Source organism: Saccopteryx leptura, chromosome 1, assembly GCF_036850995.1.
Source record: "Saccopteryx leptura isolate mSacLep1 chromosome 1, mSacLep1_pri_phased_curated, whole genome shotgun sequence".
In the NCBI taxonomy this organism is placed as follows: Eukaryota; Metazoa; Chordata; class Mammalia; order Chiroptera; family Emballonuridae; genus Saccopteryx; species Saccopteryx leptura.
This window is the reverse complement of record NC_089503.1, coordinates 92,878,484-92,939,431: the sequence shown is the minus strand read 5'-3', so window position 1 is coordinate 92,939,431 and position 60,948 is coordinate 92,878,484. Positions and strand designations below refer to the sequence as shown.

Genomic DNA, 60,948 nt, shown 5'->3' with positions numbered 1-60,948 from the left:
AAGGAAATAATAAAGATCAGAGCAGAAATAAATGACATAGAGGCTAAAGAAACAATACAGAGGATCAATGAAACTAGGAGCTGGTTCTTTGAAAAGGTAAACAAGATTGATGAACCTTTAAGTAGACTCACCAAGAAAAAGAGAGAGAGGACTCAAATAAATAAAATTAGAAATGAGAGAGGAGAAATAACAACTGACACAACAGAAATACAAAATATTGTAAGAAAATACTATGAAGAACTGTATGCCAAAAAACTAGACAACCTAGATGAAATGGACAAATTCCTTGAAACATACAGTCTTCCAAAAATCAATCTGGAAGAATCAGAAAACCTAAACAGACCAATTACAACAAAGGAGATTGAAACAGTTATCAAAAAACTCCCAACAAAGAAAAGTCCAGGGCCCGATGGCTTCACACGGAATTCTACCAAATATTCAAAGAAGAACTAACTCCTATCCTTCTCAAACTATTTCAAAAAATTCAAGAGGAAGGAAGACTTCCAAACTCCTTTTATGAGGCGAGCATAATTCTGATTCCAAAACCAGGCAAAGACAACACAAAGAAAGAAAATTATAGGCCAATATCTCTGATGAATATAGATGCTAAAATCCTCAACAAAATATTAGCAAACCGGATCCAACAATATATGGAAAAAATCATATACCATGTTCAAGTGGGATTTATTCTGGGGAGGCAAGGCTGGTACAATATTCATAAATCAATCAATGTGATTCATCACATAAACAAAAAGAAGGAGAAAAACCATATGATAATTTCAATAGATGCAGAAAAAGCATTTGATAAAATCCAGCACCCATTCATGATCAAAACTCTCAGCAAAGTGGGAATACAGGGAACATACCTCAACATGATAAAAGCCATCTATGAGAAACCCACAGCCAACATCATACTCAATGGGAAAAAATTAAAAGCAATACCCTTAAGATCAGGAACAAGGCAGGGGTGCCCCCTTTCACCACTCTTATTTAACATAGTCCTGGAAGTCCTAGCCACAGCAATCAGACAAGAAGAAGAAATAAAAGGCATTCAAGTTGGAAAAGAAGAAGTAAAACTATCATTATTTGCAGATGATATGATATTGTATATAGAAAACCCTAAAGTCTCAGTCAAAAAACTACTGGACCTGATAAATAAATTCAGCAAAGTGGCAGGATATAAAATCAATACTCAGAAATCAGAAGCATTTTTATACACCAACAATGAACAGTCAGAAAGAGAAATTAAGGAAACAATCCCCTTCACAATTACAACCAAAAAAATAAAGTACCTAGGAGTAAACTTAACCAAGGAGACTAAAGACTTGTACTCGGAAAATTACAAAACATTGATAAAAGAAATCAAGGAAGATACAAACAAGTGGAAGCATATACTGTGCTCATGGTTAGGAAGAATAAACATCATTAAAATGTCTATATTATCTAAAGCAATCTATAAATTCAATGCAAAGAACACATATTCCAAAAATTTATATGGAACCAAAAGAGGACACGAATAGCCTCAGCAATCTTAAAAAAGAAGAATAAAGTGGGAGGTATCACACTTCCTGATATCAAGTTATACTGCAAGGCCGTTGTACTCAAAACAGCCTGGTACTGGCATAAGAACAGGCATATAGGTCAATGGAACAGAACAGAGAACCCAGAAATAAACCCACAGTTCTATGGACAACTGATATTTGACAAAGGAGGTAAGGAAATACAATGGAGTAAAGACAGCCTCTTTAACAAATGGTGTTGGGAAAATTGGACAGCTGCCTGCAAAAAAATGAAACTAGATCACCAGCTTACACCACTCACAAAAATAAACTCAAAATGGATAAAAGACTTGAATGTAGGCCGTGAAACCATAAGCATCTTAGAAGAAAACATAGGCAATAAGCTCTCGGACATCTCTCGGAGCAATATATTTGCTGATTTATCTCCACGGGGAAGTGAAATTAAAGACAGGATAAACAAATGGGACTATATCAAACTAAAAAGCTTTTGCACAGCTAAAGACAACAAGAACAGAATAAAAAGACAAACTACACAATGGGAGAACATATTTGACAATACGTCTGATAAGGGGTTAATAACCAAAATTTATAAAGAACTTGTAAAACTCAACACCAGGAAGACAAACAACCCAATCCAAAAATGGGCAAAAGAGATGAATAGACACTTCTCCAAAGAGGACATACAGATGGCCAATAGGCATATGAAAAAATGCTCAACATCACTAATCATTAGAGAAATGCAAATTAAAACCACAATGAGATATCACCTCACACCAGTCAGAATGGCGCTTATCAACAAAACAACACAGAATAGGTGCTGGCGAGGATGTGGAGAAAAGGGAACCCTCCTGCACTGCTGGTGGGAATGCAGACTGGTGCAGCCACTGTGGAAAACAGTATGGAGATTCCTCAAAAAACTGAAAATCGAACTGTCTTTTGACCCAGCTATCCCACTTTTAGGAATATACCCCAAGGACACCATAGAACGACTCGAAAAGGAGAAATGCACACGCATGTTTGTGGCAGCATTGTTCACAATAGCGAAGATCTGGAAACAGCCCAAGTGTCCGTCAGAGGACGAGTGGATAAAAAATCTTTGGTACATATATACTATGGAATACTACTCAGCCATAAGAAATGATGACATCGGATCATTTACAATAACATGGATGGACCTTGACAACATTATACGGAGTGAAATAAGTAAATCAGAAAAAAAAACTAAGATGAATCCATACATAGAAGGGACATAAAAATGAGACTTAGAGACATGAACAAGAATGTGATGGCAACAGGGGCGGGGGGTTGGGGGAGGGGGGATGGGGTGAAGAAGGAGAGAGGGGTTAGGGAAGGGGAGGGGCACAAAGAAAACCAGATAGAAGGTGACAGAAGACAATTTAACTTTGCGGGAGGGGTATACAGCACAATCAAATGTCAAAATAATCTAGAGATATTTTCTCTCAACATATGTACCCTGATTTATCAATGTCACTGCATTAAATTTAATAAAAAAATAAAAAAATAAAAAAAAAAGAAATCATGTGTTTTTACTGTGTCTCTGGAAAACTTATTTTAAGGTCTGCAGACTAAATTGTGTCTGCATATTCACAGGTTCCACGGCTTAGAGTGTGCATATCTTTGGGGGTCAACTATTCTGCCTATGATGGTACACAATCCATGTGTAATCAAAGTAACAAGGGTGGTGGGGTGGGTAGGGTGGGGGAGGGGAGGCATTGGGAGCTTCAGTTCTTGGATGAAAAATGGAAACTCTGCTGCTTTTATCCAACTAGAGAAGCTAGTATGGGGACAAGATGTCTGGGGTGGCAACAGACACCTCATAACCAGGAGACATCAAGAATGAAGATAATGTATCAGGGATTATGGAGCAGGAGATTGGAAAGCACCTGGGTTCTTGATGACTCATTTGAACAGCAGAACCAGTGATTACTTTTGCCTGATATTCTGTCTTTTGAGGAAAAAAATAACTATTAATTTATTTAAGCAATCAAATCAGTTTTCGTCACTGGCAACTGAAATCAATTATAAATGATATGTTGCTCCTAATCTTAATTTCTGGAACTGTACTGTAGGACAAACCTCAAATTTTCCATGCTTTAAAATGTAGGGTTAGCTTATTTGATTAAATTCATTTATACTGTAATTCATAATAAATGTCTTCACTGGTGGTGCCAATCTCAGCTTCATCTTGAGAGTGTGCCCTGGACTGAGCCCACGAAGAGGGTCCGGAGGTCAACGAGCTACAGCCCATGAGTCAAATCATGCTGGCATAAGCCAAGGGAGTTAAGACAGCTTTGTACATTTTAAAAGGTAAGAAAACAAAACAAACAAATAAACAAAAACAGAACATGTGACCAGAGACCATGATTGGCCACAAAATGGAAAAAAATGTATTACAGTGGTCCCTTGTCTATAGCGGGGTTAGGTTCCAGAACCCCGTCCCCCGCGGTTGGTGAAAATCTGCCAAGTAGCGACCTTATATTTATTTTATTATTTATATATATTTTAAGGCTTTATAAACTCTCCCCATACTCTAATAAACCTTTCCCACACTGTTATTAACCTTTCCCACACTTATTTTACCGCAAAATTAAAATAATAAATATATAAAAATACCTATATATGTTTTAAAAGAATTGTTAAATATTTTTAAATTCCATGATATAGCAAAAAATCCGCGATATAAAATTAGATATATACAATTAAAAAATCTGCGATACCATTAGACTGTGAAAAGCAAACCGCGATATGGCAAGGGATGACTATATCTGGTTGTAATGCCAGTGGTCAAGGCCAGGCAGGTTTACATTGGATTTGGGCAGACGGCAGAGGCACTGTGAAGTTGGAAAGTGAAAAGCATTGGGCCATTCCTATTTATTAGATTCTTAATGGTGTGTGAGCAAACAGGCTGCAGAAAACCTCTTATCCCAGGGGCAGGAAAGCAAACAGGAAAACAGCCCCTCACAGTGACAGGCAAGCGATCTGCGCTGAGGGAAAGTACCTGTAGCCTTACGTAGGTTACACAGTTTGGCTGTGCCATGTGCTCACACACTAATCATGCAAAGTGCAGGCGAGCAAACCTAACACGGCTGTTCTCCCCACACTGTTCCTTCACTAGTGCCAACCCCTGCACTAGTCATATATAGGACTGAAGCTGAGACGAGAGTTTTACTAAGGAAAGGGTCACTAGGGCAGCATGTAATACCTTTGAAAAATTATTATAGATCACCATGTAAAGCTTTTAGCACAGATAAAGATAAATTCCATCTTCAAATTGTTTCTTTTCAGTTCATTTACTGAATTCCTATTACAAGACTATGGATGACACTGGAGTTACATAATGAATAAAACAGGGTCTTAACGTAACTTACAATTGCTTCAAGGAATCATCTTCTCTGAGAGAAAAGATAAAGGCCTGTATAAAATGGATTGCATGCAAAATTTCACCTGTATCTACCTCTGTATCTACCTTTTTCTAAGGACATGGAAGCAAGGATAGACAGCAGATTGTTGGAAATTTGGGCCTGTAACTCAGGATCAGCAGACCAGAAAGGGAATAAACAACCATTTAACAGCTACTTTATGCACAGTAATTATTACATTAATTCCAAAAGGTAAATGCTGTTTTGCAGTTTCAACTTCAGGTCTTACTCTAATGCCCATAGTGTTCTCCCCATTAAGGGAGAAGGATTTACCGGCCGGAGCTCTGGGAGACGAAGGGGATTGTGGGATCTGCGTCGTCGCCCCGCAGGCTCATGGGAAATGTAGTTCCGCTTTTTCCCAACATGGCAGCTCCCAGTGAGGTAATGTGCGAGTATCCGCTGCAGTTTTCTGGGGTAGATTGGAGAGGCTGGTAAAGGAGAGACCACACCCGTGGCGAGAAGGCTGACTGAGCCGAGGTGGAAGTTGGTGGCACTTCTTAACGACTGCAAGTCGTCCTGCTTCACCGTGTTGAGCTCAGAACCTAGGGAGAGGTGGGCTGTCCCCCGCTCTCTGGTGCGGTGCTTGGACAGTAAGTTGTCTTTCCGTCGGGTGGTCTTGTCAGTGCCTGTGTTTGGTGCGGTTGCTCACGTGGTGTCTGTGTTGATCTTACCTTTCTTTTGGGAACTAGCGGTTGCAACTTGGGGTTTTGTGACTCGTGCCAATCCTGTGAAGAACAGCCCTTGCTAGAGGTCTGGTGACTCGCACAGCTGAGTCTTCCTGTGTTCTTATTTAACCAGAGACCCTTGGGCCAGCATCAATCAGTCTTTGGTTTTGATTTCAGTTAACAAATACTGAACACTTGCTGTATGTCAGCCACTCAAGTCTGTGCCCTCAAGTAGATGACATTAATTTAGTAATAGATGTATTTAATCCCTTTAACAAAGTTCTGAAATAGTGTCAAAGATGAACACAGCCAGATATTAGTTAAAGCAGTGAAAACATTTTATTTAGTAACTCCTGACAGTGGAGGAAAGAGCTGCACAAATCCATTTTGATTTGTGCCAAATTGATTTGGGTTTTTAAAGGGAGAATGGGCAGAATGGGGTGCTCAGGTGAGTAGAGAAGAGAAGTACAAAGGTTGGTTAGTGCATGCAACTAGGCCAGCTGCGTTTGCAGCTGTCAGTTATCAATGTTTGGATTCTGTCCTGCCACAGAGACTGGGAGACAGGCCCTATCCTTCCTGATTACATTTCTTTTTTTCTTTTTTAGGTAGTTTAAATTTTTTTTTTTTTTTTATAATAAATTTTTATTAATGGTAATGGGATGACATTAATAAATCAGGGTACATATATTCAAAGAAAACATGTCTAGGTTATTTTGTCATTAAATTATGATGCAAACCCCTCGCCCAAAGTCAGACTGTCCTCCGCCACCCTCTATCTAGTTCTCTGTGCCCCTCCCCCTCCCCCTAACTCTCTCTCTCCCTCCCTCCCATGTCCTCCCTCCCCCCACCCTTGGTAACCACCACACTCTTGTCCATGTCTCTTAGTCTCATTTTTATGTTCCACCAATGTATGGAACCATGTAGTTCTTGTTTTTTTCTGATTTACTTATTTCACTCCTTATAATGTTATCAAGATCCCACCATTTTGCTGTAAATGATCTGATGTCATCATTTCTTATGGCTGAGTAGTATTCCATAGTGTATATGTGCCACATCTTCTTTATCCAGTCTTCTATTGAAGGGCTTTTTGGTTGTTTCCATGTCTTGGCCACTGTGAACAGTGCTGCAATGAACATGGGGCTACATGTGTCTTCACGTATCAATGTTTCTGAGGTTTTGGGGTATATACCCAGTAGAGGGATTGCTGGGTCATAAGGTAGTTCTATTTGCAGTTTTTTGAGGAACCACCATACTTTCCTCCATAATGGTTGTACTACTTTACATTCCCACCAACAGTGAATGAGGGTTCCTTTTTCTCCACAGCCTCTCCAACATTTGCTATTACCCGTCTTGTTGATAATAGCTAATCTAACAGGAGTGAGGTGGTATCTCATTGTAGTTTTGATTTGCATTTCTCTAATAACTAATGAAGCTGAGCATCTTTTCATATATCTGTTGGCCATTTGTATCTCTTCCTGGGAGAAGTGTCTGTTCATGTCCTCTTCCTATTTTTTTATTGGATTGTTTGTTGTTGAGTTTTATGAGTTCTTTGTAAATTTTGGATATTAGGCCCTTATCTGAGCTGTTGTTTGAAAATATCATTTCCCATTTAGTTGGCTGTCTGTTTATTTTGATAGCTGATTACATTTCAAAGGAATGGCTTTCAGAGACACTTCTGAGTTGCAAGAGATACATATTCACAATTGTAAGCCCTTTTTCATAATTCCTCTGAGAAAGGGAGTCAGGGCCTATTTTCAGACGTTGCTAGAGTATATAGTAAAATTTCCTGGCAGCATTTTGAGTTTTCTCAGGCAGGCATTTTAATGGGTAGCTGGGTTCATCTTAGCGGCATGGTTTTATAATGCTGGAAGCCATGCTAGAGTTTGGTCAAATTTTTTAGTCCAGGGTTTGGATGACATTATATGCCAAGCATAGGTACTATTATTCCTATTTTATAGGTGAAGAAATCTAAGCACAGGATCAGCGTAAGTGGTAGAGCTGAGTTTTAAACCTAGAGCCTGGACCCCTAAACACTCGTAGCACTGCAAGAGGCTCTGAGTCTGGGGAAACAGTACCTGTTTTCAAAGAGCTCAGTACAGTAGAAGGGGGGAAGCTTAGAATAAACTATTATAATTAATGCAATGTTAAAAATATCCATTTAGCTATCCCTTTTCTATGATGACTCCTAAAACTTTCTAATCTCATTCCATCTGCTTTTAACATTATCTAGTTTAAGAAATACCTTTGATGACTGTGTCCCTTTCATATTACGTTCTTCTCTTCGCTCCAATAAAAAACTTCTCGTCTGAACTTTGCATTTATCATTTCCTTTTCTTTGTATTTTGCTATATATATATATATATATATATATATATATATATATGCAATATATGGCTTGCTTTTAGGTTTTAAACTATGTAAATGGAATCATAGTGTATATTCTTTGGTGAAATATTTGGGGTTTTTTTCTTTTGTAACATTATGTTTGTGAAATTTGTGTGTGGCACATTTTGCCTCGAACTTTGTAAGTAAAGGAGTGCATCACCTATGGTGAAATAGCTCACTGAATAGAGCTAGAGCATTGGAATGTTTTGTAGAACCCCAAGAAATGCTATTAAATGTTCTTGCTTTTTTGTTACCTTCTTGAGTGTTTCTTTATTGTCCATGCATTTTTTGTTGTTCTCTTCTCTTGGTTGGTAAAAGGTAAAGTAAGCATTTAAAAGAATTTTCACAAAGAAATATTTATAAACTGTAGAGTACATGAATAGCATCATTATAATTGTCCCTTCAGGACTCTTAAGGTTGACATTTTGTACTTTCTTTTTCAGCCTTGCCATGGATAGCAACCATCAAAGTAACTGCAAACTCAGTAAAGCTGAGAAGAAGTTCTTAAGGAAACAGATGAAAGCCAGGCACACTTTGCTGAGGCACGAAGGCATTGAAGCAGTATCCTATGCCACTCAGGTGACCTGAAACTATTATTGTCATTTGAATATAAATGCATTGCCATGTAAATGTGTTTATTATTTTTAATAGTTGTTGATATTTGATTTGTTAATAAAATGATTAATATTTATTAATAATGGCTCAGAGAAGAAGGCTATGATTGTTCAGTCATGTATTACATCTATATTAAATATATACATTAAGATTTGCTAACTTTCTATTTTTGGACATAGCCTTAGTGTAGTTTGAATTTCCATTAAGTGTGTTGGTTGAACAAGAGGAGGTTGTTGGTATGTATTAACTATACAACTGTTTACAGTTTATGAAGCATAATTATAATCATTATTATAATTAATTCCCTAAAAGTCCTTATGAGATGATGAGAAAACTAAGGTTTTGAGAGGTTGTGATATGTCCACTGATACTGGGTGGCTACAAACCTATAGCTGGATCTTTTGTAGTCTTCTTCCTTTTCTTCCTAACTTCATCTGTATTATAAAGTATTTTGATTATATGCTATAAAACATTTTTTATTTATTAGGTTTTACTTACAAAGTCTTTTCATTATCTTATGGGAATAATTAAATTATATATATACATGACTGTGAGACTGCCTGGGCTATGAATTAGAAAAACTTCCTTTGACTCTTAGATTCTCCACTTATTTGGACATGAGCAGCATCCTTTGACCTCAGCTTTTGTCATTTGTGAGGACATGGTATTTTCCAAACTTTTTAATCTCATTAGATTGTTAGATTCTAAAGAGAACACATATACGACAGTATTTATTAGTCATTAAAGTGCATATAAATATAAAGTGTTGTTATGATATAGGAGAAGAGTAGGTAGGAAGCTTAGCCATCATCTGAATGGAGCCAAAGACAAACGGCTGAGAAGGTGAAGCTGGGATTAAAATGGAGGTCTCTTGACTCTCAGACCAATATGCTTCCGTTATCTCCTGTGTAGTTTATCTTCTGTGCTGCATCATAGTTCAGGAATTGAGTGCTTTGTGGAGATTAAAATTTAACAGGTAAAAGGCCCTTATTTAGATTTTTTTACATATTAATGACTTCAGAGAATTTAAACCAAATACCTTTAAAAAGTTTGGGATAGATAACAGATTAGGGTTAATGTATCTGCATACTTTCTGCCAAGAGCCACTGAGGTTGTGCAGCTTTCAGAGGATATTACGGACATACCCTGTCCTCATTTCTTCCCAAGTGTAACTTGCTTTCTTTGCTTTATATGAGTCATGGAGAGACGTGATAAGAAAGGAAATGGGTTCACTTTCTTTGCTGCCTCTGTAGCTTGTTTTCTGGATGGGTCTGTCTTTTCTTTATGATTGTCTAGAAGCTTTACTCTTAGCTTTGTGGCCCCCAAAGTATAATCTTATTTAGGCTTGCTATATTTCTCCACAATATTTTGAAGGGGAAAGAATAAAATTATAGACGTACCTCTAGCTGCTGTATATATTACCTATTCAGGTGAGAACAAATGCTCTTTTCACCATGTGTTATAAAATATAGGTGCCTTTGTAAAAATTTATAGCCATTGCAAGATTATTCTAGAGCAGTGATCTTCAAATTGTCAAGACTGAAGATAACTTTAAAATTTTTCTGAATTCCCTACTTTATATTATTGGGAAAATTGCGTGGCTGAAAATGATAAATAAAACAATTATTGCATTTAATTATATTGTATAACTCACATGTAAGAGAAAATAAATTCCTCCCTTCCATCCCCAACTGAACTTGTTTTTTTGTGGTTTGCCTGTAGAATTACCTGCAAATCACTTAGACAGCATCTTTGAGGACCATTAGTGTTATTCAAGTCACACCTCACCATCTTCCTCCATTCCTCAGTGGACCCTCGCCATTTACAAATCCTTTGCAGTTCCTTAGATTTGGGGATATAGAAATGTTTTTGAAACTATGGCTATATATAACCAAATTATTTTGGTACTTTAATTTATAAACCTCACTGAATGAGGTCCAGAACAAGCCAAGTGAGGTCAAATTTTACACTGTATAGTATTTTATTAGTGTGTTTACTAACGTGTATGTGTCTGCTTGCATAAAAGTATTGGCTGACCCATGAAAGAAGCAAGCGTTACTTTTCTTATTATCCAATTTAAAAACAATTCTATTACATATATTTAAAACAATGTTCTAGATATTCCCATTTTGTGTACGTGGAACTAGTAGTATATATTGTGTTCTAATCTCCAGTTTAGTATAAATTAGAACGTCACATCTGCCTTGTGAAGTAAGAGTGAGTTTTACATTTTTAAAGGTTGTTAAGTAAAAACAAGACTATGCCACAGATTTAGCATGACCTGTGGAGTCTAATAAAATATTTGCTATCTGACCCTTTTCAGTAGTTTGCCAATATCAGGTATAAATGATGAAACTGTTCAGAGTAGGACATCAGTGGTTTATTTTTGTTATTGCTATAAAGTTTTTAGGAATCATGAATCATAAATTAAAGATCTTAATACTATGTAGAATTTTTTTAAGTACAAAGACTAGAAGGGGACTAAGCTATAATTATCAAAATCCCTTGAATTAAATATAGGTGCAGGACACAAATGACAGGAAGTAAAGATGAAACATGAAAAGGAAAATGTTTTAATTACAAATGAAGGAATTACTCAGGCACGGAGGAGACTTTCTATTTTATGTTCAGTAGAACCTGTAGTAGGTTTTTTTTGTTTGTTTGTTTGTTTTTTGAGCCAGTACCATTACTTTTCATTTTTAGTAAACACTGTATAATAGTGATACCAAAACTTGGAATTCTGGAAACTGACAGAAATAAATTTGAAACCCAGCTGCTCCTAATCACTACTGTAATCCAGTTTTTCTGATCTTCAGTTTCTTCCTTGATGAAGTGGGCCTTATATTACCCACTTTGTAGAATTGCTGTGAAGATTATGTTAATGAGGGTTAAGTAGGTAATAGCATATAACCAGTCTCTTGCAAAAAGCAACTATCAGTAACTAACTCCTTGTTCCTTCTCCTTTCTTCATCCTCTTTCTCTTATGTTAAATTATATTTATGAACAGTAAAAAGTTATCTTTTAATTTGTATGTAGATCACTAAGAAATGAATATTTTACAGAAAATACTGTTTAAAAATCAGTATTATTTACAACATAACAATACTTTTTCGCCTGACCAGTGGTGGCCCGGTGGATAGAGTGTTGACCCAGAACGCTGAGGTTACAGGTTGGGAGCTTGGAAGCCCCGAGATTGCTGGTCTGAACACTGGCTCATCAGCACAGGGTTGCTGGCTTGAGTGGGGGCTTGTCCACATGATCCCAAAGCTCGCCAGTTTGAGCCCAAAGGTCACTGACATGAAAAGCCCAAGGTCACTGGCTTGAGCAAGGGGACAGTGGCTAGGCCTCAGTCAAGGCACACATGAGAATCAATCAGTGAACTAAAGTGAAAGCAACTGAGTTGATGCTTCTCACTCTTTGTCTCTCACTCTCAAAAAAAAAAGAAAGAGTACTTTTTAATCCCCAAATAATTAGTAAATTAATTTACATACTTTATATGAAATTGGAAAACCAAATAACTACTATAAGGAAACCCCTTTTTCTTTCATAACACACCTTTGTAGAAATCTTATTTTAAAATAATCTTATTTTATCTTATTTAAAAATATTAAAAAAAAATAAACAGGTTGATATCAATTATTTATATTAACTTTCTTTTTCTTTTCTTTTTTTAAAGATCCTGGTTGTTGCCAATGGTGGATTGGGTAACAGTGTGAGTAGGAACCAGCTGTTCCCAGTGTTAGAGAAAGTCGGACAGGTGGATTCTCTGTTAATGCCACCTAATAAGCCCTACTCATTTGTAAGATACAAAACGATAGAAGAATCCAAGAAAGCCTATGTTACCCTTAATGGAAAAGAAATAGTAGATGATTTAGGACAGAAGATCATTCTGTACTTGAATTTTGTGGAAAAAGGTATTTTCATACAGGTATCTTTTTAAAATTATTTCTTGCTTTTCTTTGAGTTTACTTTTCATACATAAGTTGAGAGTTGCAGGATATACAGGCACTTTGACTCATTTATAGAGGGGAATACTGTAGATATTATGAAAAACCTTTTTTCTTTTTTTTTTGACGTTAATAAAGTTTTTTTTTTGAATTACAGTTGACGTACAATATTATATTAGTTTCAGGTGTACTTCCAGTGATTAGACAGTCTATAACTTATTAAGTGATCACCCTGATAAATCTAGTACCCATCAGTCACCAGACATGGGTATTACAATATTATTAATATTTTTTTTATTTAGAAATTAAATTCAATGAGGTGACATTGGCCCTCAGGAAAACGTAGGTTTCAGGTGAACATTTCTATAGCATGCAAACTATTCATTGCGTTCTGTGCCCATCACCCAAAGTCAAACCACTTTGTCACTGTATGTTTGGCTTACGTTACTCCCCTCACAATCACCACACTCCCTCTTGTAACCACTTTTGTTTATGTCTATGAGTCTCAATTTTATGTCCCACCTATGTGTGAAATCATATAGTTCTTAGCTTTTTCTGGTTTACTTATTTCACTTAGCATAATATTCTCAAGGTCCATCCATGTTGTCTCAAATGGCAATATTTTATTATTTCTTATCGCCGAGTAGTATTCTATTGTATATATGTGCCACATCTTCTTTATCCAATCTTCTATCAAGGGACACTTTGGTTGTTTCCATGTCTTGGCCACTGTGAATAATGCTGTGATGAACATGGGGGTGCATGTGTCCTTGCATACCAGTGCAACTCAAGTTTGGGGGTAGATACCCAGTAGAGGGATTGATGGGTCATATTGTAACTCTATTCTTAATTTTTTGAGGAACCATCATACTGTTTTCCATAGTGGCTTTACCAGTTTACATTCCCACCAGCAGTGAATGAGGGTTCCTTTTTCTCCACAGCCTCTCCAACAATTATTATTACCTGTCTTGTTGGTAGTAGGCAATCTAATTACTGTGAGGTAGTATCTCATTTTACTTTTGATTTGCATTTTTTCTAATAGCTAGCAAAGATGAGTATCTTTTCGTATTATCTGTTGTTTGTATGTCTTTATGAGAGAAATGTCTGTTCAAGTCTTCTCCCCATTTTTTAATTGGACTGTTTGTTTTTGAGCTTTGTGAGGTCCTTATATATCTTGGCTATTGTAAATAATGCTGCACTGAACATATGGATGTACATATCTTTTCAATTTAGTGTTTTTGGTTTCTTTGGATAAATACCCAGAAGTGGAATTCCTGGGTTCTTCTCTGTCTCTTGTTAATAGCCTTTGTTTTAAAATCTGTTTTGTCTGGTATAAGTATTGCTACCCAAGGTACTATTTTTATTTTTATTTTTTTTTTATTTTTCCGAAGTTAGAAGTGGAGAGGCAGACAGATTCCCACATGCGCCTGACCGGGATCCACCTGGCATGCCCACCAGGGGACGATGCTCTGTGTCTGAGACGTTGCTGCATTGCAACTGGAGCCATTCTAGCGCCTGAGGCGGAGGCCATGGAGCCGTCCTCAGCGCCTAGGCCAACTTTGCTCCATTGGAGCCTTGTCTCTGGGAGGGGAAGAAAGAGATTGAGGGAAAGGAGAGGGGAAAGGGTGGAATAGCAGATGGGAGCCCCTCCTGTGTGCCCTGACCAGGAATTGAACCCGGGACTTCCACACGCTGGGCCGATGCTCTACTGCTAAGCCAACTGGCCAGGGCCAACCAACCTACTATTTTGTTTGCTCATTCCCTTTTTTTTTTTTTCTTTTTTTTTTTTCTTCTATTTCCAAGTAAGAGAAGGGGTGATAGAGAGGCAAACTCCTGCATGTGCTCTGACTGGGATCCACACAGTAATCTCTGTCTGGGGTGGATGCTCTGCCCATCTGGAGCCATGCTCACAACCGAGTGATTTTCTTTAGTTGCTGAAGCAGAGGCTCCATGGAGCCATCCTCAGCATCTGGGGCCGATGCACTCAAACCTATCCAATTGAGCCATGGCTATGGGAAGAGAAGAGAGAGAGAGAGAGAGAAAGAGAAGGGGCAGGGATGGAGAAGCAGATGGTCACTTCTCCTGTGGGCCTTGACCAGGAATTGAACCTGGGACATCCACATGCCAGGCCAATGCCCTACCAGTGAGCCAACCACCGAAGACCTGCTTGTTCTGTTGTCATGAATTATCTTTTTTCCATACCTTTACTTTCAGTCTGTGTGTGTCTTTTGATCTGAAGTGAGTCTCTTCTAGACAGCATACGCAATGGTCTTGTTTTGTTACCCATTACAGCTCCGTATGTCTTTTTGATTGGAGCATTTAATTCACTTGCATTTAAAGTAATTGTTGATAGGTATGTATTTATTGCCATTTTATTATTGATACTTTTGAGCCCTTCTCCTCCTCCTTCAAGAAGACCCTTTAACATTTCTTTTAATAGTAGTTTGGTGGTGATGAACACCTTTAGCTTTTTTTGTTGTTATTGGGAAGCTCTTTATCTGTTTATTTATTTATTTATTTATTTATTGTGTGTGTGTGTCCTTTGATTTTAAATTATAGCTTTGCTGTATAATCTTGGTTGTAGAATCTTAATTTTCATCACTTCGAGTATTTCTTTTCAACCTGTTCTGGCTGGCAAAGTTTCTGTTGAGAAATCAACTGACAGTTTGATGGGAGCTACTTTGTAGATAACTGACTATTTTTCTCTTGCTGTTTTAAGATTTTATCTTTATCTTTAATCTTTGGCATTGTAATTATGATGTGTCTTGGTGTGGGCCTCTTTGGGTTTATCTTGTTTGGAACTCTCTGCTTCTCCTGGACTTGTGTGTCTATTCATCAGGTTAGGGAAGTTTTCCATCATTTTTTCACATAGGTTTTTAATTCCTACCTCTCTTTCTACTTCTTCTGGCACCATGATGATGTGAAGGTTGAAATGCTTGAAGTTGTCCTTGAGACTCCTTAAACTAACTTCATTTAAAAATTTTTTTTGATTCATTTTTTTTTCTGCTGTTCTGATGGGATGTTTTCTGCTTCCATATCTTCCAAATATCTAACTTGATTCTCTGCTTCATCTACTCCACCATTGATTCCCTATAATCATTCTGCATTTCAGTTCATGTATCTTCTTTTCTGACTAGTTCCTTTTTCATATTTTCTATCTTTGTTTTTATGTCTATTATCTGTATGTCAAAGTAATCACTAAGTTCATCTACTCTTCCCCTTAGTTCACTGAACATACTTATAACCAGTGTTTTGAACTCTGTACCTGATAGATTACTTGTCTCCTTTTTTCTGGAGTTTTGTTCTGTTCTTTCATTTGGGACATGTTATTTTGTCTCCTCATTTTGGTAGCCACCCTGTGTTTGTTTCTACATACTAAGTAGAGCTGCTGTATCTCCTGGGCTTGGTAGAATGACTTTACATAGTAGATGTCCTGTAGGGTCTAGTCAGTGGCACAGCCTCCTTGGTCACCTGAGCTGGACATTCCAGGTGCACTGCCTGTGTGGGCTGTGTGCACCCTCCTGTTGTAGTTGAGTCTTGATTGCTATTGGCACCTCAGTTGCAGGAATATAACCCTAGGCAGACCAGCTGCAAGGACTAACTTCAACCACCATGGATGATCAGCTGTGCAGGGGCCCACCCCATAGAGCAGGACCTACTTCAGCAGGGTTCTGGTGCCCACTGAGCCTGCCATTTGTGTATATTGTTTTTGGAGGTGATTGGATGGTGGTTTGACTTAATCTGAAGCTATCCTTTGGATGTGCTGGTTCCGGGGCCTCCTGGGAGGTGTAGTCCAAGATTAGCTGCCACCTGGGCCCTGCCTGGGGCCACCTGGCATGAGCTCTAAAGCAATCTTCAGATGGCTGTTACTTGTCCTGGGCTTAGAAGTTCCCAGGGGAGGCCAAGATGCAAACCCAGGCTGGCTGCTGCTTGTCCCAGGCCTGGGGCCACTTAGTGAGGGGTATGGAACAAGCTGAGGCCAGATGCTGCCTGTTTGAGAGATTTTAGAAGAATCTGAAACATGAGTCCAGACAGGGCATTTGTATGGAAAAGCCACTGAAACAGGCTTGGGTGGGCCTGCCAGTAGGGTGGGGTGAGGTCTCAGAATCACCAGGGCAGGGCCAACAGTTATAGTCAGGTAGATGGGGGCCCAGATATGGTGCTCATCCAGCTGGCTCTGTTGGGGAGGGCTGAGAAAAGGAACAATGGCCTTTGTCAGCAACTTCTATCTTGGCCAAAGCTGCCTTCCAGCTCTCATTCTGATGCTGGACAATTCAGTTCCTCCCCATATGTCCTCGCTTCCTTTGAGCTGCTGTCTCAGTGCAGGGGCTCAAACAGAATAAGTCCCTGTAACTCTGTGTGGGCCCTTTAAGCGTAACTCCTGGGACTCCAGCGTTCCTCCATCTCACTTAGTCACGACCTCCACTGGTTTTTTTGCAGCTGGAAATTATGGGGCACTGGAACCTTTTCCTGGCACTGGAACCCTGGGATGGGGGGCCTGGTGTGGGACTGTAACCTCTCTCACACTCAAGGGGACCTCCACAGCTGCGATATCCCTCCCAGTTTTTAACTACCACATTTGTTTGTGGGATCACCCTGTTCCATGTCTCTGTTCTTCCTACCAGTATCAGTGTTATATCTTTATGTATCCTTAGTGGTAGGACTGCTGTTCAGCCAGATTTCAGGCAGTTCTGAGTGATGGTTGTTTTGTACATAGTTTAGTTGTGGTTTTGATGTGGTTGTAGGATTAGTTAGAGTACTGTGTTTATCTACACTTCCATTTTAACCAGACCAGAAAACTTTGTTTCTTAGTGAGAAAGTAGTGGAAGAAATTATTTCTTCTGAGAATGAGTAACTGCTTTTGGAAAGTGTTAATTGGATATGTTTAAACAGAATATTTAAGTAGATACAGTCGTCCCTCGCCATATTGAGGTTCACTTTTCGCAGTCTCACTGTATCATGATTTTTAAATTGTATATATCTAATTGTGGATTTTTTTGCTATATTGCAGGATTTTGCAGTATATAGATATTTTTATATATTTATTATTTTTTCAGTTAAATAAGCATTTTCTAGAGTGTAGAAAGTGTGTAAGAGCATAGGAGGTATTTATAAGAGGGTGGGAAAGGTTTATAAGAGTGTGGGAAGGGTTTATAAAGCTTTAAAATATATATAAATAATAAAATAAATATAAGGTCGCTGCTTTGTGAATTTTCACCTTTCGTGGGGGGATTCTGGAACCTAACCCCTGAGATAGACAAGGGACCACTGTATTATTCTGCTTGCTGTTAAATTGTAGTGGATAGGCCCTGGCCGGTTGGCTCAGTGGTAGAGCGTTGGCCTGCCGTGCAGAAGTCCCGGGTTCGATTCCCGGCCAGGGCACACAGGAGAAGCGCCAATCTGCTTCTCCACCCCTCCCCCTCTCCTTCCTCTCTGTCTCTCTCTTCTCCTCCCGCAGCCAAGGCTCCATTGGAGCAAAGATGGCCCGGGCGCTGGGGATGGCTCCTCAGCCTCTGCTCCAGGCGCTAGAGTGGCTCTGGTCGCAGCAGAGCGACACCCCGGAGGGGCAGAGCATCGCCCCCTGGTGGGCAGAGCGTCACCCCTGGTGGGCGTGCCGGGTGGATCCCGGTCGGGCGCATGCGGGAGTCTGTCTGACTGTCTCTCCCCGTTTCCAGCTTCAGAAAAATACAAAAAAAAAAAAAAAAAATTGCAGTGGATAAAATGAACCACAATTTTTGTCTTGGTCTTTGTTTTGCATATTTATTTATTTATTTTTTGTTTGTTTATTTATTTATTTAGTGAGAGGAGGGGAGATAGACAGACTCCCTCATGTGCCCTGGCTGGGATCCACCTGCCAACCCCTGTCTGGGGCCAATGCTCGAATCAACCGAGTTATCCTCAGTCGATTCTGAGTCTGATGCTCAGAGCAACCAAGCAGACCTCAGTGCCTGGGGCCAATGCTTGAACCAGTCAGGCCTCTGGCTGCCAGAGGGGAAGCAAAAGAGAAGGGGTAGAGGAAGGGGAAGAGAAGCAGATGGTTGCTACTCCTGTGTGCTCTGACTGGGGATCGAACCCCGGATGTCTGCGCACTGTGCCTATGCTCTATCCACTGAGCAAACCAGCCAGGGCCTCTTAGCACTTTTAATGTGTTGTGCGTGTTAGCATTCTTACTTCATAAAATGAGGATTGTGAGTTTAATGAACTGATAAATGATGGTGGGCAGAGTTATTTGTATATATGATCTTTAAGTTTTGTATTATCATTATTTTAATTTGGTTTCCCACAGCACAATGGAAAGAGTTGGGCCTTCAGGCCTTACCTCCAGGCCTCAAAATAGTGGAAGAAATTATTTCTTCTGAGGATGAGAAACTGCTTTTGGAAAGTGTTAATTGGACAGAAGATACAGACAATCAAAATAGTGAGTAAAACAATTCTAATGTGATTTTTAAAAGTGTATAAAATGTCATATTACTGATTTTTATTTTCTTCTCCTTTGGTTCATTAAAACTCTGATATTTCCTCAAAATTACTTAAAATAGTCTGGATTCAATGTTAGACAAGTCACACCAACAAATCTTAGTAGCATTAATAAATAACATTTATATAGCTGTTAATTTTAAACTTCAAAGTGATTAATATTAGCCATCATTTGTAGACCTTCCATTTTAATCTAGATTATTTTACTTGATCCTCTCCTCCTTAAGGCAGATTTCCTGTGAGGAGTCAGCAGTTCATTGCCATATATACCGTTACCATGCAGGAAGAGCCGCCTGGAGATATTCACACATTGGTTACTCTGGCTCTTCCCAGATCACTAAGTCCTGTGACTGGCAGTGAACGTGTTGAGCTCTTTCAGATTGATTAGGTGAAACTGGTGGTGGGATTCAAATAACTCAACAACCGGTTCTCTGCCCTCATGATTGTTTTAAATATAAAAAATATGATATATCAAAAGGTAGTTTATTATTTCATGTACTTAATACTTAAAACAATAAAAAGGTACACAAAACTAGATTGTTATAAGAGTTTTAAAATATTAATGAAAAAACATTAACACCTGACAAAAGAAACAATAAAACTGTTATTTAAGATATTTCCGTATTGCTTCTTGATTGGCGTCCTCACTTGCAATTTTTTTCACCTATGGATGGAATGAACATCACTTCGGGCACTATGATACGCTGTTGCGCAGATGAACGTTAAAAAGAGTAAGGAATGTAAATGTGTGATTTCCACATTGGGCGGCTGCCCATGCGCCCACCTTAGAGAGAACCCTGATTACAAGTGCCATTTTAACAACCAAAATCAACAAAAAAATGGAGTATTGGTTCTGCCGAACTGGTGCGAGCTGGCTGAGCCCCACTACTGGGTGAAACTCTTAAGTGCTTGTTATAATTTTAGGTTTAAAAGAACAGCTGATATGAGGTAGAATGGTTAATTTTATTAGCATAAAATTTAGCAGTAATTCAGCAGTTAACAAAGTCACCATTGAAGGAATGAGATTCTTTTTTACCCAAATGGTTTACTTTCTTCTCTTTATACAGTTCAAAAATCCTTAAAACACAGAAGAGTGAAGCATTTTGGTTATGAATTTCACTATGAGAATAACAATGTAGATAAAGATAAGCCGTTACATGGGGGTAAGTAATTGTTAATAAATGCTGGCTCAGAGAAAGAGATTTAATATATTAGAAATATATCATAGTTGAGGGTGTTTCATTTGTCACATTTAGGTAAACTTCAAACAGTTGATTAAACTTAAAACATTTAATTAGCTAAATAGTGCAGTTTTGTGTTAAAAAACTTCATACATGCAGATAAAAGCTAAAGTGTCCTGAACACTATCCGTACTTCTGTACTTCTTAGAAGTAGTACCACTCACAGTTTAGTAGATGCATTCCAAACCCTTACAAAATGATTTTATGTCCAAAGATAAGAGTGTATAGTTGTTAGTATGTAGTAGTATATTGTATAAATTATATATTCATATACTATATATGTTATTCCAAATTTTTTATGTCCCTTTATGATATAGCTTGGCCTATTCAGTTAATTCCCTTTGATAGACATTTATTTCTAGTTTTTAGCTTTTATAAGAAGCGCTTCAGTGAATATCTTTGTACATAGGATGTACCAAGGAAGAATTTCTAAAGGGAAATGAGTAAATTAGATTTGTGTCAAAGTTATATTTGTTTAAAAATGTTAATAGGTGCTGACAAATTGCCCCCTAAAGCAAATATACCCCAATATTCTTACCAAGTGTGCACCTTTTCCCCCAGCCCTGACGTACATGTGGTGATTGTAACATTTTAAACTTTATAATTACCTGTTTAGTAGTGACGTTGGCCATTGATATTCTTTTCCCGTGTATTCTTTTTTATATACTTTACCTTTTTTTCTAATGACTGTCTAATTTATTAATAAGAATTTATAACATAATATGTATATAATATTGGTAGAATATTGTATATAATTTGGTAGAATTCTTTGTTGAGTTTATTTCCAGTACAGAATATAGTAAATTTTATTGCTGTTTTACAAAATACCAAACTTATAGTCAGCAAAATTGATATTTTTGAATGTTTAATTTGATAAAGTCAGTATAATACTTTAAGAGATTCTTAGGAAGGTTTTATTTTTATTTTGCTTTGTTTGGATCTGATTAGTAAATTAAAACTGTATTATTTTTTATCACAGTGACTACTTTTTATTCTTGGGTATAACATGCCAAGTAAATATTGTAATATGTTTACCTTTATGACAAATGACTTCAGGTCTTCCTGACGCTTGTGATAGTATTTTGGAGAAATGGTTGAAGGAAGGTTTCATTAGACATAAACCTGACCAGTTGACTGTGAACCAATATGAACCTGGGCATGGTGAGTATTTCTTCTTTTAAAATTACAGTCAAGTTCCATAGCTAAGTAGATTATGTAACTTTCAAAGATCAAAGATACTATTTTTAGCTCAGATTCTTAGAGTAACTGCTTATTTTGCTGTGTTGACTTTAATCCTTTGTAAATCTACATCAATCTCTTGAGAAACTTGCATCTCAAAGTGTAAACAAACTGACAGAATTGCTATTTGTGACTTTTTGGTTCCACTCTCAATATTTTATTTAGAGAGAGAGAGAGGATTGCTTTAAAAACAGAGGTAACAGGTATAATGGAAGAAACTAACTAATTTACAGATACAGGCATACATTGTTTTATTGCACGTTGCTTCATCACGCGTTACAGGTGTTGCACTTTTTACAAATTGAAGGCAAGACTTTCCACTAGCAAAAAGACTATGACTCACTTTATTGTGCTACCCGCTTTATTGTGATAGTTTGAATTAGTATGTCTGTGCAGAGAAGAAGGCTAATTGGTTGGATGATCTAGTCCTGTTTTTTCTCTGTTGAGAATGTGGAAGACAGTTCTAGGATGACATCTTAGTGAAAAATCTTTAGGTTATTGATTTTTTTTACAGTTGTTAGCAACATCTTCATCTGCTATTTTAGTAATTGAATTATCTTAAAAGTTTTTATTAGTGGCAGGAGTTTTGGGTTATCTCTTTTCAGTCTGCATTCATCACCATGTATTATGATTGCCTATTTACCCCTCAGCCTTCACCTGTTGAGTAGTGCGTTTTTTTCATTCTTGCCAACCCTCAGGAGTGAGTTTTTTATCAAAAAATGAAATTAGTTACAGTTACAGTTTTATTAATTTAAAATCATGTTTGTTTGATAACCAATTTCTGGAAACAAGAACATACATTCACCTTTTTTTAATGTTGCCTTACACTTTTAAAGTAAAATTTTTGTCCGATCATACAATGGATGGTCAGGAAGCACAAGGACATGCATGAACGTTTGTACTAAAAGGGTTAAAACTGGTCTGTAAACTCCTTGAGAACAGGGACTGTTTTATTTACTTTATATACTCTCACCATGTAGCAGACTTCCCTCACTTAAGAGATGCTCAGTTAACATAGATTGAGAGTGGTGGAGAAAACCATATCTTAATTATTTGTATGCTGAGCCTTAACACCTGGGCTATTACTTTTATTCTTGGGAATCCAGTGTTCAAGTGAAAAAATGACTATTATTTATCTTTATATCTTCCTTTTGGACTGGGGTTGAATAAATGTCCTGGTTAAACAGTGACTTTCAAGTCTTGACTTTATAATCAAGTCTCAGTGGCACCTGAATATGAAGTTAATACATTTCTAGTGTATATTTAGTTTACTTTATTTAGTCACATTGACCCTAAAAGTTTCCTTTAAAATTATAGAATATTTCTGATTATCAAACAGTGTTTTCACCATAATATTGTGAGGCTGCATTTAGAGTGGTCTTGAATCTATTAAAAGCAAAAATGAAGTAACATGTCATTTTACCTTTCATCTCAGGAATTCCTGCTCATATTGACACACATTCTGCTTTTGAGGATGAAATCATTTCTCTCAGTTTGGGCTCAGAGGTAAATATTTAGACATTTTCATTAGCTATCAACAAATGTCTTACCTTATACAATCCCCTTTTCATAGGATTTCCCATATGTCTTAATTCAGATGAATTGAGATTTTAAAAATGAAAAGTAAAGGCCCCATTATCACTTATTTTTTACAGAATGTGAAATTATCACTTCTTTTAGGTGTCAAAGCTTTATCTGTAAGCTCATCAGATACCAGGAAAAGCCCTGTAATTTAATTTATTACACATTTTCCTTTTATTTATTTTTTTGTTTTTTATTAAAAAAATTTTTTGGCCCTGGCCAGTTGGCTGAGTGGTCAGCTTGATGAGGGGAAGTTCCAGGTTCGATTCCCAGTCAGGGCACACAGGAGAAGTGACCATCTGCTTCTCTATTCCGCCTCCCCTTTTTCTCTCCTACAGCCATGGTTTAAATGGTTTGAGCAAGTTGGCCCTGGGTGCTGAGATTGGCTCCATGGCCTTGCCTTAGGAGCTGAAATAGCTCGGTTGCTGAGCAATGGAGCAGTGGCCCCAGATGGGCAGAGCATCACCCTGTAGGGGGCTTGCTGGGTGGATCCTGGTTGAGGTATATGTGGAAGTCTTTCACTGCCTCCCTGCCTCTCACTTAACAACAACAACAAAAAAATTAATTTATTGATTTTAGAGAGAGGGAGAGAGAGAAACATTGATTTGTTGCTCCACTTATTTGTACATTCATTGGTTGACTCTTGCATGTGCCCTGACTGGGGATCAAACCTGCAACCTTGGCATATTGGGACAATGCTCCGACCAACAGTGCTACCCAGCCAGGGGGATTTGTTACTTTTTTAATTGAAGTTATTGGGGTGACACACAGGTGTCAGTCAAGTGTACAACTCAATAAAATATCATCTGTACACTGCATTGTGCAGTCAATGCCCAAAGAAAAGTCTCTTTCCATCCCTGTTTATCTCTTCTTTGCCCACTTCCACCTACCTGAAACCCTAACATTTTACTTTTAAATATTAACTAAAATCCAGACTTCCCTTAGTGGAGTAATTTACTGAAGTAGCATTGCCATCTAGTGGCAAAAGGTAGTAGCTGCAGGCTACAACAAAAGGAAACAAAAATGTGTCTGGAATTTTGATAAACTTTTTCACATATATTACCTGATTCATTCCTTTCAAAAACTTTGAGTAGTACAGGGTAATTTTTTTATTTTTACATATGAAGAGTAAGAGATTCATGTTTATCCATTGACTTATTTCTATAGCTGCACTTTACTTAAATTGCTAAAGAAACTATCAAAAAAGCAAAAATAAACAAAGAAATAAAAATAAAAACTCATAGACAGACAACAGTATGGTGTTTACCAAAGGGAAGAAGTGGGGATGGTAGGAGATGGGATAGGGGGAATAAATGGTGATGGAGAGAGACCTGACTTCGGGTGGTGAACACACAGCGCAGTGTACAGATGATATATACAGAATTGTGCACCTGGGACTTTTATAATTTTATTAACCAGTGTCACCCCTATACTTTCACTGCTATGGAAATTTTCTCCCCTTATAGGGAAATATGAGGAAAGGGAACTATGGGTTCCTTCAATACCCTACAAGGTCATTATGCAGTTGTTTAGTAAAAGTTGTCAAGAGAGGACAACTTGCCCTTTAGTTGCCCTGAAAATCTGTTGTTATCATTGTCGCCATATATTGTCTCCAGGGGCATGTAGTTTTCAGCTGCCAACTTGAATGATGGAATTTGTTGATTAAAGCCATCTTTATAATAGCAGGAAAGCATGCATATTATAAGTATGTCAAGAACAGTAGATTTTCAGAGGCACAAAGAAAACCAGATAGAAGGTGACAGAAGACAATTTGACTTTGGGTGAGGGATATGCAACAATCAAATGTCAAAATAACCTGGAGATGTTTTCTCTCAACATATGTACCCTGATTTATCAAATGTCACCGCATTAAAATTAATAAATTAAAATTTAAAAAAAGAATAGTAGATTTTCTTATAAAAGATAGCTTTTAAGGGAAAGTAAATCTTCAATTTTGAAAAAAAATGTTTACTAAACATTTAAATTTATTATATTATTTAAAACAGCCTGTTGTATTTGGGGTCCTTTATTCCATCTATAAAATGGGATTAATAATACCTCGTGTCTGGCTGAAGGATTGTGATGGGAATTAAGTGAGTTTTAATAAATGCTGTTTCCTGGGTTCCTTACTTGAAAGCTTTACTTCTATGACAAGGGAAAGTACATGTTCTCATGACCTTGAAATTGGATTTTAGATAGTCACCAGAAGGATGACTTTCATCTTTTCTTGCGTTTACACACTGTTGCATCCTGTGCTGTTCTGTGTGTTTTTGATGCTGTATAATGACTTTAATTCTCTCCTAGCTTCTTGCCCCAAACCTAGAATCTGGGGCCCATACTTTTGTCCTTTTCTCTTTGTTTTCTCATCCTTGACAGCCTTAATTGTTTTAAGAAATTTACTGTAGTGTCTACTGCAGCTTTCATTTCATTGTAATAATTTGTCAGTGGCATCGTTATTTTGTTTTGTTATTAGTGTTTGTTTCTCCTTGGCTAAAATCCTTGAGGTTATGTTTAACTCTTTACTTTCTTCCGTCACACAATTTCTAATATCTCCTAACTGTTACTCTAATACAAGGTGTTTCCATGTGTTATTCTTAACTTTTATTTAAATATAACTTGAATGCCTTATCTTTATGACTACTTGAACATGCTCTTAAAACACTTATAGTTCATCTAAAAAATGCTGTATATTTCATAGTGACCAGAAATTTTCAAATTCATTAATTTTCCCTGTACAATTAGATTGTAATCTTCTATAATGCTTTTGTGTCTCCAAAGGTATTATAGCTGTATGTATACGTTATATGATGTATAAATGTTAGGACACTTTTAGCTGCAAATTATAGCAGAAAACTCAATTAAAAATGATTATACAACAAAAACAAGTTAACATCTCATATAACAAGTTGTTTTAAATTTTATAGTTTTAATTTGTTGGGTTAGCTCAGTGACTTAATCAAAGAACCAGGTTCTTTCCCTCTCAAATGTTTACTTCTTTCCTACCTAAGGACTAGCATAGGGAAATATCCAACAAGGGGTAGGGTGCACCACGACCTGTGAGGTCAAGTAGACTTTTGCTCTTAAGTACTCCTTCTCTGAAGGGTTTGTTCGGCTGCCAGATACTGCCTACCTTTGTTGCACATACATGCTTTGAGATACACTCGTGACCTAAACTTCCTTGTGATAATGAACTAGGAATGTTAATGGACAGATAATTAGTTCAGCGAGTACCATAAGAATGGGTCACCTAAGGATGAAGATGAATGGGCATCTATTTAAAACTAGAACCAAACTTTCTCATAAATAAGAAAAAAACTTTTTAAGACTTATCTAGAACAAAAAATGAATTAATTAGAAATCACATCAATGAAAACATATCACAGAAAAAAATATCTGGAAAAATGAAACAAAAAATTATGGCTAGTTTAAAATATTTAATTTAACAACAGATTGTAATTCAAATAATCACTAATTTACAGAACAAAGAATGAGTCATATACCTTTGTCTTAGTATTTAAAATATGACAGCAACTAATTTTGTGTCTTGATTATAAAGAGCCTCCCTCCCCCCAAAACCTATTAAAGTCTTAATCAGTTTTTCCAAAGTCTCTCTTAATCCTTTGATAATCCAAATTATTTAATTTTCAAGCACCAATTGCATACCATTGTTGTTTTATTTTTTTCTTCAGTTATAAAAGTCCTGACTCTGTCCCAAGAGCCCAAGCTCTATGTCAATCAGGCATCCCTGATTCGACTTCCCCATGCAGTGGGACACTCCTGGTTATCAGCAGGGCTGACAGCCTCTTCAAGACTACTCTTGAGGCAGCTATGAGGATTCTACTTATCAGTGCCAAGACTAACGCCACCAGAGGAAAGACACAACTGGTACACAAGTTAGTTGCAAGAATCACACAGGCAATTTATTACTCACAAATCCTATGGCGTGCCTGATACAGCTTAAGGGGCCAGTTGGTGTGCTCTACTTGGTTGTCTTTGGTCAGAGCGGTGTGGAGACAGTCCACATTCATGTTGGAGTCTGGGCTACTACCGCAGCAGGGGGTGCCCTTAGCTTTAGTACCTTTTCTGGCCACTGCCTTCTAACAGGTTGGTCAATCTACAGGATTATCACCTCAACCTACCTTCTAACAGGTGTCAATCTACAGGATTACCACCTCAAACCACCTTCTAACAGGTGTCAATCTACAGGATTATCACCTCAAACCACCTTTTTGGGATTTCCTCGCAGGGAGCCCTTTTTATGTTAATCTACTGAAATGTTACATCAAGCCACTTTTAAGGTGTTCCTAGGGAAGCTTTTTGTTTATGTTAATTTACAGAGTTATGACATCAAGCCACTTCTTATCTATATATCATATAACTTCATACACACACTAACTGGGCCCTGCTCGAAAGTCAGTCTGTTTATCATATTTGTACACACTATATTAATTCCTATCCAGATGGCTAACTTTATTTAGTTTCCTTAATTGATTTTAATATTATATCTTAATTACTTTTATATATCTTCCATGCTTTTCTATATTTCTATATATTTAATTACTATAACCTTATATTACTGCAACACTCTGCTAAATCTTCAGATGTTAAGTGGTTCAATGACATCCCTTTCATCAGCTTCAGGAAGTCTTCTATTTTTTGTAAGGATTGTGATTTCAATTTTTTTTTAGTATTTGCATTGCATTGGCTAATATTTATAGCATTAAGATTCATGGAAGACTGCCTGACTAGGCGGTGATGCAGTGGCTAGAGCGTCAGACCGGGACACGGAGGACCCAGGTTCGAAACCCCAAGTTAGCCAGCTTGAGTGTGGACTCACTTGGTTTGAGCAAGGCTCAACAGCTTGAGCCCAAGGTCTCTGGCTTGAGCAAGGGGTCACTCTATCTGGTTTAGCCCCCTGGTCAAGGCACATATGAGAAAACAATCAACGAACAACTAAGGTGCTGCAACGAGGAATTGATGCTTCTCATCTCTCTCCCTTCCTGTTTGTCTGTCTTTATCTGTCCCTCTCTCTGTCTCTCTCTGTCACAAAAAGAAAAAAAAGATTCATGGAAGACTGACAAAAAAGTTACCTCAGTGAGTAGAGATAGCTGCTGGTATTGAAAAGAGAAATATTTGGGCAAGCACTAATTTTATAAGAAATTGGTTCATTAGTAAATATTTCTCATACTTTTTGCTACTGAGTGGCCTGGGTGATTAGGTATTTTGTTAATGAAGACTTTCTGTTGACTGTCTACTAGAACTCAATAGACACTTCTCCAAAGAAGACATACAGATGGCCAATAGGCATATGAAAAAATGCTCAATATCACTAATCATTAGAGAAATGCAAGTGAAAACCATAATGAGATACCACCTTACACCTGCAAAATAGCACTAATTAACAAATCAACACACAACAAGTGCTGGTGAGGGTGTGGAGAAAAGGGAACCCTCCTGCACTGCTGGTGGGAATGCAGACTGGTGCAGCCACTGTGGAAAACAGTATGGAGATTCCTCAAAAATTAAAAATCGGCCCTGGCCGGTTGGCTCAGTGGTAGAGCGTCGGCCTGGCGTGCAGAAGTCCCAGGTTCGATTCCCGGCCAGGGCACACAGGAGGAGCGCCCATCTGCTTCTCCACCCCTCCCCCTATCCTTCCTCTCTGTCTCTCTCTTCCCCTCCCGCAGCGAGGCTCCATTGGAGCAAAGATGGCCCGGGCGCTGGGGATGGCTCCTTGGCCTTTGCCCCAGGCGCTAGAGTGGCTCTGGTCGCAACAGAGCGACGCCCTGGAGGGGCAGAGCATCGCTCCCTGGAGGGCAGTGTCGCCCCCTGGTGGGCGTGCCGGGTGGATCCCGGTCGGGCGCATGCGGGAGTCTGTCTGTCTCTCCCCGTTTCCAGCTTCAGAAAAATACAAAAAAAAAAAATTAAAAAAAAATTAAAAATTGAACTGCCTTTTGCCCAGCTATACCACTTTTAGGAATATATCCTAAGAATACCAAATCACTGATTCAAAAGAAGATATGCACCCCCATGTTTATTGCAGCATTGTTTACAATAGCCAAGATCTGGAAACAGCCCAAGTGTCCGTCAGTGGACGAGTGGATTAAAAAGCTGTGGTACACAGACATAATGGAATACTATATGGCTGTGAAAAAGAAGGAAATCTTACTTTTTGCAACAGCATGGATGGACCTGGAGATTATTATGCTAAGTGAAATAAGCTAGGCAGAGCAAGACAGATATTATATGAGCTCACTTATAGTGGAATCTAATGAACATGGTGAACTGAGGAATGGAGTAGAAGCAGAGGAGGGGTCACAGGGAGCAGAGGGACAGCTGTCAGAGGGAAGGGGGATGAGGGGATGGGATCAGAGAAGGTGAAGCGATTAGTGAAATTATATATATACATAGCACAGAGATACAGATAACAGGACAGCAAGTCCCAGAGGGATGGGGGGAGGAGTGTTAGGGGGAGGGGGTAAAGGTGATGTAATGGGGGACATGTGGGTGGGGGTTGAGGATGTTATATTGAGTGGGACACTTAAATCCATGTTAACACAAAAAATTAATAAAAAGATTTTAAAAAGTATTTGTAAACCCAATGGTGTGCCTTTTAAAATTCACATTTGTCAGCTGCTGCTAGGCTTAGACTGAATTCTTTTGGTGTTTGGGTTCCTGACAACAAAAGCATTTTCTTGGGTACTGTATTTTTATAAGTTGCTGTTCATAATAATATTTGAGCACCACTTGGGAAGAGTGACTGAAAATGTTTATGAATTCTTTGGTTATCTCTTATAAGTTAGCCTCTACTATCTAAAATGTTTCATGACTTTAAAAGCTAAATGGATTCTATGGAAATCTGCACCTAATAATATTTTCTCCTTGAGTTATTAATTATTGTAATTCTATTAATAATAGCTACTAGTTTTTTATTTACCGTGTGCTGGCTACTGTGATTTATATCATTGTATGTATCATTTATTTAAAGCTGAGGCACAGAGAGATTAAATGGCTTGTCCCAGGTCCTATGGCTAGTAAATGGAGGACCAGGATATAAATGTTTCAGCTCCAGAGTCCTTGCATGTGACCGCTGCCTTACTATCATAATTTCCTGGGGCGCTTGCTAGAGATGCAGATTCCCGAGTTTCTCACCCTGTACCTGCTTAGTCTCTCTATGGATGAAGTATGTTTATTCATCATTCAGTTAATTTTTATGTCCACAAAAGTTTGAGAACCACTGTGCTATGCCATTCTGCAAACATTATCATACTGTAATCTCTGTTAGCCTAGAAAGGCAGCCAGAATCAGTGACTCAGTCTTTTCCTTGGACTGCATATCACTTCGCATTAATCTTTATGCTTTTGCCTTTACTTCAAGATTGTCATGGATTTTAAGCACCCAGATGGTGTCACAGTGCCAGTTATGTTACCTCGTCGGAGTTTGCTGGTGATGACAGGAGAATCTAGATACCTTTGGACTCATGGGTATGTACTGAAATGACCTTGGTGACAGGACACCCTTTGCTCTGTGAGAGTTCTCATTCTTTCCTCTGTGAGTCACCAGAACAGTGCCTGTGCCTGCACATCGAATCCTCTGGGATTAAAACCCCAGGGACATCTCTAGCTTTTTTTTTTTCCTAGCTTTTTTTTAATGTTAACCTTTACTTTTGAAAAAATTCAAATTTAAAGAAAAGTTACAAGCATAATAGTGTGAACTATCTTCACCTTTCTCCCATATTTACCAGTTGTGAACATTTGCCATGAGTTTTGTCTTTTACATGTTATCATTACAGGGGGTCCTTGGGTTACAACACAGTTCCCTTCCTACGACAGTGATGTAACCCAAATTTTGATGTAAGTAGAAACACACCCGGTGTAAGTCTATCCTAACACAGTTGTAAAATCATAATCTAGAACATAAAAACACAACTAAGCCAAAAAAAAGGACACAAATATACGGTACTGTACATTTACTGTAGTAACAGAAAAATGACCAAAAAATGAGTGTAAAAAAAGTAAGATGCTAACAGCATAAGCTGAAACACTCATGTCTCAATTTTTTTAAATTTTTATGAGAGTGAGCATTATAAACTAATGAAACATTGTTATGTCGAGACTGTTGTAACCCAAGGATCCTCTGGATTATATTTGCTGAATCTTACCAGGGTAAGTTGCTTCATTACATGTTTCCTAAGAGCAGGACATTTTCTATATCAGAGGTTGAAAGACTATGGCTTATGGGCCAAATTCAACCCTTGTCTGTTTTTTTGTTTGTTTGTTTTTTGTTTTGACAGAGATAGGGACAAACAGGAAGGGAAAAAGATGAGAAGCATCAGTTCTTCATTTGCGGCACCTTAGTTCATTGATTGCTTTCTCATATGTGCCTTGACCAGGGGACTACAACAGAGTGAGTGATCCCTTGCTAAAGCCAGCAACCTTGGGCTCAAGCCAGCAACCATGGGGTCCTGTCTGTGATCCCATGCTCAAGCCAGTGGCCCCACGCTCAAGCTGGTGAGCCCGCGCTCATCCAGCAACCTCAGGGTTTCGAACCTGGGTTTTCTGCGTCCCAGTCTGATGCTCTGCCCACTGTGCCACCGCCCGGTCAGGCCCTGTCTGTTTTATACAGCTCTTTAGCTAAAAATGGCTTTTACATTTTTAAATGGTTGTGAAGAACAAAACCAAAAACAGAGAATATACAACAGAGGCTGTATGTGGTGACCTCTAACATCTAAGACGGGTCCCCAAACTACGGCCCGCGGGCCACATGCAGCCCCCTGAGGCCATTTATCTGGCCCCCGCCGCACTTCTGGAAGGGGCACCTCTTTCATTGGTGGTCAGTGAGAGGAGCCTAGTTCCCATGGAAATACTGGTCAGTTTGTTGATTTAAATTTACTTGTTCTTTATTTTAAATATTGTATTTGAACTCGTTTTGTTTTTTTACTTTAAAATAAGATATGTGCAGTATGCATAGGGATTTGTCCATAGTTTTTTTTATAGTCCGGCCCTCCAACGGTCTGAGGGACAGTGAACTGGCCCCCTGTGTAAAAAGTTTGGGGACCCCTGACCTAAAATATTTAGTATCTGGCCCTGTTATAGGAAAAATTTGCCAACTTCTGTTCTATAAAACTGCAGTGCAGTCCTCAAATTCAGGAAATTCAGTATTGATAAAATACTCTTAACATACTCTTACACAATTTTTAACTTTGTAGTTGTACTTTATAGTACTGTCATAGAAAAACCAGAACCTATTGGAAAACCAGACTTCACTCAGGAACTGTTGCATTAGGGGAAAGAGATCTCAAAATAGAACTGGGCCCAATTTTAAAGACAACAAAGAAAAGTGAGGATTTGTAGCCCAGGAGCCCAGGGTTGGGGATGGTGCTTGGTGGATGACAAATTACTAAGGAAGCCTCAGTAGTAAGGGGGTGTCTGGCTAAATAAACACAGGATTCTTGTTGAAGGCAGGCCAGGGTGATGAGATGGGGAATAGGGGGGACGAGGAGTTTGGTCAGCTCTCAATGATGGGCTATCAAGGGTGGGAATTCTGGCTACACTGACTCAGCAGATATCTTGTTAAGTTGGGCTCTCGGAGGACATGCCCAAATATGGAGCCTAATTAGGCTCAGAGGCGACTGTGGTCAAGTAGAGACTCTTTGTTGGTAGTTCAGGATTTGTTTTCCCTCTAATCTAGGATTTTGTTCATGATCCTGAATTACCTTTAGTTGTCAGTTAATTCTTTTTAGTCATCTTTAATTTGAAACAGTTCCTCAACTTTTCTCTGTCTCCTGACATTGACACTTTTAAGGAGGCCAGTTGTTTTTTATAGTGTCCTTCAATTTGAGTTTGTTTGAATCTAATCTGAAAGAAATGGGTTATACTTTTCTGGCAGGAATACATCTCTAGCTTTTTGAGAGGGAAGCATCACTCTGCTATAATTTACATATATTGTATTTAAAATACCTGCTGAGCTGCTATAATTTACATATATTGTATTTAAAATAATAATAAAATAATAATAATTATTATTATTTGTATTTTTCTGAAGTGAGAAGCGGGGGGCGGGGGCAGAGAGACTCCTGCATGCACCTGACTGGGATCCACCTGGCAAGCCCACTAGGAGGTGATGCTCTGTCCATCTGGGGCATGGCTCTGATGCAACTGGAGCCATTCTAGTTCCTGAGGCGGAGGCCATGGAGCCATCCTCAGTGCCTGGCCAGCTTTGCTCAATGGAGCCTTGGCTTTGGGAGGGGAAGAGAGAGACAGAGAGAAAGGAGAGGGGGAAGAGTGGAGAAGCAGATGGGCGCTTCTCCTGTGTGCCCTGGCTGGAAATCGAACCCAGTACTTCTACACACCAGGCCGATGCTCTACCACTGAGCCAACTGGCCAGGGCCTGAGTTGTATACTTATTAATACTGGCCTGCTTACAGATTTTAGCTGATGTATTTATGAGAATTCAAGGAAATGAACATGTGAATGAATTTTTTAACCTGTCCTAAACGTGAACCATAAAAACAGGTTGTCGGTTTAATCCCCGGTTAGGGCATACACAGGAACAGATTGATATTTTTGTCGAACTCTCTCTCACCCTTCCATTCTTGCTAAAATCAATAAATAAAACTTTGAAAAATTCTTTAAAAAAACATTAGAAAATTCAGTCTTGTGATGTACAGAAAATATATCAAGAACAACTGGAGGTTATCCCAGGATTGCAAGATTGGTTGAACATCCGGGAACAAAACATTGTAATTCACCACATAGAATGAACAAAGAAGAAAAAATATATAATCATCTTGATTGATGTAGAAAGTGTTTTGGACAGAACTCATCATCCATTCATAATAGAAACTTGGCAGAGTAGGACAAGAAGGAAACTTCTTCAATCTGATAAAGGACACCTATGAAAACCCCACAGTGAACATCATATTTCATAGTGCGATATGGAATGCTTTTTCCTGAGACAGTGAAGTGGGCAGGGATGTCTGCTCTTACCACTTCTAGTAAATATAGATGTCTTATCCATTGTACAAGTCAAGAAAAAGAAATAAAAGTACAGATTTGAAAGAAAGAAGTAAAACTCTTTATGATTGTAGATATAGAAAATCCTAGGAAATCTACAAAACAAGTGCTAGAACTAATTCATGAGTAAAGCAGGGTTGTAGCATACAAGATCAAATATTCAAAACTTAATTTTTGGAAAATGAAATAAAATGCTTTTAAATATAGCATCAAGACCTGTAAAATACTTCTTTTCAGTACTCTGAACTAATTAGTTAATTAATTATGGTACAGTTTATAAAACTATCAACCTGGGAATTTTGATTCTTTTTCTTAAATTGAGACTTAATTCTCACACAAACATACACACAAAGTATTGCATTAATTTCAGATGCACAACATAATGATTCTCAATATATAATTTGTGAAGTGATCGTTCTCAGTAAGTCTAGTCAACACCCATCACCACACAACTACATTTTTTTTTTTTAAGATTTATTTGGCTCTGGCCGGTTTGCTCAGTGGATAGAGCATTGGCCCAGCCTGCAGACATCCTGGGTTCAGTCCCCAGTCAGGCACACAAGAAAAGTGACCATCTGCTTCTCTTCTCTCTCTCCTCCTTCACTCTCTCAATTTCCTTCTCACAGCCAGTGGTTTGATGGTTTTGGGCATGGCCCCAGGCCCTGAGGATAGCTTGGTTGTTCTAAGCATCGGTCCAAAATGGGGGTTGCCAGGTGGATGCCTGGTCAGGACACATGCAAGAGTCTGTCTCATTATCTCCTCTTTTACTTAAAAAGAAAAAAAGATTTATTCTTTTAGTAACATTTAAATAAACATTACAGTATCATTTAAATAGTCACCATACTGTACATTACATCTCTAGAATTTATTTTATAACTTGAAGTTTGTATCTTGACTATTTTCATTCATTTCACAACCTTCCATCCACTCCACCTCTGCCACTTTACAACCACTAAGCTGTTCTCTGCATCTATAATTTGTTTTTATTTTACTTTCCACATATAAGTGAGAAGAGTGGTATTTGTCTTTCTGTGATTTCATTAGCGTAATGCTCTCAAGGCACATCCATGTTGTCACAAACGGCAAGATTTCTTTCTTTTTACCGCTAAATAATATTTCTCTGTGTGTGTGTTTATCACATTTTCTTTATCCATTCATTCACTGATGGACACTTAGATCTTCTCCATATTTCGGCTATTGTAGATAATGTTACAATGAATATGGGGGTGCATGTAACTTTTTTGAGTTAGTGCTTTCATTTCCTTTGACCAGGTACTCAGAAGTGGAACTACTGGATCATATAGCAGTTCTGTTTTTAAATTTTTGAGGCACCTCCATACTATTTTTCTTTTCTGCCAATTTTACATTTCCACCAACAGTGCACAAGGGTTTCTTTTTCTCCACATCTTTGCCAACCAACACTTGGTATTTCTTGTGTTTTTGATAATAGCCATTCTAACTGGTATAAGGTGATAATCTCATTGTGCTTTGATTTGCATTTCTCTGATGATTAGTGAAGTTCAGTTTCTTTTTATGTACTCGTTGGCCATGTGTATGTCTTTTTTGGGACAATGTCTATTTAGAGCCTCTACCTATTTTTAAATCAGACTGTGTTGACTTTTTTTTTTAAACCATTTAGTTGTATAAATTTTTTATATATTTTGAATATTAACTCCTTAATATCCATATATAATTAGCACATATTTTTACCCATTCCATATGCTGACTTTTTATTTTGTTGATGGTTTTCTTGGCTATGCAGAAGCATTTTAGTTTGATGTAGTCCCACTTGTTTAATTTTGCTTTTGTTGCCTTTGGAAGTTCTGATTCTAACAACAGATTGAATGAAACAGTGTAACAGTGATGTAATGAAAATTGAGAATTGAAATACACTACATTATTTTATTATAGGACTACATTTAATTATATGGTTGAAATTTCTTCTAAATGCTAGAAAAAACGTATCTAGCTCTTAATAAAGAAGTATCAACAACTTAAGAATGTAAAATTATATTTTTTTTCTAATTTGCTGAGATTTTTCAGGCTTAACACATTTTCTGTGAATATGAAACCTACTTCTGTAGAGTAAATAAACACTTGGCCTCAGAAGATTTAAATCTTAGGAATAAATTTAACAAAAGATAAGCAATGCATATACACTGAAAATTATGAAATATCACCTACAGAAATTAAAGAACCAAAATAAATTAAAGAGATAGAGATGCCATAATCATGGATAGGAAACTAATTATTAAGATACTAGTTGACCCCAGATTGATCTAATGATTCAATATAATTCCAATTGGAATCTTAAAAGTTTTTTTTGTAGGTTCTGAAATTCATAAGGAAATGTGAAGGTTCTAGAATAATCAAAATAATCTTGAAGCAGAGGAACAATGTTAGAGGATTTATTCTACTTGATTTTTAAGATGTACTAAAAGCTGTGTCATCAAAGGAGTATAGGCAAATAGACCAGTGTGACACAATATATATCTACACATATAATATGAATTGATTTTTGACAAAGATCCCAATGCAAGTCAGTGTGAGAAGGAAATTTTTCAACAGATGATGCTGGAACAATTGGATATTCATGTGGAAATATAATGAACCATGATCAACTTTATATCATTCACAAAAATTAATATGAGGCCATCATAAATTTAAATGTAAAAGCAAGAACTATAAGACATTTAGAAGAAAATACAAGAGAATATTTTTGTAACCTTGGAATAGACAAAGTATTTTTTTAGAAAGATAGTAAACCACACTTTCTGCAAAAGAAAAAAAGACAAAGTAACTGCATCAGAATTAAAAACTTCTCTCATCAAAAGATGCCATTAAGAAAATGAAAAGGCAGGCTCCACATGGGGAGGGAATATCCTCAAACAAATATCCAACAAAGGATTGGGCATAGGTTTGAATAGATTCTGCACACAGAAAAGGATCTATGAATAGCTAATAAGGTCATGAAAAGATACATTGTATCATTAGTCATCAGAGACATCCAAATTAAAATCACAACTTTATATCACTTGCCACAATTTTTAAAATAGTTAAAATTAAAAACTCAGACAATACTAAGTGTTGATGAGAATATCAAGTATCCCAGAACTCATTATGTTGCTGGTAATAGTGTAAAATTATGTATAACCACCTTGGAAAACTATGAGTTTCTCTCCCTATGACTCACCAATTTCACTCTTAGATATTTACCCAATGTAATAAAAATATACACCTAAAAAAGATATGAATATATAATAAAACTATATATCTAAAAAAGAATATCTATGTATATGTGTATATATCTGAATGTTCACAGAAGCTTTATTTGTAAAGTCCCACACTGAGGATACCAAAATGTCTATCAATAGGAGATTCTGGATAAATAAATTGTGGTTTTTTCATATACTGAAATATTACTCAGTGATGAAAAGGCAGTGAACTACTGATACATACAACCACCTGGATGAATCCTAGAATTATTATGTTGAGTTGACAAAGCCAGATACAAAATAGTGCTAAGTGTATATGAAACTCAAGAACAGGTATCTCAGAACAGTGGTTGCGTCGAGGTGGGGAATGATTGGCTGGATGGGGGCACCGGAGAATTTTCTTGGGTGATGGGAATGTTCTGTGTTTTCATTGAGGTGGTGGTTACATGGTTGTATACATTTGTCAAAACTTATTGAACCATACACATAAGATTATTGATTTTATTCTCTGTAAATTTAACTTTAAAAGGGTCATATTTCCTCCCAGATGATTCTTTTTTTCCATTTGAAAATTTGTTCTTACTCCAAAGACTCCCTTTAAATGTTCTTACAATCCACAATGGCTTGTACTTGTCTCTTTTTATTTTTCAATCTTTTTTTTTTTACTTATTGTATTTACATTACAAAATTTAATTGTGCTCTTTGTCGCATTATTTGTTATTTTCTGATGTTGATTACCTTGACCTTTAACTAGTCTTCACTTATTAAGAAAGTTGTATTTGAAACTCCAGGAATGGTTATGGATTTGTCTCTTTCTTTTAAATTTTTTCAATTTCTTCATTTTGAGGCTGTATTGCTAGTTAGGTGTATACAAATATATTGGACTTTTATTGAATATATCTTTCTATTGGATTAACCCTTTAATCATTATGCAATGTCCTCTTTGATCTCTAATATGTCCTATTGCTACTTAAAGCCTGCTTTGTCTGAACTATGCCACTTTTAATTTTGCTTGATATATGTAAAGTATTTGTTCATTGTATATTCCTTTATCTTTTTATTTTCAACCATTCTCTATTCTTATATTTAAGGTGTATCTTTTGTAAGGAGTATATAGTTGGATTTTATTTTTTTTAATTCAGTCTGAAAACCTTTATTCTTCAATTGGACATTTTAGTCTTTGTACATTTATTGTAATTACTGATACTGAATTTAAATTTGTTTAAATTGTTAAACATCTACTTGTTTCCTCTTTGCCCCATCTATTCCTTGTTTTTCTCCTTGGAATTGGTATTAGTTAAATATTTGTTATTCCATACCTAATTCATTAATTGTACATTTATTAATTTATTATTTTTTAGAGAGAGAGAGAGAGGAAGGGAGATGAGAAGCATCAACTTGTAGTTCAGGGGTCGGGAACCTATGGCTCGTGAGCCAGATGTGGTTCTTTTGATGGCTGCATCTGGCTCACAGACAAATCTTTAATAAAAAAAATAATGTTGCCCTGGCCGGTTGGCTCAGCGGTAGAGCGTCGGCCTAGCGTGCGGAGGACCCGGGTTCGATTCCTGGCCAGGGCACACAGGAGAAGCGCCCATTTGCTTCTCCACCCCTCCGCCGCGCTTTCCTCTCTGTCTCTCTTCCCCTCCCTCAGCCGAGGCTCCATTGGAGCAAAGATGGCCCGGGCTCTGGGGATGGCTCTGTGGCCTCTGCCCCAGGCGCTAGAGTGGCTCTGGTCGCAATATGGCGACGCCCAGGATGGGCAGAGCATCGCCCCCTGGTGGGCAGAGCGTCGCCCCCTGGTGGGCGTGCCGGGTGGATCCCAGTCGGGCGCATGCGGGAGTCTGTCTGACTGTCTCTCCCTGTTTCCAGCTTCAGAAAAAAATGAAAAAAAAAAAAAAAAAAAATAATGTTAAAAATATAAAACATTCTCATGTATTACAATCCATTCATTTCCTACCGCTCTTGTTCATGGTTGCGGGTGACTGGAGCCAATCACAGCTGTCCTCCGGGACAACACCAAATTTTTATTGGATAATGTGTAATGTAACAGGTTGATGTATGGCTCTCGTGGAATTACATTTTCTTTTTTTTTTTCTTTCAATTTACTACATTGTTTATTTTCTTGAGTCATTTATTGAAATTACCATCATAAGTCTGACTATATTTAAATTTTAAGTATTTTATTTACTGATTTTATTTATTTATTTTTTATAATTTTATTTCTTTAATGGGGTGACATCAATAAATCAGGATACATATATTCAAAGATAACATGTCCAGGTTATCTTGTCGTTCAGTTATGTTGCATACCCATCACCCAAAGTCAGATTGTCCTCTGTCACCTTCTATCTAGTTTTCTTTGTGCCCCCCTCCCCCTTTCCCTCTCCCCCCTCCCCCCGTAACCACCACACTCTTATCAATGTCTCTTAGTCTCACTTTTATGTCCCACCTATGTATGGAATAATGCAGTTCCTGTTTTTTTCTGATTTACTTATTTCACTTCGTATAATGTTATCAAGATCCCACCATTTTGCTGTAAATGATCCGATGTCATCATTTCTTATGGCTGAGTAGTGGAATTACATTTTAAAATATGTGGCATTCATGGTTCTCTAGCCAAAAAGGTTCCTGACCCTGCCTTAGTTGTTCATTGATTGCTTCTCATATGTGCCTGACCCGGGGGCTCCAGCTGAGCCATTGACCACTTGTTCAAGCCAGCAACCTATAGGCTCAAGCCAGTGACCATGGGATCATGTTGATAATCCCACACTTAAGCTGGTGACCTCATGCTCAGGCTGATGAGCCCGTGGTCAAGCCAAATGAGCTCGTGCTCAAGCCGGCCATCTTGGGATTTTGAACCTGGGTCCTCAGTGTTCCAGGATGACACTGTATCTAGTGTGCCACCACTGGTCAGGATAGTGTACATTCTTTTAATATGATTACCCTGAAGATAAGTTCTTAAAGTTGAAACTTCTCATTCTTTGTTATTTTTTCTGCAGTGCTTAACAATTCAGGGAATTCAAAAGATATTTACAATACATTCTTCTAGATTACTCTACTATTTCCCTAATGTTTTTAAAGGACCTGAAATATTTTTATAAATTCAGTGTTAAGTAAATTATTTTGACTTTTGTTTTTAGAATAACACCCAGAAAATATGATACCGTTCAAGCTTCCAAGGGTCATAGAAGTGGAATTATCACTGGTGATGTTGGAAACTTAACTTTATGCAAGAGGGGAATACGGACATCGTTTACATTTAGGAAAGTGAGGCAGACACCTTGTAACTGTGGTAAGTATATTATTTTGGTTTTATGAAAATCTATTAATATCTCAGAGCGAAGGAACGATTTATTTTAACTTCTCTAATGTCATTTTCAACATTTTGCCTGGTATAAGACTTACATACACTTTTTGTAACCATCATCACTAGAGTTTATATTATTTGAAGGTAGGGACAACATCTTATTCATGTTTATATTGTACAAATGGTTGGATGCCAAATAAATTTTTTTTTCAAATAAATATTTTTTTATTGAAGTTACAGTTAAGAGTGCTACAATTGTAGGACATTAAAATACCACAAAAGCAGGTTTTGTTAGAAATAGCTTGTCAAAGTTTTTAAATGACTTCTCATTCACCCAAAGGGGATGTTGGAAATTATAGATTGTTCTATAGTAAGCAAGTAACTCTAGGGTACAAACAGTGGTTTATGTCCTTTAGGAAACCTATAAGGGAATAAAAGAAGGACTCAAAAACTTGTCAAGAGGCTGCTATTTTGGGTTGTCTACACAAGTACATCATGACCTATATTTCTTAGACTCAATAAGTAAAACTTTCATTTTTAAACAATATTTTTTAATGACAGTGATGGAAGATTTTTTTTTTATATCCTGAGGGATTTAATTATGGGAGATATCTAGTATTTGCTTTTGGATTTAGTCATAATCTTAAAAACATTTAAACTTAAAAATTCTTATTATATCTACAAGATGTTATCCTATTAGAAAACTTGAAATCTCTATTGCATTTATTTTCAAGGAACTTGGGGTCTAGTTGGACAGACAAGCTGGTTTTCTTATGCAAATGTTTCTTTGTTATCAGTATTAATTAAATGTAAGGGATCTTATAAAAAGCTCTGATCATAATAGTTTACAGATTTCTTTTTTAAAGTTCAAGGGCATCTTTTGGATATTTTTGGTCAAAATTTGTGGATTTTTAAATGTTAAGGATTGCTACTCTCTTTAGATAACTTAGATATTCATAATTTCCAAGAGAATAAAATTTTATTAAGACCAGCTTAGGATAACTGTAATGTATATCATAGTATAATTGTAATTCTGATTTAAGCAACATAGTGCAACTTCTCTTTCCACATGTATGTTTAGAGTCAGACTTTCTGGGGCTACCCTTTTCTTACGTGTGCATTTAAATGGTTAGAGCTTCACTTCACACGTCAGTAGAGCCTAGGTGCTCCCACCTCATTGGAGGCTTTCTCAAGGTTCAGCACTCTAGCTATATATGGGGAACATTTCGAAGCCATCAGTGCTGTCCCCAAATCTGTTTCCAGTTATTGGCTGAGTCTTGTCTGTGGTGTCTGGGAAGCACTATTCCTTTTATTTTCTAGAATACTACTTATAAGAGGATGTTGTGTGTCAAAACTTTTGGCTGAAGACAAATTGGAAACTTAACTTTAAGCAAGAGGGGAAAATTATAGCATTTTACAGTAAAATTCAAATTATAGCATAGTACAGAACAGGCAAGAATTTATAATGAGCATTAGACATTATTGCAGAGAGCAGGGAACAACTTCAAAATCAATTTGAGACTTGGTACCCTAAGTTTCCTCTGTCGTGTCCTCTCCTTGGTGGTGGTCTTCTTAGGGTTTGCTCATCCTGCTGTAGTCACTGAGAATGTGGACTCGGTCCCCACTGCCTGGAGGCGAGTCCTGGCTCAATGACTTACTGTCTTTGTCACTTTGGAATTATTATTTAAATTTCTGTGCTTCAGCTTCTCCTCTGAAATGGCTGTAATAGTACCTATCTCATAGTGTTATTGTGAAAATTGAGATGATACCTACAGACTGCTTCAAATAATGTTTATTAAATGCTTGTGATTCTTACCAGATAACATTTTGCTTACTGGTTTTGTTTTTCTAAGAGTCCTAGTGTCCCCAGAATTACTATCTCTATCACCTACCAAGAGTAAAAGCCCAAATCATATTAATTTAGCTAAATTTCTTCTGCTTAGGCTTGTCCCATCAAGATGCCTTTTTTTTTTTTTTTTTGGCAGAGACAGAGAGAGTGAGAGAGAGGGACAGACACAGGAAGGGAGAGAGATGAGAAACATTAATTCTTAGTTGTTCATTGATTGATTTCTCATATTTTTCAAGCCCCCCTTGACTGGGGGGCTGCAGCAGACCGAGTGACTCTTTGCTCGAGCCAGCGACCTTGGGCTTAAGCAGCTGGTGAGCCTTGCTCAAAGCAGGTGAACCTGCGCTCAAGCTGGCAACCTTGGGTTTTGAACCTGGGTCCTCCGTATCCCAGTCTGACACTCTATCCACTGTGCCACCACCTGGTCAGGCAAGATGCTTTCTTTTTTAAAAATTTTTATTAACTTTAATGAGGTGACAACAATAAATCAGGGTATATATATTCAAAGAAAACATGTCCAGGTTATCTTGTCATTCAATTATGTTGCATACCCATCACCCAAAGTCAGATTGTCCTCTGTCACTTTCTATCTAGTTTTCTTTGTGCCCCTCCACCTCCACCTCTCCTCCCCCCCCCCCCCATTACCACCACACTCTTGTCCATGTCTCTTGGTCTCGTTTTTATGTCCCACCAATGTATAGAATCATGCAGTTCTTGTTTTTTTTTCTGATTTACTTATTTCACTCCATATAATGTTATCAAGATCACACCATTTTGTTGTAAATGATCCGATGTCATCATTTCTTATGGCTGAGTAGTATACCATAGTGTATATGTGCCACATCTTCTTTATCCAGTCTTCTATTTTTTTTACAGTGATTAAGGCCTTTAAGCAAACTCTTAGCCAATACAGCAAGAATCCATAAAAGAGTAGTGTCATTAACATGTCACCAAGTCCAAGTTGGCACCCACACCATTCCAAATCTCTGCAAATGCAACCCAACCCCAGTTTAGTCCGTTAGGAGCTGTCACAAGGAGCAGGAGTCCAGGAAAAGTCCACATCCAGGAAAAGTCCGTATGGCACTGGAATTGTTGTCACAATTCTATACTTTGCAGCTTACGTCCAAGTCCCAATGACTGCTGCTTCTAGCTGGTAATGATTCAGGTAGACTGGAAAAGCCATCTGCAGCATGTGTGGAGATGGAGCTTCTGATCTTCTCTGCCTGGAGGCTTTTCGCTGGAGCTCTGCAACTGTGGTGTGGTAAAGAGAACCTTGGGATACACTAAGCTGGGTGGCAAAGGTAGATTCATAAGAGAAGTTGGCAAAGGGGGGAAAGAGAGCTCTAAATTAGGTGTAGGTCCCAGCCTGAAATATGAGTGGGGCATTGAGGTAGGAGGAATAAAGGAAACACTATATATAATATTAAACAAAGCAGCAGAAAATAGGACTATCAACACCCACAACAGAGATCTTCGAGGGAAGAATAAAAAACCTGACTATTCAGGCAAGACATAGTTAAGTGGCCCTTGTGCAAGTGAGATCAGTTTACCTGCTTCTTGGAAGAAATACCCTAGGCTCGTCCACAGTGTTCGTAGATGGGGCCGACGGCCCTGGGCACCTTCAGCCTTCCATGGCAAACCCCTGCATTCTGGGCAAGGTTAGGTCATAGGTGGCTGGAGCAGGGCTGGAAGAGACTGAACCCTCCCTTAGAGGAGCGAGGGGGAAGCCTACCTTCCAGTGTCCCTTTTTCCTCACAGCAGAGGCATGTAAGCCTGGCAGGCTTTAGCTCAATGACCTTCCTATTCACTATTGAAGCAGGACCCAGATGGATTCTTATGAGACCCCTTTGGGGTGTTGGAGCCTTTAAGGGCGTATCCTAAAAGCTGGTAGTTCACCTGATCTCTATTGGGCTTTTTCTGCCTCTTGGTACCTTAAAAGCCATGCTCAGAAGATCTCGCTGAGGGGTTTGAGGATCCCCATCTGCCTATATAAACCTTTTCCATATATCTGGGGCTATTTAGAAAAAGACAAAACAGTGTTATTAGCTGGATCAAATAAAAGAAGGTAGAAGTTTGCCGGAGACAAGATGACAAGGTGCTTTCTTGAATAAGAGGTCTTTAATCCCAAGATGAAATAGGCATCTTTATTATAAGGCATGCTGAATTGCAGTCATATTTTGTTACAAATGGGCTTTCCCCATTCTTTTTCTATTAGATCCATCACACATATAATTTGACTTGCTAGGGAAGAGCTATTTTTTAACTGATAACTCAACAGCCTTCTTATCCCTCTACACCATAATTGAGTTGATTTGCTTTTCCTTTTAAGAAAGCATGAGACCTTATGAATCATTTGGATGAAGATAAAAGGCTTTTCTTATTTTTTCATTAGGTTACCCTTTGGTCTGTGACAGCCAGATGAAGGAGCCTCCTTCATTATTTCCAGAGAGTGACAAGGAAGCCTCACAGCTAGAGCAAGAATATGTCCATCGAGTGTATGAAGAGATCGCTGGGCACTTCAGCAGCACAAGACACACTCCCTGGCCACACATCGTGGAGTTTTTGAAAGCTTTGCCAAGTGGTTCAGTAGTGGCTGATATTGGATGTGGAAATGGAAAATATCTTGGCATAAATAAGGAATTATTTATGGCAAGTAATTTTTGCTTCTGGGTTTCTTTCTACTTTATTTGTCAGGGAATTATCACCTTCTTCCTCATGATATAATGATGTTTTTTTAGGTTGCAGAAAAATTATAACCAACAAATTGAGACTTATGAACACTCTCATTCATTTTTGTTCCTGTAGAAATTTAAGAGCAACCCATTGTTTTTATTTTTTTCTTCCTTTAGATTTTACTTGCAAAGAAGATTATTTTATCATAAAATTATATTTGTAAAAGCTCTTTACACAGTAAAGTTTTTATAGAAACCGTTTTCTTTGCTTAGATCCTCCTAGGTATGAGAAAGATAAAGCAAATATTTTCACCTGTCTTTTGTAAATAAAGAAACTGAGGCTCACAGAGATTATATTATTTCCCTGCTGTCATATAATTAGGTAGCATAGGTTGAACTTGAACCCATGCCTCTGACTCCAAATCTAGTGTCCTTTTACTCATAGTAAAACAAAAAGTGTTTAATATTTTTTGGTATCTTATGTTGAAAAGACTGAGGATCAAGCAGATTAAAAAGTTTGACTAAGGTAAACGGTGTTAGACTCAAGATAACCCACTTCTTGTCTGATCTCAGAGTGTCCGTTTTAGTTACTATATTTCCTTTTCTGTGGACCACTCTTTTGTTTCTGCTGTGTAGGATTTAGGAAGTTCTCTCTGCACTAGTACATTATTATTATATAAATACTCATGTCAGCACTGCTCTGGACTTGGTGGTGAACACACAATGCAATATACAGATGAATTATTGTAGAATTGTGCACCTGAAACCCATATAACTTTATTAACCAATGTCACCCTGATTAATTCAGTAAAAACAAACAAACAAGCAAGCAAACTCAGTGTAATCTTAAAAAATGATATTGCTGGCCCTGGTCGGTTGGCTCAGTGGTAGAGCGTCGGCCTGGCGTGCAGGGGACCCGGGTTCGATTCCTGGCCAAGGCACATAGGAGAAGCGCCCATTTGCTTCTCCACCCCCCCCTCCTTCCTCTCTGTCTCTCTCTTCTCTCCCGCAGCCAAGGCTCCATTGGAGCAAAGATGGCCCGGGCGCTGGGGATGGCTCCTTGGCCTCTGCCCCAGGCGATAGAGTGGCTCTGGTCGTGGCAGAGCGACGCCCCGGAGGGGCAGAGCATCGCCCCCTGGTGGGCAGAGCGTCGCCCCTGGTGGGCGTGCCGGGTGGATCCCGGTCGGGCGCATGCGGGAGTCTGTCTGACTGTCTCTCCCCGTTTCCAGCTTCAGAAAAATACAAAAAAAAAAAAAAAAAAAAAAAAGAAAGATATTGCTCTGTGAGGACTGAAGCTTCCCTTTCTCAAGATTAGGGGAGAAAGGTCTAGAGAAGAGCAGGTAAGGGGAATGAGAGCAGTCTATGTTCGAGGGCTATGGTAGTGTGACAATGCTTTCAAATTGATTTTTACTTCATCCCAGACATTGTGATATTGTGCACCTACATGAAGAAAGTTACTAGTGCTGTTGAGGAAAGGTATAGTTTGTGCATTCAGATAAAAGAATAATTTTTCATCAAGATCAGACATTAGTATTGGTATATTGTTATCATGCTTACAATTAAATTTTAGTTATAAAGAATAAGGTCTAGTAAGTTAAGTTTGTTCCTATTGAAAAGGAAATGGGTTTTTGATATGTCACTTAAAATCACGACTCTAAGCACAGTTCAAAACAAGGTGATACCTTCTGGTGTTCTGAGGTACTACTGTACGAAACTGTTTCTCAGTAAGTTCTGCTTCTGCTCTTTCCTGATGATATTCCTGGCTTTATGTATTTTGGTATCATTTGTGGCAGTGAAATGAGGTGGAAGTCAACCTCACTTTTAGTCATAATGATAAAATTGTCCTGTTACAATTGAGAAAAACGATTACTTGGTAAACAGATAATTGAACCAAAGTCTGAAGGAAGCTGATTCCAGAAGGAAGAAGGAATGTATTTAAAAGAATTGGAAAGTCACAAATATCGTCACTCTCTTCTATCTGCATTCATTTTGTCAGTGGCAGTCTGCATGCGTTCCTCCCTGTTATTCCTGAGCCTACCGCCTTGTCTCATCTCTAAGGAAGGATCAGTAGGGGTTGTTTCAATGGACGAATGAAAACTGCTTTGGTGACTGTAGCTCTGGTTTTTAGTTGACCAGAAATTAGATTATTTATGATAAAAGAGAAATCTGCTTTATTAAGTTCGGAGGCTTCACCTTGGATGGGGCCATGACCCTTGATTGTATTTTGAGCAGGCATCCTTGAACATGAAAATATGTGCAGTTTTCACATTCATGAGAGGATGTGACTGAGACATTCATTCTAGGTATTCAATTGTAGGATAGTCTCAGAATCTAAAAAATTCACTTTATTTATACATTTTAAAAATACCAGCTTGGGTTCTCTTGGAAATAGTTTTATGAACTGCCTTTCATTTCTGTAAGAAGAACACAGCATTGTCAGAACTAACCAGCAAAGCTGTGTACAAATCAACAGTAACAAAACCAGAGAGAAAACAGGCAGCCCCTAAACACTCGCACAGACCCGGACGTGCACCGAGCGTGCTGGGCCTCACCTGCTTGGGAAGATGAGGGATGCTGCCCGCTGCCGTCAGTGTTGTCACCCCCGGGATGGTTTGGTTACACTAAAAGGTTTAGTTTAATATCATTTTGAAAATTTTTAATTCAGCAGTTTATTCCTGATGTATATATATTAGTAGTTTTGCAAAACAAAAATCATTAACTTTAAAAAATGAAATAAATTATTTTACTTGTTTGTTTTGGGATTTTATTTTCTGATTGCAGAAGTAATAGGTATTGAAAAGTAGAAGCAGGGAAAAATAACCAGCTGTTTTTCTGCTATCTGGGCCATCAGAATATAGTGTATATAGTGATGATAGGTACCTTAGATCCTCTTTTTTGTAGATCCCCTCCAAAAACTAAATGTCTGTGTTCATGGGATAGTTTTTATTTTTAACTGTGTGATATTACAAAGAGATCTAGATTCTGAATGGTGATCAATTAGATGCCAATTAGGACCTCCCATTACCACCACTGTCATTTATATTCTAGTCGTTTGTTTCCATTCACTAATTTGAGTTCTGTTTGATACCTGTTAAAGTAATAAATGCTGCCTTGTGAATTCTATATGCTGACTTTGTACTGGTTGTAAAAACCGATAATATCCTGGTCTTAGACCATTTCACAATTAATATGAAACCTCTCTCATAACTTTAAGGTAAGGAATAAATCCATTGCTCTTAATTTCTCATGATATTTAAATATGATGTGATGACTTCCTGTCTCTATTATAGATTGGTTGTGATCGTAGCCAGAAGCTTGTGGACATTTGCAGAGAGAGGCAGTTTCAGGCCTTTGTCTGTGACGCACTGGCTGTACCCATCCGCAGCGGGGCTTGTGACGCCTGCATCTCCATTGCTGTTATTCACCACATGGCAACCACAGTGAGTACTGTCTTTCTCTTCCCAAGAACTTGTAACTAAGGTGGCTGGACATGTTCATGGAGTTTGCTGGTTTGAACCCTGTATTAGCTTTATTTTCTTTCCATTCTCTTGTCACATTTTATACTGTTTGTTAAGAAAGCATGTGGAATGGGGATGAGTTCCATGGAGTGGAACTTAGTTAAATAGAAGCCTCATGGAACTCTGTTTTTATTGCTATATGTTTCTGTCTTTTTCCTACCTTGAGTCTTACTCATCTTTAAATTTTTTCACTATATAGTTATTTTTAATGTCCAGAGTATATAAAATGAGAGCCAGAGATTTCTTTTCTCCCAGACTGAACTTTGTAAATTCTCAGTTGGCTTGTGAGGCCAGTAGGAATACTTCTTCTTATCCAGTCTGCTTTCTGGGAGGACTTCATTCAGATCATCAGTGGTCATCTGATCAAAGAGTTACGTTCTTCAACTTCACCAGCACTTCTTTCTCGTGTTGCTCAGTCCTGGCCTTGGAGAAACAAAAACTGAACAGAACTTTGCACATCTTTCCTTTCTTCAGCATCCACCAGGGCACTATACTGATTTTCCAGCTCAGGAGCCTTCAGGGCTTTAAACTTCTTCTCAAAGTCATCGACCACTCTGGCCTTCGCTACGTTGTAGTAAGCCCGTCAATAGCAGGTGGATTTTTAAGAGAGCAGCCAACCTGGAGGGAGGGTCTCATCACGGGTCAGAGTTAGCATCGGCCTTAGGCTTTGGAGTATGATTTCCCCAGAAGCTCCCCAGTCACTGTCTTTTAGAGCAAGTTTTTGCCCAGCCGTCTTGAGACCCTTCAGACCCTGGCGGCCCTCGGTTCACAGCAGCCTGTGCCTCTAAATTATAGCTGTGAGCTGCAAGAGAATACCAGCTCTGCCTGCGTCCGCTCTCCCTCAGCCTCTGAGCTGCCTCGCTAGTCTGTTTCCCGTCTTCCTTCCCCATCTCCCACTCTCATCCCTGATATCAGATGCTCACTTCCTCACCACTCTGTTTTTCTCTTTTCCTGACTTTTTCAAAAGTCAGGTTCTTAGCTGGTAGTCAGTCATATGTCACTGATGCCTTTAATTAGTTGCACGTGTTCTTAATTTTAAAATAAGCAAATTCATATATACATATTAATTTTTTTCCCTTTTTATTGAATTTATTGGGGTGACACTGGTTAACAACATTGTATATTTCAGGTGCACAATTCTACAACACATTTCTGCGCTCTGTATTGTGTGCTCACCCCCAAGTCAAGTCTTTGTGCATCACCGTTAGGTCCCCCCATACCCTCCTTTATTTCCCCAGCCAACCACGGACAATTTTATATATTTTTTATAGGAAAAGAATCTTTTTTCCTGGGTGTCAGTAATTTCTCCCCCAATTTAAGCAATAACTTTCTAGGTCACCCTGTGATGGAGTAACCAGCAGTTTTAGTATATCTGTGACCTTATGATCTTAGCTGAACTCAAAACAAAACAAAATGGAAAACCCTTTATGCTTCTATTTTATTAACAGAAATAAAAATTTCCATTTCCTTTTTTTTTTTTTTTTTACAGAGAGAGAGTCAGAGAGAGAGATAGATAGGGACAGAGAGAGATGAGAAGCATCAATCATTAGTTTTTCGTTGTGACACCTTAGTTGTTCATTGATTGCTTTCTTATATGTGCCTTGACCGTGGGGCTACAGGAGAGCGAGTGACCCCTTGCTTGAGCCAGCGACCTTGGGTCCAAGCTGGTGAGCTTTGCTTAAACTAGATGAGCCCATGCTCAAGCTGGCGACCTCGGGGTCTCGAACCTGAGTCCTCTTCATCCCAGTCCGACGCTCTATCCACTGTGCCACTGCCTGAACAGGCCATTTCCTTATTTCTTCAACACTATTTTTTTTTTGACAGAGAGTCAGAGAGAGGGACAGATGGGGACAGACAGACAGGAAGGGAAAGAGTGAGAAGCATCAGTTCTTTTTTTTTTTTTTTTGTATTTTTCTGAAGCTGGAAACGGGGAGAGACAGTCAGACAGACTCCCGCATGCGCCCGACCGGGATCCACCCGGCACGCCTACCAGGGGCGACGCTCTGCCCACCAGGGGGCGATGCTCTGCCCCTCCGGAGTGTCGCTCTGCCGCAACCAGAGCCACTCTAGCGCCTAGGGCAGAGGCCAAGGAGCCATCCCCAGCGCCCGGGCCATCTTTGCTCCAATGGAGCCTCGGCTGTGGGAGGGGAAGAGAGAGACAGAGAGGAAGGAGGGGGGGGTGGAGAAGCAAATGGGCGCTTCTCCTATGTGCCCTGGCTGGGAATCGAACCCGGGTCCCCCGCACACCAGGCCGACGCTCTACCGCTGAGCCAACCGGCCAGGGCTCTTCTTTGTGGCATCTTAGTTGTTCATTGACTGCTTTCTCATATGTGCCTTGACTGGGTGATTACAGCAGACTGAATGAGCCCTTGTTCAAGCGAGCCACCTTGGGCTCAAGCCAGCGACCCCGCGATCAAGCTGGTGAGCCTGTGCTCAAGCCAGATGAACCCACACTCAAGCTGGCGACCTCAGGGTTTCGAACCTGGGTCCTCTGTGTCCCAGTCTATTGCTCTATCCACTGCGCCACCACCTGGTCAGGCTTCAGCACTATTTTTTAACTCCTCAATTACAGAACAAAATTTCCCTTACCTTTTTTTCCCTTTCTTGTTTTATATATAAGGTCTACCAGAAAGTTCTGTCCGTTTTTATCACAACAAGTTTCAACACGTAAGCACATGTTTATTTGGTGCATGTGTACCTCTCTATTTTTATCACTTAATGTATACTTACTGACATAGCAAATTAACTAAAACAAAGTTGATTCACGTTAGTCTTATGTGTGAAGCGATAGTATACCCATGGCTACTGATAAAGTTCATTTACGCCACTGTAATTTTTACGAATTTCAACATGGAAGAAATGCTACAGAAGCATGTAGAAATTTACTGAAAGTGTTTGGTGAAGGAATAATACCGACTATCACTTGTTTTTGTCCTTCCAAAATTTTTTGAAGGGCAAAAAATTCAAAACTGAAGAGGATATCAAACAAGCACTGGTTCAATTTTTTCGCATCAAAAGATAAAACATTTTTCGAAAATGGTATATACAAATTGCCCTCATGCTGGCAAGAAATCATTAATAATAATGGCAATTATATTATTTAATAAAGTTTATTAATGATAAGAAAAATTTGTATTTTGTTTTATTCCAAAAACGGACAGAACTTTCCGGTAGACCTATATATAAGATACTTTGGGCTCTGGCCTATTAGCTCAGTGGTAGAGCATAGGCCTGGCGTGTGGAAGTCCTGGGTTTGATTCCTGATCAGGGCACACAGGAGAAACGACCATCTGCTTCTCCATCTTTCCCCCATTCTCTCTCTCTCTCTCTCTTCTTCTGCAGCCATGGCTTGGTTGGAGCAGCTTGGCCCCAGGCACTGAGGATGGCACCAAGTTCTCACCTTGGGCTCTAAAATAGCTCGGTTGCTGAGCAATGGCCCCAGATGGGCAGAGCATCACCTCATAGAGTGTTTGCTGGGGAGATCCCAGTCAGGGCTCATGCGAGGAGTCTTTCTCTCTACCTCCCTGCCTCTCACTTAATTAAAAAGAAAAGAAGAAGTATTTTATTAGATTTCTCTGGGCTGTTTATCCTCTTTGAAAGCAGTCATATAGTCAGTATATTCTTCTGGTTTCTCTCTGTGTCCTCCTCGTTGACAAATGGCAATGTGTTTTCTGGTAGGAGCGCAGAGTGGCAGCCCTTCAGGAACTTGTCCGACTCCTGAGACCTGGTGGGAAGGCACTCGTTTATGTTTGGGCAATGGAACAAGAGTATAATAATAAGAAGTCCAAGTATCTCAGAGAAAACAGGACTAGCCAAGGAAAAAAAGAGGAGACCGACAATGGTACATCAGTGGGACAGTTGTCTGTGCAGCAGATGCCTGACGCAGGCAATCAAGACTCCACATGTTCTGTCCCCTCCATGAATGACTTTCAGAAGGGAAGGTGCAATTCAGGGCACATTGCCAAGTCCAAGCTGCCTATTCACACTAACAGGACTGCTTTTCATTCTCAAGACCTACTGGTTCCCTGGCACCTTAAGGGAAACCCTGGTAAAGAAAACCCTGTTGAGCCATCTGGCCCAGTAGGAACCCATGACCTGAGTCCTGTGTTTCATCGTTACTACCATGTGTTCTGTGAGGGAGAATTGGAAGCTGCCTGCCAGACTTTGAGTAATGTCAGTGTTCTGCAAAGCTACTATGATCAGGGGAACTGGTGTGTGATTCTTCAAAAAGTCTGATTATCTCTTTGAACATAAACAGGAAAGAAATGCTCAGCATTTTGTTTTGTTTTTTTTTTAAATCAGACTGAATTCACTACCTTTTTAGTTAAAGAGAAAACTTTGTGGTAAAGTACCAAAGGAGTATGCCTGAGAGAAATTCAGAAGCACAGATTAGTTAGGAAACACTTTATCCATAAATGTAGGCTTCTCCTATAGGGTGGTGCGGCATGGTCTGTTAAAGTAATTGAAGTTGTTGGTCAAGTATTTAGGATCTGGGGTAAGTGTACAGCATTTTGAAGATAAGCTTTTGTTATAAATGAATTGTTATAAATTTTTTATAAATTACTAAATGAATTAAATTATGTAGAATGAATTCATTATGAAGTGAAGAAATCATACAATGCTTTAATAAAGAAAATTCCTGTTTAGTAGAACATTGTCTGAAATTTTATTTGTGATTGTTAGCTCCATAAAATCATAATAACAACCACCCTGTTACCATACCTGAGTAGCGTAGGGTATGACACATGGTAGGTGCTCAGTAAAATTTTAGCGAGTCAGATAACACCCATACATTAGTAGGACCTTTATCTAACAAATACCGAACCCCTGCTATGTACCAGCTACCTTTTTAAGTATGGAGAGGGGAGCAGTGGACAGCAGAGAACAAAGTCCTTGTGCTCATGGAGCTTAAGATCTAGAAGGGAACATAGACAATAAGCAAATAAATAAATGATGTGATGTGCCAGATAGTGATAAATGCCATGGGGAGAAAAAACGAGTGGGGTTTTACCTGGCAACAAATGATGATTTTGCTTTATTTTTTATTAAAAAACAAAACATTTTATTGAATTTATTGGGGTGACGTTAGTTAATAAAATTATGTAGGTTTCAGGAGTACAATTTTATAATACATCATCTGAATATTGCATTGTTGCCCCAAGTCAGGTCCCCTCCCTCACCATTTGCCCGCCTCCCGCCTCCCCACCCCGCTTTCCTTCCTGCAGTCCCCGCTCTGTTGTCTGTGTCTATAACTTTTCCTGCTTCACTTAATCCCTTCACCCTTGTCACCCAGCCCCCGAACCCCACCCCTCTGACAGCTAAATGATTATTTTTAAAGGGCTGAAATAACTATTGTACTAACCCTGAGTTAATTGGTATTCCTAATTCATTGATCTAGGTGCTAAAGGCAACCCAAATATGCTTTTTTGTTTACTTAAAAATAAAGTAAACAATAAAAAGTTAGAGCCTGACCTGTGGTGGCGCAGTGGATAAAGCGTCGACCTGGAAATGCTGAGGTCGCCGGTTCAAAACCCTGGGCTTGCCTGGTCAAGGCACATATGGGAGTTGATGCTTCCAGCTCCTCCCCCCTTCTCTCTCTTTGTCTCTCCTCTCTCCTTCTCTGTCTCTCTCCTCTCTAAAAATGAATAAATAGCCTGACCTGTGGTGGCACAGTGGATAAAGCGTCGACCTGAAAATGCTGAGGTCGCCGGTTCGAAACCCTGGGCTTGCCTGGTCAAGGCACATATGGGAGTTGATGCTTCCAGCTCCTCCCCACCTTCTCTCTCTGTCTCTCTCTCTCCTCTCTCTCTCCCTCTCTGTCTCTCTCTCTCTCCCTTTCTCTCTGCTCTCTAAAATGAATTAAAAAAAATTAAAAAAAAAAAAGAAAAAGAATTGCCAGTCAGACCTAATTATCCCATTACAGCCATTGTTGGGTATTCCTTGTTTATTCATAGTTTATTCCAGTCCAGGTGCAATCAGGGTTTATTTCACAAACATATTTCGTAGTTACCAAGTCAACTTACCACTTATGTTAAGTTTCCAGGAGGAACAAACGTAGAAAGTTAACTGTAGGTCAAATTATTGTGCAGGAGGGAAAGTCATTTTTTTTTTTTTTTGTTAACAGAGACAGAAGGACAGAGAGAGGGACAAACAGGAAGTGAGAGAGATGAGGATCATCAGTTCCTTGTTGTGGCACCTTAGTTGTTCATTGATTGCTTTCTCATATGTGCCTTGACCGGGGACCTATAGCAGAGCAAGTGACCCCTTGCTCAAGCCAGCGACCTTGGGCTTCAAGCCAGTGACCTTTGGGCTCAAGTCGGCGACCATGGGGTCATGTCTATGATTCCACGCTCAAGCCAGCAACCCCACACTCAAGCTGGTGAGCCTGTGCTCAAGCCGGATGAGCCCATGCTCAAGCCAACAACCTCGGGGTTTCTAACCTAGGTCCTCTGTGTCCAAGTCTGATGCTCTATCCCCTGCACTACCGCTGGTCAGGCAAAGTCATTTTTAAAAAAATACTTTACTCTTGTGTGACTGGTGGTAGTGCAGTGTATAGAGCATCGACCTGGGACTCTGAGGTCTAAGGTTCAAAACCCCAATGTTGCCAGCTTAAGTGCAAGATCACTGGCATGAGCATGAGATCACTGACATGTTTATAACCTTGTCTGGGGAATTAGACATATACTCTGTGACCCCACTGGGAAAGGAGCATTGAAAGCTTGTGCTGGTCTCCTGTGGCCTTCACCCCACGCACCCCTTTGCTGATTGTGCTATCCATCTGTTAAAATAAATCATAGCATTGAGTACAACTATATTCTATGAGTTGTGAATCCTCCTAATGTACCATGGAACCTGGGGCTGGGCTTGGGGACTCCCAGCACATTGCTAAAGTAGTGTATACTTAGGGAGAAATGGATAGCACTAAATACCCATGGTTGGAAAAGAGATCTCAAATCCAAGGAGCTCAACTTTCTTCTTAAGAAGCTAGTAAAATAGAGCAAATGCAGTGCAGAGTAGGCAGAAGAAAGGAAACAAGAATTATCAGAGCAGAAATCAAAGAAATGGAAAACAGAAAAACAATAGAGAAAAATCAGTGAAAACAAAAGCATGATCTTGGAGAAGACTAATAAAATTGATAAACTTCTAGCCAGGCTGAGCTGACCAGGGACAGAATTATATGATTTTTTTTATTTCAAAATACAATCAATAAACAAATTTAAGATAGATTCTCATGTACTGACTTTTTAAGACTTACAATTGTTTGAAAAAAGGTCTTTAATTAATTTTTTATAAATATTTGCAGTAAGATAACTTCAAATGGCAATGCAATTTAATTACACAATTTCCTATAGTAAATATATTGAGGAAAGTAAGATACCACTTATGTATTAAAACATTATGATTATAGCCCATTCCTAGATGGAAGTGTGAATATTGTGCTTGAAAATTGAGATTCCAGGTAAACCTAGTAAGCTGTATTGACTGACTACAAATATAAAAATTCTTTTTTCCCCCCTTTTTATTTCTCAAGTGAAAAAAGGGGAGATAGAGAGACAGACTCTTGCATGCGCCCCAACCAGGATCCACCTGGCAACCTCCGTCTGGGAACAATGATCTGCCCATTTGGGGTTATGCTCGCAACTGAGCTATTTTTAGCTCCTGAGGTTGAGGCTCCACAGAGCCATCCTCAGCACCCGGGGCCAATGTGCTCAAATCAATCAAGCCATGGCTGTGGGAGAGGAAGAGAGAGAGACAGACAGAGACAGGGAGTAGCGAGAGAGGGAGGGGTGGAGAAGCAGATGTTCCCTTCTTCTGTGTGCCCTGGCCAGGAATTGAACCTAGGACATCTACATGCCATAAAAATTCTTAAAACATATTACTTATTCTTTTTACCAATTGAATAGTTTCTACTTCTTGACGTTTCAAAAGGAAAGTTAAGAGAATTTTTTTCTTTGCATCACTCCATTACTTTTCTGCTTTGAAATAGCAGCCTCCGCTGTCAGTCAAGAATTCACTAAGCGCCTGACCAGGCGGTGGCGCAGTGGATAGAGCGTTGAACTGGGATGCAGAGGACCCAGGTTCAAGACCCCAAGGTCGCCAGCTTGAGTGCAGGTTCACCTGGTTTGAGCAAAAGCTCACCAGCTTGGACCCAAGGTCACTGGCTCGAGCATGGAGTTACTCGGTCTGCTGAAGGCCCGTGGTCAAGGCACATATGAGAAAGCAATCAATGAACAACTAAGGTGTCGCAACGAAAAACTGATGATTGATGCTTCTCATCTCTCTTCATTCCTGTCTGTCTGTCCCTGTCTATCCCTCTCTCCGACTCTCTCTCTGTCCCTGTTTAAAAAAAAAAAATTCACTAAGCAGTGAGTCCATTGTTCTTGCCAGGGCACTAAGTTTTCTACTCACAGAAGTGGGCAGAGAAGGTAGTGCTTCTCTCTGTAACCATTTCAGCTGCTTCTCAGTGCCTGGGTACACCTGTGAAATTTGTCTCCCCTTGAAGCTGAAGAGGAAATGTCAAGGTAAAATCTTTCTGGCCTTCTCTTAGAATCTTAATAGAAATCTTGATTTGCCGTAAAAGAATTCCCATAAAGGAAGAGAGAATATAAGGTATGACTTCCAATGAACTTTTGCCAGTTACAACTCTATAGTTTTGAAGAATTACCCTCTAGTTAATGAGGGGAAGAATCTTAAGTTTTAATGGGGGTGTTAAAGGACCATACTATAGTATGCCCCATCGTTCTTCACTTCTCCTTCTGTCTGTTTAATCAGCTTTTGAATGAAAGTGTCTGGGCTGAGGGTAGGGGTTATTAGCTTAGAAATATTAGCTCCCTATAGGTGACTTCAAAACCTTATTTATAGTAGAAGGTAACCTGCTCAAATCAGTACTGGGTAAGACAAAAGTATAAGAAGTATAATTAATAGAGCTGTGATGAGCTGGACCGTTTTATATGCTATAAGAATTATAGCCAGATCTTTGAAAATTAGTTGTGTTTGGCAGAGTATGGTGTCAACTATGTGCCTGCTTTATTTTTTAGCATCTGCCTGGCTGAACATTCTTACCTGGTGTACTTCTGACTGAAGGCAAATCAGTCTAGTGGTTCTAAAAAGAATAAAGTGTTTTCAAGTCAAACATAGGTATAAAACTAAGCTTCAATGGCTGTGGGACTCAGGGGGAATATATATATATCTGTAAAGAGAGGATAGTAACACCTACCATGTGAGTTGTTGGGTGGGTTATGTGAGCTTGCATGTAAAATATCAGGCATAGCACTTATTACAGAATGGATGGCCAGTAACTGCCAGCTTGTTCCTTCTCCATCCACTGCCCTCACAGCATCCCTGAGAGCAATGTGGTCTTTACCTTTTTGTGTGTGTGGTGTCAATTTGACAGGCATTAATGAATTAATTCATTCGATGTATATTATTGATTGCCTACTCAGTCTCAGGCACTATTTTGAATAATGGATACATAAGTGAACACAAAAGGAGCCTACCCCCATGGAGCTTAAACTTACAGTGGAGGGTGTGGTGTGATGAAATATGGTAGATATTATGTTATAAAACAATACATTTTTTTTTCTCTGCAGAGAAAAGACAGAACAGGGAAAGAAGTTAAGGGTGGATGGCAGAGGGATTCAGTTTTTAGAAGTGTGGATAGAGGATGGTCTCTGTGCGAATGACATGTGAGTGCAGATTTGACAAAGGTGGAGGAGTTAACTACATACTGATCTGGGAAAGAACCTTCCAGACAGAAGAAAAGGCCAATGCAAAGACCTGAGGTGAAACACCCAAGCTGAAGGACCAACACGAGGGTGCCAGTGTGATAGGAGCACATTGAGTGAGAGCGGTTGGAGGTGAGTTCAGAGAGTCCTTTGGGAGGTGAGATAGACCACCAGGATAGGCCAAAAGGGTTTGGTTTCACTCTCAGATGGTGAGCTCGTTGAATGGTTCTGAATGGACAAGTGACAGAGTCCCAGTTCTATTTGAAAAGGATGGTCTGCTTGCCATGTGGAAATCAGACAAGAGGTGATCTACTCGATTCAGACAAGAGATGGTGATTGGCTTGCAACATTCTGGAGACAGTTGAGTTGGTGAGGAATAGTATGCCATTGGATGTGTAATTTGAGGGTAGAACCATCAGGATTTCTTGTGGGTTGGATTAGTAGTGTAGTAGGTCACCAAAGAGAAAAAAATTCCCCAAGAAGAGCCACGCATACATGAGCAAACCTTCAAATGCCCTTTGCAGAAGCAAGGGCTGGGGAAGTGAATGTTGATGAAAATAGGGAGGTAAGAGCTTTATTGCTGCCTTACCTTCTGTGGTGGCTAAAAAATGTGAAAGAAAAAGAAAAAAACACATAGTATTAGAGTGCAGAGTCTCATTGTCTTCACTCTTGCAGAAGCAATTGGAGGTTGTTATTGATTAATAAGAAATGGCAAATAAGCATCTAGTCCAAGTCTAAAGAATATCCACTCTGACTTTTGTAGTTTCCAGCCAAGAAAATAGGGCATTTTTGGAAATAAAAGTTTTTAAAAGCTGTTTTACAGGACCAATCTGAGCTATGGAGAGTTAAGGAAAAAGTTCCTAAACTGTGACCATGAATCAGCCTCAGAGGATTGCGAACGACCAGTTGTATACAAATCCGCAGGCAGGTGCCTGTGTACATCTTCCTTGGAAGGGAAAGGGTTCATATTTTTGTGAGCTTTCCATAAAAGTTCAAACTCATAAGCTATAGACTCCAGTCAGTGATCCGTGGCTTATGCTTATGAGATTTAAAGGCAGCCCCAAAATATAAGCACCAGAAGCAGTGTTATTCTAGGAGATAAAGGTGAACTCCAGGATTTGTGCAGCATTCAAAGCTTCCAGTCATCTGTGGTAGATGTGAGTGAGTGAGTGTGTGTGTGTGTGTGTGTGTGTGTGTGTGAGTGTGTATGGGTAGTATATCTGGATGCCTATTCCTTGAATTAGTCCTTGATCCAGCCTTTTGGATACACATTTGGATGCTATGTGGAGGAAAGACTCAGTGAAAACTGAAAGGGTATGTGGTATATTCTTTAATTTGTGATTAACCTTGGGGTAGAGATAGGAAAGGTAAGAGAGGTGTTAAATAGGATACCATTGGTTTTTCTACAGAAAACATTTCTTTCTTCTCTTGGTCAATAAACAAAAGAAGCCAGATTTAATCCTTCTCCTTGTCAAGTAGAGCAATTGAACCTGTAGTAATGAAAGCCTCACACTTTCAGGCTGACTAGTGGAAACATTAAAGCAATTAAAAAACCCATTTCACTTATGTGTGGAATCTAAAGGACAGTATAAACGAATAAACAAAACAGAAACAGACTCATATTTTATCATTACTTTTAAAATCTGAGTTTGTAAAAGTTTAATTTCTTAATCAGTTCAAAATTGGTCTGGTTCATGCTATTAACAGCCAAACTTGATCTTTAGAAAATATTCTCTGTTATAGAGCAATTTGCAACAAAGGTTTTCTGTGCTCTTAGAAAAAATGAGATTCTGATAATGAATCTATTTCAAAATCCACAAATGGTGATTGAGATTCTGTCAACTCTCAGCCCAAGGCAAAATAAATCCAGTTATTTTGCATAAATGATTCAAAATTAAAGTTTATGATGAATATGTCAACAAGTCATACCTACTACATTACTACTGATAGGTTTCACTATACTGCAACCAAAAAGCACATGTGCATATTGACAAACTGCTTAGAAAATTAAAGTTATCAGAGCTATAAAAATGGAATACAGCCTGACCAGGCAGTGGCATAGTGGATTGAGTGTTGGACTGGGATACAGAGGACCCAGGTTCAAGCCTCTAGGTCACTGGCTTGGGCGGGGCTCATCTGGCTTGAGCGCAGATTTACCAACTTGAGCGCAGGTTCACTGGCTTGAGCGGTGGATCATAGACATGACCTCATGGTCGCTGGCTTGAGCCCAAGGTTGCTGGCTTGAGCAAGGGTCACTCACTCTGCTGGAGCCCTCAGGTCAAGGCACATGAGAAAGCAATTAATGAACAACTAAGGTGCCACAACAAAGAATTGATGCTTCTCATCCTTCTCCCTTCCTGCCTGTCTGTCTCTGTCTGGCGCCCGCGCGCGCTCTCTCTCTCTCTTTCTCTCTCTCGCCAAAAAAATAAAAATAAAAACAATACATAAATGTGAACATTGCAATGCTAAAGTGTTAGAGCTGTTTAAAACAGTAAGATGTGATGTAAACACATCTGATAGTTCTCTCTGTAAGCCATTTTTCA

General features: G+C 38.8%; 1 protein-coding gene, 1 non-coding gene and 1 pseudogene across 2 annotated transcripts; 2 read left to right on the top strand and 1 right to left on the bottom strand.

Moving 5' to 3' along the window:
* The first annotated feature begins 5,323 nt into the window (after window positions 1-5,323).
* ALKBH8 (alkB homolog 8, tRNA methyltransferase) lies at window positions 5,324-53,315 on the top strand. The gene is made up of 12 exons (XM_066360753.1): window positions 5,324-5,443; window positions 8,454-8,589; window positions 12,302-12,539; window positions 18,859-18,990; window positions 20,117-20,212; window positions 21,347-21,451; window positions 22,965-23,035; window positions 30,485-30,591; window positions 40,478-40,629; window positions 44,883-45,139; window positions 48,453-48,602; window positions 52,359-53,315. The coding sequence occupies exons 2-12, from the start codon at window positions 8,461-8,463 to the stop codon at window positions 52,914-52,916; spliced, it is 1,995 nt and encodes a 664-aa protein (XP_066216850.1). The 5' UTR covers window positions 5,324-5,443; window positions 8,454-8,460; the 3' UTR covers window positions 52,917-53,315.
* Window positions 17,879-17,954, top strand: TRNAG-GCC (transfer RNA glycine (anticodon GCC)). The gene has a single exon. It is a non-coding gene; the product is annotated as a tRNA-Gly (tRNA).
* LOC136389706 (ATP synthase subunit d, mitochondrial pseudogene) lies at window positions 48,872-49,898 on the bottom strand (annotated as a pseudogene).
* Window positions 53,316-60,948: the final 7,633 nt, after the last annotated feature.

Bases quoted from the DNA above. Each gene is read 5' to 3' on its own strand.
- ALKBH8 (XM_066360753.1), top strand. From the start codon at position 8,461: ATGGATAGCAACCATCAAAGTAACTGCAAACTCAGTAAAGCTGAGAAG. The intron at 21,452-22,964 runs GTGAGTATTTCT...CTTTCATCTCAG, and splicing joins CCAATATGAACCTGGGCATG to GAATTCCTGCTCATATTGAC. The intron at 30,592-40,477 runs GTATGTACTGAA...TTTTGTTTTTAG, and splicing joins AGATACCTTTGGACTCATGG to AATAACACCCAGAAAATATG.